Here is a 61,473-nt window from a genome sequence, read left to right on the forward strand (position 1 = left end):
CCCAAATCTCGAAATCCACAAAAGTCCAAGGCTTCTCTGAAATCCCTTATCTACCTCTCCCTTCTGATTGCTCCACCCTTTTTCTCTTCAGCTTTGGTAATTTCATTGAAATCCCCCACACATAACCAAGGTATCTCCATTTCCAAGCAAAGATGTTTTAGTAGTGCCCAAGAATGTTCCCGATTGGCTGTTACTGGATTTCCATAGAAACCCATTATCCGCCAAGCGTCATCCATTTCTGGGTTAACTACTGCATCAATATATGTTGGTGTGGAGTCCAGTAGTTTGAGATCAATCTCGTTCTTCCAATAGAGTGTCGATCCACCACCTGCATTAACCCGTGGTTCAATGTGTACATTTTCTAATTGAAGCTTCGAACAAAGTTTCTTCAAATATTGATCCTTTGATTTGGTCTCCATGAGGAAGATGATTAAGGGCGACTTTTTTTTCACCAACTCGATGAGTTCTAAAACTGCACGTGATTGCCCCAAACCACGACAGTTCCAACTTATGCAATTCATCGCACTTAGCAGAGCTGATCCACAGCCTCCACCACTTCAATAAAATCACCATTGTCATCTTGGAGGATTTTTTGGCATTTGGAAGGAAGATTTGATTTTCTACCCTCTGCCTCAGCTTCTCTTTTTTTTCCTACAAGCTGTTCAACGAGCGTAGCTGGAGTGTTGGTTGCCTCACGTGCTTTTCGAGTCCAAGTTGGGAGAACAGGGTGTTGTGGCGCTGAGTTTGGAACCCTAGCAATTTGTTGGTGGTCACGTGCTTCACTTAAGTGAGCATTGCTAGTGGGAATTGTTATTGCACGTGCGTTGGCCTTAGTGAAGGAAAAACTCGACTCTTCAATACTTTCAAAACCTACCAACTCAACATTAGTCGAGTTTAAAGTCGTGATAACCTCATGTTCATTCGTATCCACCATGCCATTGGGTGAAACAAATGCACTTGAATGCTCTTGATTCATATCAGTAATGGATTGGGGTGTTAAAACCGAATTTTTATCATTGGCTCTATCTCTCATTAAATCTGTCTGAACCACTTTACTGTGATTAATTCCAGGGTTACCGTTACGCCCCCTGTCATGATTGCCCCCTGATTTGTCAACGTTCCCTTCTTTACTACTTTGACCTCCTTGTTCTACCTTTTCCTGAAGATTCACCGTGGCCTGGCCTAAATTATCTGTTTCCATGGCAGCATGAGTGGAGCTTGAGGCAGACTTTTTCCTTGCCTCGTAGTATCCCAGCACTTTCAACCCCAATTTTCTTGACGTGACGAAGGCCGGTGCTCTTAGCTGCAGTCCGAATTGCCTTTCCTCAGTGTTTAAAGTTCCCTCACTTTCTGTGCACATCTCACAGTCCCTATCATCATGAGTGAGGCAGCTGCACCAATAACACAAATTTGGCAATCTTTCGTACTTGAAGCCTAACCAAACTTGCTTCCCACTCTCTAATGAAATTAAGCATCCATGACACAATGGGAGAGATAAGTCCAACTTCACCTTAAGTTGCAGAAAACTTCCCCCATCAATTTCATTAAACTCCTTAGGATGTGCGACTTCTCCAACCACATTGCATATTTTCAAAGTTGCTTCCATGTCATGTATCGTGGAGGGATGCCATGGAGTTGGACCCAAAAACTTGCCTTGTCGAACTTCATATCGCTAACCGGGGTTTCTTTGTCATACTGCTGCATGACCACCAAAAGCTTATCGAAACTCCAAGGTTCACTTGAGAGGATTCTTTCAACCTCTTTCTAATTTTCAAAGGTGAAAAGAATGACATGGTCTCCAAGATTCTGAATCTTGAAACCATTGTGTGCCCTCCACAAAAGGTTGAAAGTTCTTGCGATTACATCCATGTTGAGCGCTCTCTTGGTGAGAAACTTTGCTATGATGGAATAGTCCGAGTTCTGATCGTCATTAGTAAGTTTGCAACCTGGTCCCTCCCTCTCTGACAGGGAGAGACGGCTCTAACTCTGGGTGAAATCGTCCATGGACTCTAGAAGAAAGTCCCCTAAAACCCTTATTCCTGTTCCCCAAACCCCTAAAAAAAACCCCCACTAGTCGAGGAGTAACCTTATTACCCCAGGAACACACTCAACACATTCTGTGAGAAGTGATGAAAAAAATGCATGTGCATAGCGGAAAAATAAACGGGTCTACTTCATTCATAAAAGTTAACATGTACTATATAAGTTTTAGAATTTAAAAACAAGAGAGCGTACCTTGGAGCGGTGAATTTCAAAATTTGAAGATCAAAATCTCTTGAGAACACTTTCAATCTTCACTCCAATTCCACCAACGCCCAAGATGTGTGGTCTCTCAATCAGTTCCAAAGGGAGAAGATCAAGGAGTATCTAACACTTCTTACACCACTTCGCAATGGTGTTCTTACAAAATTCTCTACAAAAAATTCTGTATCTTTTTCCCTTTGTGTCTAACCGATTATCTAATTGGGTTGACCTTTTGGGCCTTTCTAATTGGGCTTAAGTGTGTGGCTTGGAGTGGGACCAAAAGGGGCCAATAAGACACTAGCTCCAATAGGCCTTGGGTTTTTCTGTCAACTCTTGACAAGTCCAAAGTTACCATTAACGATATTTAATACCACTATATAAATATAGTTGCACTCTAGGCCTTTTCTATAAATTATATCCCAAGACTTTATTATACATGCAACCCCTTCATAAAATATTCGTAATAACACAAAGTCATGAATGTAGACTTCCACTTTGTAAATTACTACATCTTATCCTTGAGTACCCGGTTTAATCCTTTAAGTTATTCATCATATATTTATGAAATCCAATTTCATAAATATATACTCTAGTAACTATTTACTAATATAGTTAGGCCTAACATTCTGAATAACAAATCCATTAAACTTATCTCAAGGGAATATTTTGTATCTCCAGGGAATATTTTGTATCTCCATTATGAGACTATGAATTCCATCTTGAGAATATATGTTCCATCAACACTAAATGTGGTTGCCCAACATACTGAGGTTTTGATCGTTTCTTTAGACCTCACTCCTGATATATCAAAGCAACCTACACCTCATGATTAGGTCCATTATTCTCTCAGGATTAAGAGTTCATGTAAATATAAGTCGTGAGTTTATTATTCATTTGACAGTCGTTAGGAGAATAATAAATCTCATACCGGTCCAGTTCAATATGTTTTAACTCTTAAAACATATCAACATATCAACTAGAAATCTCAATTTCCATGATCAAGACAAAACATCTTAGTTGATATGTTATAGTCTTTGCAGATGAAATGCCCAATTTCATCACCGACTATGAACTAAAATTCTGAGTTTACAAAAAACTTGTGATTTATATCTTCTATGACTTTTCACATAAATCACATACTATGCATCTCATGGACTATATGATAATGTCTCAATATTCATTTTACCATTATTTTAGATAATAGCAAAACAACTTTATTAAACACAACATTAAGTCATACATAATGTTATACATAATAACATACTTAGCATCATACAATAAGATTTAAGAGCACGCATCCTAACAAGAAGGGATGATCAAATTCTACTGCGCAAAAGACTATATACACATAATGTCTTGGACAATTTTTCCTAATAATTACAGTGAAGAGCTATTAAATGAAACTAGTGCAATCAATCATAGTAAATATAAATTGTACCAAGTTTCTCTACAATAAGTTAGGAATGCAACTATATCTATATCTATACATCAAATAAATTTGCCAATGCAACTTGTATAGACTTATATCCAGAATTACATCTTCCTCTCTAATTTGTTTCTCTCTCTTCAATTTCGAAACTATTAAAAAGTTACAAAGCATTGGTTGATACTTTAACCTTAAATTGCAAACAAAATGTAAAACTTAAAGCAATGGTAACAAACTATTTTTCTTAAGTAGATTTCTTGCATCAGATTCAAAGTTCAAAATAACAGTTATAATATTTAACAAATGCATTATAGCATACAATTCATAAAGCAAACCGTAAGCTAGTTTAAATAATACAAAACTAATAGTACAACAATACATATAATTAATAGAAATAAATAAATGCACTTATTCAAAAATAATACTAATTAATTAAAATAAAAAATAAGTTCTACTCATTAAAATCTTTCAAATATTTTATTCCTTGCTTAATGACTTCATGCTTCATCTCTAAATCTTGTAGGTCCAAAGTTGTCAATAACCATGCCTTTGAACATTGCGTTTAATCTCATAATTTCTTCATCGGCTAAACATATCAAAAATATCATCAACCAATGTCAAAAATATTCCTAAACCAAGAAAAGCTTACATAATGCAAGTTCAATCTTGACCAATGTGATCTTTCTACGCTTGTTTAGAAATTCAAATTGTTCTTTACTTCACATGATCATTAAGGGATGCAAATGTAGATAAGATTATTGTTTGCTTAAGCTCTGAAATCAACTTAAGTAGATAGCCATTTGTCTAAACCTACAATAGAATGTTAATAATTCAATAGCCAAAATAACAAAAGGATTAGAAAAAGTACTTGGCTATTGAGGATCACACCATACGCTCACTTTAAATCTCTAAAAACATAATCCCAAGTTGGTTACTCTAATTATTACTCTTTTTTACACACTGGATTTGCACTTCATTTTTGGTCATCTGAAGAAAAAAAAAAAAAAAGTTGCAGTGCTTATAATGTTCATGTGACATTGACAAACATTGTGAAAAATTAAAACGCTAAAAAAGCATTGGTTTCATAAGTAATCTAGCTTCTTTTATATAAAGGCATGCCTCCCACATAATGCAAAGACCAAATAAAATGCAGAGAAAAGGCAACACTGACATTTTATTAGTAAATAAGATTCAGCTAACCAACTCCAAAATTCAACCACTACAAAACAAGTTCCAAAAAAATAACAAATTGCTATATAACATCATATAGATATAGTTGATCTACTTATAGAAGAGAATTCTTTCCCACATAGAAATAACCATTAATTAAAATGCACTGGAGAAATGAACAAACAAAATCTGAAATTAATGAAAGATCAAACCTCATCCAATCAACCAAAATTAAATCAAGAACAAAAAAAGAGTCAAGTGGGTATCTAACTGGGAAATAGTGTAAATGAAAAATATTGATTTTACACTAGATAAAAATTTTATTCATTGTAATAGGTGTAGATTTTTAAAACCATCAAAAATTGATCTTACACAAAATATTAATAGGTAGTAGATTCTTACATGTTTTCTCAAGGTTGTTTAGCACCATGTTGTCTTGTCATCCTATGAAGCACGGGTGCGTTTCCAGATTTGGGTGTCGGTGTGGGTGTGGGTACAGGTGCGGGACTCGGCAATTTTTGAAAAAGTAGGGTGTAGGTGCAGCGATTAAAAAATTATTAAAAATATTTTTATTTATATTTTCTATATATTGCTAAGTATACTTTTTCACATTATATAAACATACACCAAATTTAAGAGTAATAGTAAATAATAACTAAAACATGATGTTCATAAATTAAATACAATCCACAAGTTTGAAACTAAAACATTGAAATTAGAATACAGGGAAGGAGGCAGAAGCAGAGAGCAGAGAGAGGTAGAGAGGTAGGGAGGCAGTGATGGTTATGGGGTTTTTTTTGTTTAAGGATGTTTTTGCACTCTTTTTTTATATATAATTTTTACTTGAATTTCGGCCTAATTCAAAGTTGGAATTGGCCTGAATCAGCCGGTATCGAACTGGATCGACCGGTACGGCCTGAATCGGTCGGTTTTAGCTAGCCGATACTATCCAATCCAACCCAATTCAGCGCGAATTGGCCCCAGTCGGTGCAAATCGGTGTGTATCTGAAAACGAAAAAAAAAAAAAAAAAATTCCAACGCGGCACCGACGTGCGGGCAGCGACATCGCCCACCGCACCCCGCATCGGATGCCAGTGCGGCACTCTTGTAGCCGCGTCGGTGCTTTCTAGTTGTCATCTCGCTCTAGTATGCTCCTAAGTCAGATTGAATACCTCAACTTTTCCAGTTTTCATAACTATAATACCATTCCTTTTCATGTTTGAAAGCCTAATAGAGAGAACCCTCAAAGATCACAATATAGCAGTAGCCTTCCAATGTACTTTCTGATCCAACTCTAAAAATCCCTGAAAATATTGCAACGTCTTCGATTCCTACATTGAAATAATACACCAATCCATTTGCCTTTCTTTGACTTTGAAGCTTCAATTAAGACCAAGGTTTGCCAAAAATAGAAAAAGAATTCCTTTGTATCAATGCTCCTGTTGTCGTCCCTATTTCCTAGCAACTCTCCTTCCAAATGAACTACATCAAGAATTCCAAATTTGTTACATCAAACTACATAAATATATCGTTCTCATATACACTTTCTCAAAGACAACAGGTCAGCACAAAAAGTTTCCTTCTCAAAGACAATATGGTAAGTAATAAAAGTTTCGTTCTCCTTCCATAGGCATCTAATAATCCTTTATTTCTAATTCATAACCTGACTTGCGTCAAAATAACTCTGCCTCCACCACAATAAGTCAATAACACACCAAGGGAAAGGTACACTCTAATAAGAAATTGAACTATTAATTAAATTTCTTACTTGGTTACTGTGCTTGGTTGTGCCCCTTTTTAGTGCTTTATTGTTAAATCTCTTACGAGAGAATAAGAAGAAAAAGAAATAATTGAACTATTAGACATATTGAACTACAATGAAAAATGCTATATTTTTCATATCAATATAGTGATGTAAAACAATGTTAAATAATTGGTATGACAATAAACTAATTATTGAGTATAGCCAATCAACTAATTACTTAAATTTGAAAACAATTTATAGAAAAGCAAAAGTACTGAGATAGTATTGAGAAAGTTAATGTTTGATTTATGATAAAAAGAAGTGGCAAAGTGCAGTTAAAAGAGCAAAACACTACAACATGCAGCGTGGATGTAACAAAAAATTGCGGTAGTTGCGTCAAACCAAAATATTAAAGCAAAACTAAGAGAATGACAAAGAGATAGTGGTTTTCGGAAATATAATGCTTGAAGCAGACCGGCATCAGTGGAGAAAGAAAGGCATTTCAATGTTCAATACCTTCTTATTCTCTGTGTTCTAGTGTTTTATTTTTTTCAAATTAGCTGAGCAATTGCAAATGAAAAAGAGATTTCATTGAAGAATGAAATAAAGGGAGCCAAAATTAGGCTTTATGCCTTCCATTTTTTTGCAGAGAACCAATGGTAACTCTTCTATCTGAGAATCCAATAACTCTTCTAGGCCACAGAGCTACATTTTGGCAGTAAGGGCCATTCCCCCCCCCCCCCCCCCAATTTTAAAAACCAACAGAGATATAGACTTGAGTTACAATTTAGGCCCAAGAAAAATTAAACCTTCCCCCCACCCCCCCCCACACCCCCACCCTGCGGATCTCCAAACTCTTGGCCCCTTTAACCAAAAAAAATTCCTAAATAACACCACAACCAAACCAAATAAAAAGAGAGATCAGCCCAAACAATTTAGTGTATGTGAATACCAGGAATTTCTTCTCTCTTCCTCCATACCCATTTATGTATGTAGTTTATCTCTTGGAATCTCCCTCCATACCCATTTATGTTATTTGTGTCCCTGTGTGTGGCTGTATTGTTTTTTTTTTTTTTCTTTTTTTCTTTTGAAATATGTTGCCAAATTGTGAAGTGTCGAGTGTGTGTGAGTGTGAAAAATTATAACTTATAAAGAGAATAGATAGAATGAGTAATTGCTAAAAAGTTACTTAGTAAAGTTAAAGAAACTTATCAAAACAGAAGAAGTAAAGTTAAAGAAAAATAATAATTGTACAGTTAGTAAAAACATTTGGTTGGCTAATGGGTTGTTGAGGGAAATGCATTAGCTATAAGTTTCAGTTTCATGCTTTGCGTTTCATGGACGAAGTCCTCATATTTTCACATCTGAGATTTACATATATAACATATATCACTGTCAAGAGTTAATATCTTATTATTTAGATATTCCAATGGAAGGCGGGGATAAGAGATTAGAAACTTGAGAAAACAAAGATTGGGTTTGTAAATAAATTTATAAATTGAAAACCAATAAATTATGAATTGATAAGTAATAAATTTATAATTAATTTATTATTCATATTGTCCATATTCTTGTATTCGTCTTTATTTAGTAATAATAATTAGTCTTTTTTTCTTATATAAAAATAATAAAAAAAATAAATAAATAAACAAACAAAAATTGGTCATTTTGTAAGATTCAATCTTAGAAGACTTTTGCCCCCCCCCCCCCTTAACTTGAAGCTCTGGCTTCGTCCTTGTTTCTGGCAAAAGAAAAAAAAAAGATTAACAATTCAGAAAGATGGCAATTGGAAATTTGAGAGGATACAAACGATGTCAACAAATGCAAGTCGTTGTTGGGTAATCTGTTAGGTTATAAGTTTAAGTAAGAAGTGTATTAGTAATAGGAGTGTTGACCAAAAGGCATAATTGTGTATTATCAAAACAAGTTGTAATTTTGCTTTAAACCAAATCTCCATTGAAACTACTAAATTCTAACAAAAAAAATGTGAATTTTGAAAATTTTATCCATAGCAATCTCTGATCTCGCTTCCAACATCTTATGGGATCTCTAACAATTTCGCTTGTTTGATGGTGGCAGTAGTCTAGTGGTATTTCTCTCTATTTTCTCTCTGCATCTCACTGAATATGGAACCTCTGTTCTCTCTCTAAGTATATTGTTTGTTTATATTGTTTTGTTTGTGTTTTATTAATATTGAAAAGGTTTAAAACCAAACGGTAGTTCCTTTTCTTCAAACAGTATTTTAACAGGTATTTTAACCATGTGTTTAATTGGATTATGGAATACGTGTCTTATTAGGAAAAACTATTAAAACAGTGTTTTAACGTTGTCAAAAGAGTATATCCTTTCGCCTTTTAACTTAAATTGGTCACAAACTCACGCAATGTGTGGGAATACATAATTACTTTGTAATTTTGATATAAGTATAATTTATTCTCCTAAATTTGTTGAAAATAATTTGCTCTACCAAAAAATTAAGAGAAATGTTATGTCAACAATAATTTCACAACAAATCATACGTAACAGGTAGTTATTGGTTGGCAAAAAAGTAATTTTAGTAATAGGTTTAAATTATAACTAATAACAACTTACCAACTATGAGTTCTTGTGAAAACGTTGTATACATAGCAGTACTTCTCAAAAATTAAACAATTTCGAAAATTATTTTTCATCTCAATATCTCTACAAATACAAATATATCATTTTATTATTTTTGGGTGTATTTGATTGATATTTATCCATTTTTTAGGTGATTCATATTCCTCTAAATTATGTTATAGTGCGTTATGTTTTCCTAATTTGGGTTTTTAGTTTTAGATTTTGGATTATGCTATTTTTTTCAACAACTTGATTTTTCTTTTTAGACTTTTCTCCTCTTGAATATCTAGAATACAACTAAACTTTATAACTAAGTATTTGCTCAAACAAAAATTAAATCAAAACAATAAGAAGGAGAGAGAGGACTTGTGATAGAAAATTCAGTTCAATTCAACTGGTCTTCTTCATATTTTATCCAAGCATACATCTTCGTGGAATTTCTCACATCCAATTGGTCTTTGTGGGTTTTGAGACTTTGTCCAAACTTGGATAATCTTTCACCCTAGTCCTTTTTTTTTTTTTTTTGGGTTGGACCTTATATAGTTTTATACATGTCCTTTGATTTAATTTTCTTTCCATTGACATCAAATTATACAATTTTGGCAAAAGTCTTATAGTAAAGGCATCCCATAATAATATCTAAATTTGTTACAATACCAAAAAAAAAAGTAACATATCTTGTACTAAGTTATGCATCTACATTCATGTCACGACTAATATGTACGTACAAAAGAACTAATTTATACTACGCATATACAAAGAAAATTATTTATCCATAATGGTGAATGCATCACACAGATGCACATAAGAGATATCCCATCAGTAGAAAAAAAAAACTCATCCATGACTAACAACCACATAAACTATAGTAGTAAGACCCCATTGCGATTCTTTTAACTTATTCTTCACCATGGCTTTGAGATTTTTTTGGTTGGTTTATGGGAACCAATGTTGTTGGCACCTGAGATCTCTGATGGCACATCACTAACAAAATTAATTTGGAAAACTTGAAGTATATGGGGGAGAACAGAAAGAAAAAAAAATCACTTTAGAGAGACTTTCCAAATTTGATGGAGAGAGGTAAAGCAATTGCAAATATATATATATATATATATATATATATATATATATATAGAGAGAGAGAGAGAGAGAGAGAGAGAGAGAGAGAGAGAGAGAGAGAGAGAGAGAAACTAGTAGGTTTTTTTTTGGCGTAAATGCACTTTTAGTCCCTACATTTTGACCCGATTTCTATTTTGATCCCTACATTTTATTTTTACCACTTTTAGTCCCTAAACCAATTAACGCGTGACATTTAAGTCCTTGCCGTCACTCAACTAACTAAAAAGCTGACATGGCTGACAGAGGAATTAAAATATTATAAAAATGTCACATCACCCATGCCACGTCAGCATACAAATTTAAAAAATTAATTTATTAATGTTAACTAAATAAAAAATTAAAAACAGAATTAAAAACTCAAATTCACATGAATTAAGATCTAAAAGTTTATTGAACAAGAACATCAAGAACTCCAACCCAAATCTAAAAGTTTCTTTCTCTCTCTCTCTGTCTCTTCTTTCTCTCTCAATTTGGACTCACAGGTAAGCAAAAAATACAAATTCATAAGTCCCACTCTCTCGTGCAAACCACTCTCAATCTCACTCCTCATCACCTTTCTTCCTTTGTTTAACCTCACAAACTGCCTATCTTCCTTCACCAGTGTCTCATTCAAGTCCTCACTTCCGGCGAACAATACAGAAGGGCATCTCTGAATGACATCGTTCTATGCCTTGATCCGAACCAGACCATCGACGACAACTTCCTCAACGCCAAGGTAACCTGGACCAATTCCAATGGCGCCGTTTCTGGGTATGGAGCAGATCTAATGGCGTCGTTTCTGGATTTGGAGCAAATCTGCCTTGACCCGAACCAGACCATCTACACTCGCCTCCCTCCCAAGGAAGATTTCTCAGTCCCTTCTCTTAATCTCTCCTCCGTAGTCAAGCACACTGACTCCGCCTTGCCAAAAATCCAAACTGAATTCTCAATTTGATTAGCGAAGATGAATAAGCAGATCTGGGTAATTTAGGGACTAAATTACTGGGTTCTTCTGGGTAATTTGAATAGCTAAGATTGTGTTTTTCTGGGTTTTTTTCTAGTTTGAATTTTTGTGTTTGATTTTTCCGACGAAATCAAACAGCTAAAGCCTCGAGATTTGAAGCTGTACATCAACATCAAGGACCAGCACGGCAACGGACAGTGGAGATCTGTTCCTTTGTATTTGAGCTAAATTTTTTGGGTTTTATTTTTTTTTGTGTTTGTTTCCTAAGAAAATATAGGTTTATGGGTTTGTTGGAGATTGGTTTTTTTTACTGGGTTTATGGGTTTGATTTGCTAGTTGATTAGTTATTCAATTATGGACTTTGTGAAAATCATGTGGATTAGTGATTTGCTGGAGAATTTGGTTTTGAATGGATGTTTGTTGTTGTTTTTTTTTTTTTTTTTAAATTTCTGGGTTGGGGTTCTTGATGTTCTTGTTCAATAAACTTTTAGATCTGAATTCATGTGAATTTTAGTTTTTAATTCTGTTTTTTATTTTTTATTTAGTTAAAATTAATAAATTAATTTTTAAATTTGTATGCTGACGTGGCATGGGTGATGTGGCATTTTTTATAATATTTTAATTCTTCCGTCAGCCACGTCAGCATTTTCTGTTAGTTGGGTGACGGCAAGGACTTAATGTCACGCGTTAATTGGTTTAGGGACTAGAAGTGGTAAAAATAAAATGTAGGGACTAAAATAGAAATCAGGTCAAAATATAAGGACTAAAAGTGCATTTACGCCTTTTTTTTTTTTGGAATTTTAATAGAGTGGCAATTGAACAGTTTTTTATAACTGCTTGATTGGGGAGAGTAAGAGTCATAGAGTTGAAGGAAGTTTGAATTATCAGATTGGGTTTGATGAAATAGTAAATGGAAAGTTGAAAAGTTAGGAAACGTTAATTAAGAGTTGGTGATTTTTTTAGGGATAATTACACTTTACCCACTTGTGGTTTGCCTCTAATTCGATCTGCCTACCTGGGGTTTCATTTTTGACACTTTACCCACCTGAAGTTACTTCTGTTTATGCTATGTAACCCACCTCTGTTAAAAAAGAAGGGTAAATAAGTGTTTTTACTCTCATTTTATATCACTCTCCTCCCAAAACAAGAAAAACAAAAAAAAAACAAAACAAAAGAAAAACATGATTAAAATATGATATTAGTTTCTCACCATTCACAAACATGAAGAACATACACAAACATGAAGAACATGCATCCAGAAAACTAATACAAATCAAATCAAGCAATACCATCAAACATAAATTTATCAAAATACAACCCCAAAATAAAGCACAACATTTGATCCCAGGCATATATACAATCCCAGGAAATTAAGAACAAATGAATTCAAACTCAGACGTATATTTGAAACCCCAATTTCAAATCCAGACATATATTTCAGGACTTCTCAAACCCAGAAAAATTAAACTCAAATCAACCACTCCACAGATCTCAATCCCAAGACCCACGGCGATCTACTACCCACGGCCCCACGAACCCAAGTCCACCTATAGCACCACGACCCCATGCTGATGTCCACCGTGACAACCCAAAATCTCAGATCGACCACCACCAAAACCCAAATCGCAACCTACAAGTCACACTCCTCAAAACCCAGACCCAAATCAGTGATGCTCCTCCTCCTCCACAAATCAAAACCCAAACCCATAGATTGGCTTCGCCGGTGACGGATCGGAGATGTTGGAGGTGGGTATGGCTTTGCTGGCGTGAGGGAGATTTTTGCCTTGGTGGATCGGGTACATGCAGAGCTTAAAGTGGGTGGAGGTGAGAGAAGAGAAGAGAAGAAAATGGAGAAAACTCACCAGACTGGCGTCGAAGTGTGGGGTGGGGCTACGTCTCTTTGTCATCGGTGTGTGGGGGTGGAGCTGAGGTGAGCTTAAGGATGAGTTTCGAGGTGTGTGAGGAGTGTGTGAGGAGTGACCAATCCGGAAATCTATTGAAGGTAAAATGGAAATGGAAATTCAAGTGGGTGTCATTGTAGCATCTAATTTCTTGTTTGATTCAAGTGAGAGTGCATGGGAGAGGGGTGTTTGATCTGATTTCTTGTTTGATTTTTTGAGGAAACTTGTTAGAGTAACGGAAAAATTAGAACTGGGTTACAAAGTATAAACCGAAGTAACCTCAGGTGGGTAAAGTGTCAAAAATGAAATCACAGGTAGGCAAATCGAATTAGAGACAAACCACAGGTGGGTAAAGTATAATTTTTTTTTTTATGTGATTGGGAAAATGTTAATTTGCAAAAGGAAGAAAAGAAAAAGAAGAAAAGAAAGTTGGTGGGACCAATGACTGGGCTACTGATGTGGCAGCACAACCTTAATTGTAGGGCAAAACTTTTGATTTTATATATAGTATTAGATTAGATTAGATTAGATATTGATTAATTGAGTTTAATCTTCCCTTTTTTTTTTAACTCCCACAATATACATTAGTAAAAGAGCAAAGTTGCATATACAGTCTTTTTAATGATAATTTATTGCTTATATCAATCTTACAAATAAAATAATAGTTTCATTACTAATAGTATGTTTACTTATGTAGATACTGATAGTATATATAGATATAAAATATGATTATTGATTTCAAGCCTATAGCAACATGTTTAAGCAAAGGTGCAAACCAGTCTTAAATTGCATGAAGAATACTTTCAGGCCCAATAGGGCAAATGGGAACAAAGTTTGAATGGGCAATGAGCTCATGGGTAGGGACACTATTCTGAAGAGAAGACCACAAAAAAGTGCTTGTTTATCGAATTGATAATGATTTTTCCATGAGGAAACTTTTCTTGAAGGGTTAATGCCTAGTGCAATTTTGTGGGCCGATTTGAGACCAAAAAAAAAAATCACCCCTCAATCAGGAAAATCACCTCCGATCCACTGGAAAACCTTGGAATTGGAATAGCAAATAAAGGAAGCAGACTTGATACTACTGGTAAATAAATAATGCACATGCAAGATGTGATCGGGTTAAACAGGGATCTGGTAGAGGCTTCAGTTTTGTCCGAGTCTACAGCTACAAGCCTACCAGGCCAGATTTATCCCTCTTACATTGAGATTGATACATTCACCTGCTCTATTGACTATTGTTGTCAGAAGTATATGGTACTAATGTTCCATTAACAAGCTTTTTTTTTTCTTTTTTCTTTTTCTTTTTTTTTTGCATTATTGCCCTGCATGTACTAATCAATTTAGAGCATCTGTATCAGTAGAAGTATAATTTCTGTCCATTTTCTAAATTAAAAAAAAATGTTTTTTTTTCTATTTTACACACTTACTTTTACAAAACACTCATATCAGTTTGTTTATTCTACATATTTATTCAATAAAATATTCATTCTTGACTCAATATCCAACTACCATCAACGATTAAACAAAGAAAAAAAAGAGCAACGGCGATCATCAACCCAGCCTCCATCATCAACCCACCCAACCACCATCATCAACTACTCATCAAAATCCCAGAACCACTAATCAAAATCATCAAAACCACAAATCCAAAACCCACTAATCAAAATCATCAAAACCACTGATCAAAACCATAAAAACCCACTAATCAAAATCCCAAAACCATCAAACAAAGAAAAAAGATAGCAGTGTGATCGGCGAGGCAGCAACGATCAGCGTGAGCAGCAGCGAGTGAGGTAATCGGTGGTGGCACGGCTGTGGTGAGACTCGAAAGAGCAGTGGAGATCAGTGGAGGAAAAGAGAGCATGAGGTAAGAGTCAAACCAGAAAGAAAAAGAGAGAGTGAAGTGGAGAGAAAAAAAAATAGTAAAATATTAAATGCAAGCAATGATGTGGGTGGTTTTTGGTTAAAATGTGTAAAACTAAGCACTTTTTTATTTTGCAAACTTTTACAACCACTATCATGTTTGCTCTTACAAGTTTTAATATCTTATCAGTAGTAGATGTGGCTGTTAGAATATAGTAGGATATTTTATATTGGGATATTCTCATAAGTGAAAACACCATGCTTTTGGAGAATACCACTAACTATTGATTTTGTAACATCATCAACTATTGTGATTTTAGAGTTATCTTAATAAGTCTCATGTATTCTTTTATATATATATATATCCTACATTGGATTTTTTGTAATACATAATTCAATACAACAAAATGTAACTATTTGGGATCATTATGCTATGGAGCCATTAGGTCAAATTAATTTAAAGGCTTAGCTTACCTTCAGTACTTTTTTAACTGGATATGCCATTTTGTTTTAAATATACAATGGCAAGTGAAAGTAAATTTTAATCTCCATATTTTATTTAGTTTGTGGATGATGTGACAGTTTCTCATTAAAATAAAAGGAGATTCCAGTTAAAAAAGTATTAGAGGTAAGCCAAACTCTTAATTTAAGTATCTTGCTTCCACTTTCTCTATTTACACATCTTTTTATTTTTCTTATTTATATTTTAACAGTAGCAACTAAAATAAAACTTTTAAGCAACATGATCAATATATAAATATAGGACTCTTATAGGTTAATTTACATTGTACTTGCAATATAAATTTATATATTGTAGACACATAAAATGTGTACAATGTTGTACACTACACATTTGCAAAAAAAAAAAAAAAAAATGTACAATATTATACACTTTTTGCAAGTGTAAACTAAGAATTATCAATAAATATAAACTCTCAAATTAATAAATACCACCTTACAATATCCAAATAGAGCAATGTAGTTAGCTTATCCGTTTCCCTATAGTGTTAGTGGATTAGTTTCGTTCTCAAACTCTGGCGAGTTGAAGGTTATTGCCTTATTGGCTAAAAACCATGTAAATTATTTTTTGGCATATGTTTGGTATCTTATATACAAATCTTTTTTCCTACTTTTTGTGTTACACTTTGTCTTCTATTTGTGATTTTGATGAAAAGGACTGGTATAACAATTGCAAGACAAATTCGCTGCCATTTATCTCATCCATGTTAAAAGCTTTGAGTGAGGTTCACATGAATGCTATGAAACCCTTTTATCTCATCCATGTTAAAAGTTTTTCCTTCTTCAAGACCTTATCCTATCCCATCTCCCTCCCCAGTCCAGCCCCACGAGATAAGGTCCTCCCATTTAAATCCTCACCTCCACAATGAAGTAAAACCTTATCCACCCAAACAACCAAACATTCAAAGGCACATGCTTGCAATAAAGTAAATGAATAAATGGAAATCAAATGCATTAAAGTTTAACTCAAACTGTTCCTACATGGACATTATATAAACAAGCTCAATGAATAGGAATAGCAAATGTTTTTCTATCTCGTCTCTTGATAAAAGTCACACAGAAAGTGAAAATTTCCTTAGTGTCAAACACCCAGCAATATTCTAGTAGAACTTAGAACTTCAAATCAAAGCACCATCACCTCTCAGTTTACCAAAAGGAGCTATTCTTGCGAGAAAAAAAATAATAATAATAATAATCTACTATCTATTCTCTCTCCTACACATCAATTCTATATATTGCCAAAGGACATTCACATGTCTTTGTTTCTTGTGAAAAAGATAAACTTCTTTTTGCTTACAGTAAGATCTCCACTAACTGCTTCCTCTCATTATCCACTCATCTTCAACTATGTGATAACGCTTTGAAAGCTATTCACAGCAAAACAACTATTCATAAACAAAGCCTATGTTGATTTGGAACTCTTTGTCTCCAAAGTTTACCATGAATCCCATGATTTTCTTTGTCATTTCGTCTTTGTTTTTTAATTCACTCTTTCTGGAAGCCGAGCCAGCAAAAACAAATTCCCAGATCATTGTAATGGGTTTCGTTTATTGTGACATCTGCTCCAACAACAGCTTCACCAGGCACAGCTACTTCCTACCAGGTTACAACTAATTACGTGTTTCATTGAACATTAATTTTGTGCATACTTTATTTGTAAAGATAATAAGCTTATAAATTTTTATGGTGCTGCTTGTTTCACCAGGTGCAGAAGTTAAAATAGATTGCATGTTCAAAGCTATCTCCAGGAAAACGATAGAAGAGATATCAGTCTCAGTGAATAGAACTACAGACAAATTTGGAATTTACAGGTTGCAAATACCATCAGTTGATGGAATTAAATGTGCAGAAGATTCAGCAGTGGTATCTTCTTGCCAAGCAAGCTTAATGTGGAGTACATCTTCTTCATGCAATATTCCTGGCTACAAGACTACCTCAGATGAAATAACAATCAAATCAAGACAAGCCAATCTCTGCATCTACAGCCTGAATGCAATGAATTTTAGACCACCCAAAAGAGAGGTCACCTTATGTGGAAACTAAAAAAGGAGTTCTGAATGCTCTTTCCTCCTTGCTTCTTCCACATGGTTTTTCTTTGCTTCCTTTATATGTTTCCTTTATAATACATCCAACCTCATCCTCCAGACGCCATAATGGCTCTTTTTATTCCCATGTACACAGAATCCAAGAATCCCACCCTTGGATACTCATTCCATCTCATCATTGAGATAAAAGTCTCATATTTTCTTTACTGCAATACTTATTGCTTGTTTGAGTTTATACTTAGTTTCCAGAATGCTTGTAAAGTTTGGGTGAAAGAAGAAAATTGATTTGCCACTGTTTATTGTATTACGTCCTTATTACAGTGTACGAGTTGTATACAAAGTATCTCTAATGACATTATGGACAGAAAGCATCTATCTTTTCTTTTCCTTTTTCCTTTTAATCTGATTTCAGTATTATTAGACACTTGTGTGGCACACAAGTGTGTGATAAGTTTTACCCATATTGAATAACAAAGGAAATAAGATGCCATACAAAAGAGACCTGGGCCATTCACATCTCAGACCGAATTGCGCCAGGGCAAATCTGGAAAGTCCAAGATGTTTAAAGGCCTGGATTTGGAAGAATCAAAAGCCCAATGGGCAATGTCATGACTCCTGAGATACAAAATTAGCTTCTCCCTTTACAATAGATACTTCCAGGAAGCCAGAAATTAAAGTTCCAAATGTTAATAGTCTTGTAACACAACCAGCATCTTTTCATGTTTTTAACATAAATATTCAAATTCAAATCTTCTCTCTTTCAACTATATATTATTAAAAAAAAATTATATATATATATAATCGAAATATTTAATTTTTGTTAACCTCTTCATAGCTTGCTACATCATTATTAATATTTTTAAACAAAACTATATCTATATTTATAAAAATATATAATATAAAACAAACACTTAGTTCTACAATACTCTCCCACCGTCTCTAGACTCCTTATACTCTCTCTATTAAAATAATAATAATAATAAAAACCTAACGCAAGTTAGACTTCTAGCCAAATACAATAACATTCTCCCACGGTACATATTCTCTCCCATTTAAGAAAACTACTTTTACGCTTCCAATACCACTTTACTGTACCGTCTCTTGCATTGATTTTGATAGTCCTATCTAAGTCAAGGGTTGTATGATTAGTCCAAAGACCTACGTCACTATGTGAGGCAGTGAGTGTTTGTTCTTGCTTTTCTGTAAGCTTTTGATGAACTTTATTAATTTTATTTCCCAATTGATTAAATTTATTGGCAGCTATATAATTCGCAACTATGCACTGTGAGTCACAGACTGTGTTGCGTGTTTACTTTCGGCTCACAGGGAATGTGCTAATATTCAATGAACTCTTTTTTGGGTTTTCCACAAGTTACACATGCTGGGCTGTACATGTTGGGTTCTATTCTACTACGTACAATTTGCTACAAATTTGAGGTGGCTATAATTTCAAATTTTCAGCGCCCATCTTTTCAACACTTTATAAATTTTATTCACACATCCTTCGTGTAATAGTCACTCCATAAGTATAAGTGTTTATAGGGTGTGGGGGTAAGGGACGAAATTCAAGTCTCCAGGAAGAAGTTTCACACACTGTACATAACACCACTAAGGCATAAAAGAATGCATAAGTGGTTAAATCTAGACTCTACACGTGGAGCCGCTATGAGATAAGGGAAAGCCGTTGATGATTAAGAGACTTTGTCTTGATCAGTGCCAAAGACATGACTGCCTTGGGAAGAAAGTGAGATTTACACCTGACACGGTACTTAAGCATTACCAAAAAGAGACACAGTGACTTTTCAGAACTGAAGACTATGAGAACATCCCTTATTGGTTGAATACATAGTGAGTCACCTTGGGGACACGTGTACCAATCACAGTATTCCTAATGTCTCTCTTGATGACCAAGACTTGTCTTCCAAACAGTGGTAAGGCTACCTAATTACAGGTCCTAATGCCACGTTGGCGCAATCCTTATCCCTTAGTCAGCAGATAACTTCACAGCTGTAAAAAGATCTTGAGAAAGAGAATATGATAACTTAATACCTGTCCTTGTACTCAGCCATGTTCGTTAGAGTATAAAAAGAACATGCAACTGAACTTCTAGGACAAGAACCTAACTAGATATTTTTTTAAATGAAAGTGGAGAGTTGGTAGGAAGAAAATGGCAACTTCATTGTAAACTAACTTCTTTCTGATACATAATACAAGCTCAGCCGAGCAAGAATGTTGTGTTCTTGCTCAAATCGTAGTTTTTTATCCCTTCTCTAGGGTTTTCCACGTACATTTTGTGTTGTTTGGATAATAAGTTTCTTCTCCTCCTCTAAATGTGCATCTTTTTTATGTCCTACTATCACTTTCTTTATTTCTTGAATGTCATTTCAAAACTTGAATCTTATCAAGCTTTCTCATGTAAATGTACTGTTAGATAACTTATTTCACTCTCATAAATAAGTTCAAATCTAACTTACACGTACATACACATATACACTTAGATTAGGTTAGAGTATAATTTTTGTAGGGTCAATGGGCCCGTAATCTATGTTGGGCTGGTCCAAGGGTACTTGTAAAGCTAAAAGCCCAACCCAAAAGTGTTAATTGGCCCGAGGATAAGGAATGCCCGTTTATGAGACAATGTCGGAAGAGGAAGAAGTTATGGTTGGGTAAGACATTCCAAAGTATGATGTTCGAGGATGGAAATGTTCTCGGTTAGCTATAGCCGAGGATGGAAATATTCTCGGCTACCTGTAGCCGAGGTGGGAAAGGGTGATCTGGCGGTTCAAGGGTGTTACCCCTGAAAATCCAAAGCATAAAGATGAAAATAGTGAGGGTAAGAAATGAGAAGGTAAGATGCGAAATATCTAGGATAAAGCTGCTACCACCGCATTGAAGGCTCTGCAACTACTTCTCTGGCCACATTAATGAGGAAGTGATGCCTGAACGTTATAATTCAATCTTCCATCTACCGCCAAAGACTTGAGGGGAAAAGGTGATGGGACAAGTATCCAAATGAAGACTTTGATCCACACGTGGAAGAATAAGAGAAGGAAAAAGATGATATAAAAGGGGGATGAAGGACAGAAAGAAGAAAAGAACAATCTTACCTTGTATTGAGCACTGAACAGTAATACAAATGGTCCTCGGCATTTGTTTGAAGAAGTTTTGTGTTATGATGCATGAGTGTAGCAATTGAGCCTAACATTTACGTTATCCAATATTCATAAACCTAGATTCGTAGCCCACTCTCTTTACATTTTATTGTTTTGGGCTTCTTGGGCCAGTTCCCTCCGTATTATTGGGTCCTGGTGCAATTAGTGTCCTTACAATTGGCACCATCTATGGGAATCTTGTGTTTTAGGAGAGGTAGCGTGATGGCAGGTTCAGGTCCACACCATGCAGAGTCTTTGGGGTCCCAACATGAAGACCACTTTCAACATCTTAAGCGGGAAAGAGACAGAGAGGGAAGTGTGCACACAGGGCATACTGCCAGGAATCGTTCGAGGGGTGGAAGTAGAATACTCCATGAAGATGATGCTAAAGCCATGTAGAGGGAGATTGACCATCTGAAGAGGAAGTTGCGTCGCGCGAGAAGGGAATGAACACCCTCTTTTTCTGACCCTTCTTCTGATGGGGATGACTCCTAAGGTAGTAGTTATAGGCCCAGGTCCAGGACTCCTCCTAGTGAATCTTTTTCATATGAGAAGGGGGATCTTCATGGTTGGACGAAAAAGAAGTCTTCTTCCAGGGGCTTGGGAAACGATGCTATGGGAAAGGCGCTGTACCAACTTTCTAAATCACCTTTCACACGTAGGGTAGAGGAAGGAAAACTTCCTCCTCGCTTCACCTAACCAAACGTCACCATTTATAATGGCCGAACAGACCTTGTGGAGCATGTGAGCCATTTTAATCAACGTATGGCGGTCCACTCTAAGAATGAAACCTTAATGTGCAAGGTTTTCCCCTCTAACTTGGGACCTGTTGCCATGAGGTGGTTTAATGGCTTGAGGGCAAATTCTATTGATTCCTATATGGAACTCACCATGGCATTTGGGTCTCATTTTTTTACCTGCAGTAGGGTTCCTCGGCCTCTAAATTCGTTATTGTCCATGGCCATGAGGGAAGGGGAGACCCTAAAAACATACTCGGATAGATACTGGGAGATGTTCAATGAGATTGATAGTGATTTTGATGAAGTGGCAATCAACTTCAAGGTTGGTCTTCCAACTGAGCACGACTTAAGGAAATCTTTGACCAAGAAGCCAGTAAAGAGTGTATGCTGGATCATGGATCGTATTGATGAGTACAAGAGGGTTGAAGAGGATCAACAACAGAGTAAAGGAAAGGCAAAGGTTATCCCTCAGGAGAGGAGGGATTTTAGGTCGGAAAGATACAATAATAAGTGGTCTCAAAGAGAGTTTAACGGGCAATCTGGTTCAGCCCCTTCTCAAACAGTGAATACGGTGTTTCGTGAACCTGTTGAGTAGGTGTTGGAGAAAATTCGTCATGAACCATACTTTAGGTGGCCCAATAAGATGGCAGGGGACCCTATGAAACGTAATCAGAATCTTCACTGTGACTATCACCAAGAGAAAGGTCATACCACTGAGAATTGTAGGACCCTGTGGAGTTATTTGGATCAATTGGTTAAATAGGGAAAATGGAGACAGTTTGTGAATCAGTCCAATAGGCAGGGAAATCACGCTGGCTCAGTAAGTCAAGGCAGTAATACTTTAAGGCCTCCTCTGGGTACAATAAATGTTATTTTCACTGCACCAAGTAGGACTGGTTCTTGCCCTACCAAGGTGTTGTCAATATCACAATTCCTCGCCAAGGAGAATAACTCCGAGCCGAAGAGGGTTAGGGGAAATTCTCCACCTATTTTAGGTTTCTCTGAAGAAGACAAAGTGGGAACTATCCAACCGCATGACGATACATTGGTAATTACGCTGAGGATTGGGGGCTATGATGTGAAAAAAGTAATGGTTGACTAAGGAAGTGGGGCTGACATTATGTACCCTGACTTATTTAAGGGGCTCAAATTGAAGCTTGAGGACCTTACAGCTTACGATTCGCCATTGATAAGCTTCGAAGGGAAAACTGTTATTCCAAAAGGGCAGATTCGGTTACCCGTGCAGTCAGGTCTAGTAGTTGTAAACGTAGATTTCATTGTAGTAGACGCTTATTCTCCCTACATAGCTATTGTGGCAAGGCCTTGGTTGCATGCCCTAGGTGCTGTCTCCTCAACTCTGCACGTCAAGGTGAAGTTTCCGTTTGGAGAACAGATCGAAGAAATTGTTGGGAGCCAATTTGCGGCTAAACAATGTATAACAGCTGCAGTTATACACCAGACCGAGCAAGAGTCGTCAGCCTCGGCAGGGGGAAGCTCATAGCAATTAATGTCATCAGCCACACCAAAGGTGGCCGAGGTAGAGGAGCCTGCATGTGAGGAGTTGGAGAAAATTCTTATTGACACTGATGTTGAAAAATTCTTCCAAGTGGGAATTCAATTGCCACCTCAGGAAAAGGAGGAGCTGGTCAGGTTTTTGAGAAAGAACGTGGATGTATTTGCATGGAATGCTTATGAAGCCCCAGGGGTTGATCCGAATTTCATTTTCCATCATTTGAATATTAATCCAACTGTGGTGCCGAGAAGGCAACCACCTTGGCGCTCATCTAAGGAACATGCTGAGGTTGTTAAGGAAGAGGTACTTAAACTAAAGCAAGCGGGTGCTATCAAAGAAGTGTTCTATCCTAAGTGGTTGGCACATACAGTGGTTGTGAAAAAAAAGAATGGGAAGTGGAGAGTATGCGTGTATTTCACGGATCTGAATAAGGCTTGCCCTAAAGATTCATTCACAATGCCTCGCATAGATCAGCTGGTAGATGCTACTGTTGGGCATCCTCGGAAGAGTTTTTTGGACGCTTTTCAAGGCTATCACCAAATACCCTTGGCGTTAGAGGATCAGGAGAAAACAGCATTTGTCACTCCTACATGGAATTATCATTATAAGGTGATGTCTTTTGGTCTGAAAAATGCAGGGGCTACCTATCAGAGGATAATAACCAGGATGTTTGAACCCCAATTGGGAAAAACAATTGAAGTATACGTGGATGACATGGTGGTAAAGAGTAAAACAGTTTCTGCACATATATCAGACTTGAATGATACTTTTCAAACGTTAAGAAGGTACAGGTTACGTCTTAATGCTTCTAAGTGTTCTTTTGGAGTAGGATCTGGTAAGTTCTTGGGTTATATGGTAACTCAAAGGGGAATTGAAGTCAATCCCGCTCAGGTCAAAGCAATCAATAGCCTACAACCACCTTGAAATCCAAAGGAAGTGCAAAGACTGACAGGGATGACTGCTGCCCTCAACCATTTCATTTCACGATCCGCAGACAGGTGCAGACCTTTCTTCCAATTGTTCAACAAGTGGAAAGGATTTGAATGGACTGAGGAGTGTGCGGTCACATTTCAACAACTTAAGGAATATCTTTCCCGCCCACCCATTATGTCTAGGCCAAAGATTGATGAAGTTCTGTTCGCGTACATTGCTGTAGCTGATCATGTTGTTAGCCTGGTTTTGATACGAGTTGATGATAATATCCAAAAACCAATATATCATGTGAAAAAATCTTTACATGAGGCCGAGGTACGTTACCTACCGTTGGAAAAAGCAATCCTAGCCCCGGTGCATGCTACACGTAAACTCCCCCATTATTTTCAATCTCATATGATGGTGGTCCTAACTCAACTTTCTCTTAAATCTGTACTTCGAAGTGCTGATTACACGAGTAAAATCACTAAATAGGGTACCATCTTAGGGGTTTTTTTATGTCAGATATATGCCTCGCACCTCTGTGAAGGGTCAAGTGCTAGCGAATTTGGTAGCAGAATTTGCCGAGCCTTCCATAGAAGAGAATATTAAGAGATTAGGCATGAATGAAAAATCAGTTGGCATGGTCGTGTGCAAGAAGCCTTTGGTGTGGAAAGTTTATGTTGATGGGGCAGCAAATCAGAGAGGATCTGGCGTGGGGCTAGTAGTGGTGACCCCTGAAGGACTAACCCTAGAAAAATCACTAAGACTGGGGTTCTCGGCTACTAATAATAAGGCTGAGTATGAAGCTTTGGTGGTAGGAATGGATATGGTCTAGAAAATGGGCGGAAAGGCAGTACAAATGTTCTCAGATTCACAATTAGTTGTAGGCCAGGTGGAAGGAAAGTTGGAAGCTAGAGATCCGAGAATGCAGGAATACCTAACCCAAGTCAGGTATTTACAATCCAAATTCAAATCTTTTACTTTGTCACATGTATCCAGAAATGGAAACACCCATGCGGATTCTTTAGCCATTCTCGCCACATCCTCGGCGCAAGGTTTGCCTCGAGTTATTCTCATTGAAGATCTATGTAAGCCAACCAGAAGCAATGGTAATCACGTTCAAGTTCATCAAGTTAGAGTAGGACCTAGCTGGATGGACCATATAGTGTCCTTTCTTAAGGATGATGTATTGCCAAAAGAGAAAGCTGAGGTAGATAAAGTGCATAGGAAAGCACCTCGGTTTTGGCTGTCCGAGGATCAAAAACTATACAAGCGTTCTTTTTCAGGACCATACTTATTGTGCATACATCCTGATGCAACGGAATTGCTGTTGGAAGAGTTGCACGAGGTGATTTATGGAAGTCACACGGGAGGACGATCTTTAGCTCACAAAGCCTTTACGCAGGGGTATTGGTGGCCTAATATGCAACGAGAAGCTCAGAGTTATGCAAGGAAGTGTGACCAGTGTCAGAGGTTAGCTCCTAACATTCATCAGTCAGGAGGTGTTCTTAATCCTCTGACAAGTCCTTGGCCTTTTGCACAGTGGGGCTTGGACATTATGGGACCTTTCCCAAAGGCATCAGGGAATAGGAGGTGGCTGCTTGTTGGAACAGATTATTTCACTAAGTGGGTGGAGGCAGAGCCATTATCTAACATTAAGGATGTTGACGCAAAGAGGTTTGTTTGGAAGAATATCATTACTCGGTTTGGAATTCCTCACACTCTCATCTCAGATAATGGTTTGCAATTTGACAGTAAAGCTTTCAGAAGGTATTGTTGTGATCTGGGCATCACTAACTGGTATTCTACACCAGCTTATCCCCAAGGAAATGGGTAAGCTAAAGCAGTTAACAAAATTAAGTCAGTGAACTCAAGAAAAGGCTAGATGATGCCAAGGGTAGGTGGGTGGAAGAGTTGCCGCACGTTTGGTGGATGTATCGAACTACGCCTCGAAAATCCACTAGAGAGACACTATTCTCTATAACTTATGGAGCCGAGGTTGTGATCCCTTTGGAAACTAGGTTTCCGACGATGAGAACGAGCTCTTTTACCTCCAGCAACAATGACAGTTTACTAGAAAAAAGCCTAGACCTGGTTGAAGAACGGCGAGAGATTGCTATGGTCCAGTTGGCTTATTATCAACAAAAACTCAAACAGGGATACGATTCTCACGTAAAGTCAAGGTCACTTGCCCCTGGAGATTTAGTGTTAAGGAAAGTCTTGGGAACTGCCAAAAACCCAGCATGGGGAAAACTGGGCCCTAACTGGGAAGGACCCTATCGTATTACTTCAGTAGTTGGTATAGGGGCATATTATCTTGTAGATCTGGATGAAAAAATTGTACAACATCCCTGGAATGTAAGTAACCTACGAAGGTACTACTATTAATGAAAGGCACTTCTGCCATTTTTGTTCTGTTAATCTTGTCTTACACTCATTATTATGTTCACTTTTCTACGTATCAAACAGAAACTTGGTCATGTTCGGATCCTCAGATCACATACCTTGTGGAAATTGATATCTTTGTTGATGTTAATCAGAACCTTAGTTACGTCTGGTCCTCAGATCATCTACTTTGGGAAAATTAACATTTCAATTCATTTTTCTAAGTATCGAACAGAAACTTGATCATGTTTGGATCCTCGAATCACATACATTGTGGAAATTGATATCTTTGTTGATGTTAAACGGAACTTTAGTTACGTCTGGTCCTCGGATCATCTACTTTGGGAAAATTAACATTTCAATTCATTTTTCTAAGTATCGAACAGAAGCTTGGTCATGTTCGGATCCTCGAATCACATACCTTGTGAAAATTGATATCTTTGTTGATGTTAAATAGAACCTTAGTTACGTCTGGTCCTCAGATCATCTACTTTGGGAAAATTAACATTTCAATTCATTTTTCTAAGTATCGAACAGAAACTTGGTCATGTTCGGATCCTCTGACCACATACCTTGTGGAAATTGATATCTTTGATGATGTTAAACAGAACCTTAGTCACGTCTGGTCCTCGGATCATCTACTTTGGGAAATTAACATTTAAATTCATTTTTCTATGTATCAAATAGAAACTTGGTCATGTTTGGATCCTCGGATCACATACCTTGTGAAAATTGATATCTTTATAAATGCTAAACAGAACCTTAGTTACGCCTAATCCTTGGATCATTTATCTTGGAGAAATAAACATATCGGTTTTAGTGTTAAGGTAAAACTTGATTATACTTGTATCCTTAAACCACATACCTTGTTGAAACTAATACTTCGTCATGTATGGACTATAGAAATTAAGTTGTTCTTGCTCCTTACATCAGTGTTCCCTATTCCTTTGTTTGTTGCACATTGATGTTTGATTAAACTGTGGATAAATCCCAGTTGTACCTATTCCATGCACAATTTAGTTTTTTTTTTATGGATTAGAACGTAAGTGTATTAATTTGTTTATCAAGTTTGAGAATTCCTAAATCAGAAGTGAATGGAAATCATGAGCATCACTTAAAGCATTTGTAAGTATAATGACCTTGATTAATTGTCCATGTTGTATTCATTGAACGGTTTATGCCTATTTCTATCTTTTGATTAATTAGCGTGAGAAAAACAGTCTATTGCTCTATTATGATACACAAATGCTAAGAAGAATGACATATTTGTAGTAAATACAGTTCAAGCTTGTGGAATAAATAACTTGCTCTTTTCATTAATAGAAGTTGTTATAAATACATTCACAAGCAAATTGTTGAATTACATCAACCAAAAACAAATAGAAATGCAACTCAAAAGAAAAGGAGTGATCATGGCTTTGGTTTGGTCTTCAATGGGTCTTGAGGAGCAATAGGAGGTGCAATCTGGGCCGAGGATTCAGCGATAATTCCTTTGCCTTTGGGGTCTCCCTCTATAGTTATAGGCATAGTCGCCAAGACGATCTCCAGCGTTTCACTGGTCTTTTTGGCTTGGGGAAGTTCCTTAGGCTCATTGGGAGGCTACGTAATTTCTTGTGCTACCCCTTCTGTCGAACTAGCTTGCTTTGAAAGTTGGGGTTTAGTGGAAGTGGGATCCTCGGCGGCATCACTTGATTTTATCTCTGCTTCAGGAAGGCCAGCACCATCCTTGGCTATAATAGAAGTATTGACCCGGATGGCCAGGGGAATGTAGGCATTTTCTACCTTCCAAAGGGGGGAGGAAGTATCAACCCCAGCTTGGGATAATGCCTCCTTCCACACTTCAAGGCAGTAATCCCTACATACCTCCGGCACTTGAGCTTTAAAGTTTTCGGTGGTTTCAGCCACGCCTACTTCATAGCCATCTTGCTCCGCCTGGTCTATTGCCTTCTCAGCCTCCTCTTTCGCTTTGGCAATAGCCTCTTCTTTGGCTTTGAGGGCCTCTTCCTTCGCCTTCTCGGATTCCTTCAAATCCTTCTTAAGGCCTTCAATCAGCTTCTTAGCCGCAGCAAAGTTTTCATCCGCCTACCTAAGCTTCAATCTCTGGTCCTCGGCTTGCTTTACAGTGGTTCTTAAAGAAGACTCCAAGCCAAAGTTTTCACTTACAGCTTTGCTTAAGCTAGCCGCGACCTCTTGCAACTTCTTCTCCTTCAGTTCAAGGATTCTCTGGGCATTGTCGAGCTTCAATTCTTCAGCCATAAAGGCATTGTAAATATTGGCAGCGATTTCCTTTACCCTGTGAGCAAATTGAACAGCCTACATATAGGGTGCGGTGAAATAAGTGAGAAGCAAATGGATGTAAACAAAACCAAAACAAAAAAGTATTTAATTAATGTCCTTACCATAGCAAGTTCCTTCTTCAATGTCATGAAGACATTTTGATCTCTCATCCTTCTGAGCTCACCCATATCCTCGAGTAGTAGCAAAGCTTGCTCCAATGCATCTGCTATGCACGCAGCAGTCCCTTCATCGAAATTCCTGATGGATGCGTCAGCAGTGACTGCGTGATCGTCCATAGTCATTTAGGGAGCCCAGATTGGGGCTCGTACAACGGTCTGAGACTCGATCCGTTTGTCTGATCTTATTTGTATTGTACGAGCTTGTTTCCCTCCTTTTTCAGGCTCTATGTCTTTGGGAAGGGACTTTTTTCCTCCCTCAATTACATCCTTCCCTTTATGGTGATCCCTTTTTCTTTTATGGTCGGTTTGGTCCGGACTTTGAGATTGGGTTGGCGGAGGAGGAAGGAGCTTGGTTTGAAGACCTTTCTCAGCACCCTTATCTTTGGATTTCGTTAGGGGTACCTTAGGGGGGAGCTCCTGAATCCCTACTTGAGCCTCCAATACATCTTTAAGGCTTTGTTTTGGTTTGCGTTGAATGCCCATAATATCAGGTTGTTGGGGGATATCTTGTGGGGTTTAGGAAGATTTGTCGAGGCTAGCACTTTGGTCTTCAGGAGTAGGGGGGAGGTTAAAAGCTTCAAACTCGTCTTCAGAGTTTGAGACCTCAATGATTTCTTCTTCTTCCTCCTTTATGATAGGCTGCGAAGAAGATCATTCGCCCACTGTAGGTTGTGTCGAAGGAGAAGTAAGGGGAACACCTTCTAGTATAAACTGTGGTGATTGGGTGGTGATAGTGTCTTGTGGAATGGGAGTGCTCTTAGGCAAGAGAAAACCTTCAACCGCAACGCTAATCCGACGTAGCCGAGGATCTTTTGCCTTGATTACACACTTCGATGCCTGAAAAGCTGTGAAAATTGGATTGTAGCCGAGGATCAAGTGGGCTGCTCGGAGTTGATTATCTGAGTGCACAAACACCTCAGCCTTCAAAATTCTGTTTAGGCGTGCGAAGTCAACAAGGTGATCGTGGCGAGCAGTTGCGTGTGGGTCTGCACAATTGTTGCAAAGAAGAACAAAGTTAGAATAAAAACAAAACTTAGTATTACAAAGTATCATTTCAAATAGGTTTCTAAGACTCACCTGGTTTCCCCTCCCTTGTCAGACAGGGGACACTGTCGTGCCAATCCCCATATATTATTAAGAAATCTTTATTCAGGCCTTTATTGGAGTGAGGGAGGCACTGGATTAACCTAACCTCTGGCCACCTAGATTTTAGGTAATACCCTTGTCCCGTTAAGTGGTGGAGGTTATAAACCCAATTTACATCGTGGTGGGTGAGTCCTAAGCCCATCTTTTCATTTAGGGCATCTACAGAACCTAGAATCCTAAACATATTCGGGGCGCATTGTGTAGGAGCTAACCTAACCGCTCTCAAGTAATCCCTAGTAACCGTCCCCATTGGGATTTTCATCCCTCCTTCTATGAAAGCTATCATGGGGATTACAACTTCTCCAGTTTCTCTCTTGGTGTGCCATTCTCCTTCCTTACAGTATTTGACAGACACACCTTGTGGAATTCTATAGGTTATCTTAAACTATTCTATTTTCTCAGCACTGTCCACTAAAGATGCAAATCTACCCATTTTCTTAGAGTTGGGAGTGGATGTGGTGCGAAGATTAAGAAAACAAAGATAGCTGAGGATAAAGAAACGCAGAGTAATAGAAGAGGAAAAAGAAAAATAACGAAAAAAAGGAATTTGAGAGAACTTACTTTGGAGTGATAAAGTCACCTCGGCTTGGTTCTCAGGTAATGTGAGGATGCGTGTGGAGTGCAAGGATAGGTAAAGTCGTTGTACGAACTTAGTAATGGATAGGAGGGGGTGAATTGATGATATTTATATCAATGAGGTTATAAAAGCGGGAAGTTTCCCACCTGTGTCCCTATGCAAGCCTCAACCGTTGGATGGGCATCGTGTGGTAGAACGTTTGGAAGGAGCAGCCACCAAATATTAATTAGGACATGCCTCGTATACCGAAACGCCAAAAGCATGCCACGAGAAGTTCAGAAACATCATCCCAGCAATGGAAGCGCGTGACAAATAGGGGTTACTGGGAATCTATGTCGAGATCCTCATTCCTCCCAGGAAAGCAGAAATAAAGATACGATGGGCTATTGTAGGGTCAATGGGCCTGTAATCTATGTTGGGCTGGTCCAAGGGTACTCGTAAAGTTAAAAGCCCAACCCAAAAGTGTTAATTGGCCCGAGGATAAGGAATGCCCGTTTATGAGACAATGTGGGAAGAGGAAGAAGTTATGGTTGGGTAAGACATTCCAAAGTATGATGTCCGAGGATGGAAATATTCTCGGTTACCTATAGCCGAGGATGGAAATATTCTCGGCTACCTGTAGCCGAGGTGGGAAAGGGTGATCTGGCGGTTCAAGGGTGTTACCCCTGAAAATCCAGAGCATAAAGATGAAAATAGTGAGGGTAAGAGATGAGAAGGTAAGATGCGAAATATCTAGGATAAAGCTACTACTACCGCATTGAAGGCTCTACAACTACTTCTCTGGCCGCATTAATGAGGAAGTGATGCCTGAACGTTATAATTCAATCTTCCATCTACCGCCAAAGACTTGAGGGGAAAAGGTGATGGGACAAGTATCCAAATGAAGACTTTGATCCACATGTGGAAGAAGAAGAGAAGGAAAAAGATGATATAAAAGGGGGATGAAGGACAGAAAGAAGAAAAGAACGATCTTACCTTGTATTGAGCACTGAACAGTAATACAAATGGTCCTCGGCATTTGTCTGAAGAAGTTTTGTGTTATGATGCATGAGTGTAGCAATTGAGCCTAACATTTACGTTATCCAATATTTATAAACCTAGATTCGTAGCCCACTCTCTTTACATTTTATTGTTTTGGGCTTCTTGGGCCGGTTCCCTCCGTATTATTGGGTCCTGGTGCAATTAGTGTCCTTACAATTTCTATTTTGTATAAAAAAAAATTATTCAACTTTATTTCTTTTAGGATGGACTATTAGAGACAATTGATTTGCTATTCAAGAAGTGCTTGATGTTAAAGTTCAACAAAGGTTAACACATATGAGAGATATTTTGGTCAATTAGAAAAAGTTTGATGAAACATAAAAGGAAAAAGAACTAAAAAAACACACAACATCAATATATATAGTGATTGTATTAGGCAAAGGCTTTTGGAGATTGTGGTTTTTATTTTTGGAATTCTTTACGTTCATGTATATCATTATATGTATGTATTGGGTTTAATTGAATTGGAATTATCTTTGAAATTTTGGTTTTGATTGAATAATGAAAATTGCAGAAGAAGTATGTTCCAATATTTGGAGTCTTCTGAATATGTGTTGTTGTAGTTTAAACTTGGTATTTTTCTGTATATGTGTTATTGTAATTTAAACTTGGTATTTGAATTGTAAAATTGTTAATTCATAGTTTCATTGTTTTTATATTAATCATGAATAATAATATAGTTATTTGCAACCATCATGATATGGTATCAATGATGTGATCATTCCGAATGCTTTCCTTTAAAGTTTAGATAGAGTTTATTTTATAATTTAAAAAATTTACAATTAAAAGACTTTTGAAATTTAAAAAAAAAAAAAATAATTATTGAATATGTTGGATCTTAAATGACTTCTATTAAACTCCATCTTTTATGGCATCATTAAAAAGAAAAATCATATAGATAGATATTAGGATATTATTTGGAATTATCATAATGGACTAACGTATTACACATGGTACAGATCTAATTATAACATCCTCTGCTATAAAATAAAAATTGAGCCTATGGTTATCTTCTCTTTACAAAAAATGGTTAAATTATCATTAATTATGATAGTTCACTTTTAGGTAAAATAGAAACTCTATTAACTAAGTTTTAAGAAATTAAAAATTCTACTTCAAAAAATTTCCAGAACATTAATTTTTATTTTAATCATCTATCATAAGAATTTTTTATTGTAAAAGAATAAAATTTATACATTACATACAATCATTACTCCGGTCACCTTCTAAATGATGGAGGATATGAGAATGCGATTTGTAGATCTACTATCAAGATAACATAGATTAGATTGGTGGAATATAGTAGATTTAATTGCAGCTGAGTATTGTGTGAAGTCATCACCATAGAATAGCTTACGTCAGGATGTGTTATGTGGAACCAATGATACGAAAGAAAAATAATTTTTCTAAACCATTATATTGAACAAAAATAACTTATTTTCATTCATTTTAAAGTTACACATTTTTTTAAGTCAAGTCATAAACCTTTAAGAAAAATAAATACTTTTAATTTTTATTTAACTATCTTGTGCATCGCACATGTTAATTTGGAGAGAAACTCTTCAAACTTTTTATTTATTCTTTTTTTTTGTGAATCTTGAAAATTTAACCGTTGAATTTCATCTTTCTTTTGTTTTTAACATGCATATTAAATTTCATTTAAATCGCATGTTATTTACTATTTAATCAATGAACTTATTTTTTATATACAATTTTAGATCACAAAAACTTGAAATGTTAACATTTATTTGATAACATAACAATTGATCTTTGATTTTCTTGAAATTTTGCAAACATAAAAGATATAATACAAACATCCAATCTAACGGTTAGATTTTCAAAATTCACATTCAATATATAGATATATAAGAAGTTTGAAGGGTTCTCTTCAAACTAATTTGAAGAAAAACTTTGTTCTTTTTTAAACAATTGATTTCTATTAGATCTAATGGTTAAAAAGACACTGGTGACATGTCAAATCTAATATCATTAAGTCATAATTCTTTTCTACATTTAAAAAGGGTCATTAAACTCTTTCAACCCCCACCGTCTTCTTCTTCTTCTTCCCATGAACTCCTCCAATGGACGCACATGCCTAAAATTCTATTCAGTTTCTCAAACACAACTAGATTCATAACATTTTCAGTGGATTACAAGTTTACTTTTTGGTACTGTAAAAGGGGTTTGGTCCATTTGGAATTGGAGTGGGTGTCTATTGGTGTGAATGCTATACGAATAGTTGAACCCTAAGATGTATGTATGTCTTATATTTCACCTCTTCCCTTTTGCTACTAAAGCAAGGCACAAGGGTCAATTAATTTGTTAATGTTAATCTATGCTTGCTGATTTCTTAAGCTAGGAATTTGTCATGGCTATCTAATTTGCTTCACCACAATTTTTTGATAGTGCCATAGTAACATGAGTTATCATCTCGGATGACTTGGAACTCTATCTCCCTTATTTATGCTCATAGTGACACGACTTCAACCATGATTTTCACAGAAACAATCCAATAGCACCCACTCAACATAAATTTGAAAGCTTCAGATAAAATAGATCCATGTTTTAAGCTACGTCAGGGTGCTCTTTAGTAGATGAGTATGGATTGCAGATTGAAAACAGAGGCATGCAATAAATTAGGCGAGAGAAGAAAAAAAAAATGGTAGTATTAATGAGGTAAAAGTAATAACATTTAATAATATTTTTTAACTGTTAAATCTCTTAAAAATCTATAGTTTAAAAAATTTATAACTTTATTAGAATTACATCGTGTGTAACTTAAACTCATATATATATATATATATATATATATATATATATAAAAGATCAAAAGTAACAAAACATATGGAAGAACACTTGTTATGGTCCATATCAAAGACATCAACGAGTAGGAGCTTGGGCAAGTTGTTTTTGCCACAGAAAATTACACTGAGAAAGTACTTAAATGCTGAATATCGACTAAACCAAGGAGTACACCACTAGCAACACAATTTAAGTTTTCAGCGACTTTGTCACCACAATTTGAGGAGGAAAAGGAGCACACGGTTCATGTCTCTTATTCTAGTTGTACTAGTAGCATAATATATTCTATGGTTAGCGTTTATTCAGATATTTCACATGCAGTTAGTGTTACCAGATATATGGCTAATCCTCGTAAAGAATATTGGCAAGGTAAGACATGGATTCTTTAAAGAGTATTGCAGATTTTGACTTTGTATATGACATGGCTTCTGTTTATAATAACAGGGTTGTTGGACTTTCAGATTCCGATTATGCAGGCGATTTAGATAAATGGAGATCTTTGACAGGTTATATCTCCATATTATGTAATTAGGACTCTTCAATTGATTTTAGATCGTGTGGCAGAAAACCTAATATTAGCCAGCTTTATAACTAGAGCAAACTAAATTTCTCTATTTTTTGTTGTGAGAGAGAGAGCTCTTTGGGTGTTATTTGGGTTCGGGATTTGTGAAAAAACTTTTGTGCCACCTCTGTAATTTCCCTATTTTCTTAGTGAAACACTGTCTGTGGACATAGGTCTAAGGCCAAACCAAATAAATCTTTGTGTTCCCTCTATGACATTGTCTTTTCTATTTTACATAAAGCCACAATTTTTTTGGTTAAGCAAACAACAAATAGTTATCAAAACTTCTACTGCCTCAATAATCTAAATCATGAAATAGTTCCATTTCAATCGAATTGATGAAGTTGGATGAAGAAGGGGGATTGAAATATAAAAAAAGGGAATGGCTTTGGCCTCCAGACAGCTGGTCTTCTAGAACTGTGTTAGTCTAAACCTCCTTTAGGCCTTTGTTGAGGTTTAATTAGAAATGCACTTGGAGACACTTTTATGGGCTAAACAAACATCATATTCAAACTTCAGAACTGAGATTTATCATGAAATTTACATTCTTATTGTTGTTATCCTCTGCTTTATTCATTTCCAACTAAAATCCACACAAAACAATCAACTAGGAAAACAGAAACTATACTAGGCACACAAAGTAGAACATCTAAAATAATATGTAACAGTGTATTTTACACACCCTTTTATTAGTTTTAGTACTAGTTTCAATCCCTAATGCATACGCAAGGATATATTTATTTCCACATAGTGCCGTAACTGGGTTGTTTTCTCTTATGGGATCGGATGAATGACCACTTTTCCAATGGCTCTGTTGGATTCAAGGTGGGAAAATGCTTCAATGGTCTTAGAAAATGGAAACGGGCCTTTGGGGTCGATCACCGGCTTCACCTTCCCACTCTCTAGGTAAGGTTTCAGTTTCTCCAAGACAGATCCATCAGAAGTGAGCAAAAATATGGATGCCGGTGGAGTTACCGGACCTACTATTGTCACAGCATGCCCGCCTTCTTTCACTGCCTTCACAGCCCTATCACTTTGCCCTGTTTTTAGGTACAACAAAAAATTAGTCTTGTGCCGTTGTTAGAATAATGATTAATCGATTAAATTCGTCATTCTTAACAACTCAAGTTTTGGAATTTGTTGTAGTTTATCGTGACATCAAAGTAGGTGATCTTCGAATTTGAAATGAGTGGTGATTTATCAGATATGTAATCTACATTTTGTTTTCGACATGGAAATCGGTCTAAATATAGTTCACATTTTGTTGAGTTGATTGTTGTCATAGGACACCTGCCACAAGACCCAGTTATAAGTGTAGAATTCAATGGCTAAATTATGCTTATGCAGAAGCTGACAATGAACTCAGAATCTTACCAACCGTATCATATACAAAATCAAATTTCTCTGGAAGATCTTCAAAGTTTTCCTTGGTATAATCAATGGCCAAATCAGCTCCTAAACTCTTCAACAGCTCCAGTTTCCCAGTACTTGAAGTAGCTGCTACCTTTGATGCGCCAAAAACGTGCTTTGCTAGCTGCCCAAGACATTTGAGAGAGAGAGAGAAAAAAAAAAAAAAAAAAAAACCCACAGGGTTATCATATCTAGAATGGAGTACATTTTAGGCTACAAATACGTTGAACAAATTAATAATGATTTTTTTTTTTTAATTTTTTAATTACAACAAGGGAGGGGAGATTTGAATTCTAGGCATTTATGGCATAAACATCAACAAATTAATAACGATTGTGGAATATAGTAACAACATAAAACTTTTAAATACTGAACATACATAAAAATTGAAATGACTTAAAAGACTTTTTACAAGGTTGACATGAGGGCATTGGAATATTAATGAGAGTGAAGATTTACCTGAATAACCTGTGTTCCAACTCCACCTGCACCTCCCAAAACAAGGATGGATTTACCAGCAGAGAAACCAAAATGTTCAAGGCCTTCATATGCAGTCTCAATAGCCAAGGGAAGGCTAGCAGCTTCAACAAAACTTAGATTCTTGGGTTTCAGAGCCAATACTTTCTCTTCAACAGCAGTGTACTCAGCCAAAGATCCAATTACTTTTGGGTGGTCCACAGCTTTCTCATTTATGTCCCCATATACTTCATCTCCTTCCTTAAAATTCTTCACTTGGCTTCCCACTTTCACCACCACCCCAGCTACATCATAGCCTGGAACAGTCTGCACAAACAATAACAATGACGACAATAACAAAAATAATAAATAGATACTAAAAAATAAGTTAAATAGTAAAATAAGCTGGCAAACTTCATCATGTCAAACGCATACTAATAATAACGTTAAAACATATACAACAGAAAGAACCGCTAGAGAAAGATTGGGAAGAAAGTCTTACAGGTAAAGGAGAGTCAGAGGCCTTGAAAAACCCAAGCAGCCTCTTATAATCGATAGGGTTAAGAGCTGCAGCAACAACCTTGATCAGCACTTGGTCTTCCTTCACTTCTGGGACGGTCACGTCTGAATCCAGCTTCAAAACATCAACAGATTTTCCATATTCAGAATAGACCCAAGCCTTATTTTTAGAGGGTAATGAAGCATTTGAAGGAGCTGCCATTGTATTGTATGCAGAAAAAAACTTGCAGATAAAAAGAGAAGGATTTGGGTCTGTGTTAAGATTCTAGAGGTGGCTTTGTAATGACACTAAACTTGGGTTCCTTCTCTTTTGTGAATTTGTGACAATATGGGAGTGAAAGGTACGTAGAAACTTTGAGATGTTACTTTGTTAGTGACTGAAAGGTTGTTGGAATGGCTGGATATTTACATGTACAGGTTATGCACAGAGACATTTGAATCTAGACACAATTTTTCATGAGGTTCAATGATTCATTGATAAAGCCTATAATAAGGACCCTGTCAATTTTCATTTCCTAAAGTCCTAAATACAAGTGATTTTGTTGGACTTTTCACTTTTTAAGGTAAATTGATAAGGAAGAATAAAAAAATAGAGTGGAGAATTAATAATGATCTTAAACAAATTTCAAAAGGATTACGCTGTTCCTAAGGTAAGTTAGAATTAGATCAGCAATTTTGTAACATATTTGATTGTGAGCTTACTCCACTTTGTATAATCTAATGATAGTGTAGACACCCTATTTTGTAATTGAAAGTCAATTAAGGGTAAAATCCTAGATTTAGTTAATGGGTAAAAACATCATTGGGACCATTCAATGAACGTGAATTCAATTCCAAAATACATCAAAATTCACAAAGATCAAAATGATGTGTTGGATCTAAAAATCGTATCACTGAATCAAAAGATCTAGTCAAATCAAGTTTTAACGGTTAAATGTTCATTTTTCAAAGTAAGACTTAAACCCTTGTAGTTATGATTCATTAATTTTGGTCTTTAAATGGATTAGATTAAGAGTAATTACATATCAAAATCTCATTTGATTAAATTTTAAGATAATGGTGTTTTTAAAGTATTAGATAATTCTTGAAGATAATAATGATTTTTTGAATTTTAATCAATCATTGTTAAAAAAAAAAATTAAAAAAAAAAACTTAACAGGAAATTTTAAAGTAAAAAATTATAAATGTTTTGGAAAACAATTTGATTATCAAGTAGTTTAAAAAATGTTTGCAAGAGAACATGCATCTAGGTAAGCATCCTAATCTAGATAATTCTTGTAATAATAATTAGTGGCATAAAATGATGAATTTTGATGATATGAGATAATTAACATGTTCATGCATATTAGAATTAGATTTTAATTCCCATTAAATTCACATGATGAACATATTTTATTTCTTGCCATGCATAACATGATTATATAATTATATGAATGCAAAAAGGGTGGAATGAGTGTTTAATATCTTCCTATTCCATAACCTAATCTTTGAACTTAGATCTTGGGTTTGGAGTTCATAACTTATCAATGTTTTTTTTTTCTTTTTTCATAACTAGGAATAAAGTGGTGTGTTTTTCTTTTCCTTTCTTAAATTGTAACTAGAACATGTACCTTTTTTTTTTCTTAGACTGTATCTTTTTTCTTTTACTTTTTTGAGAAAACTCTTAGAATATATCTAGGATCAAAACCAAGTAAATTTCTCTTTTATGATTTAATTCCCAAATTATTCAATAAAGAGGTATTTCATGAAAAGTTTATTATTTTTCAATTTAAATTTTAAAAAAAAGTGACAGCTTTATTGTAAAATCCTTAATTGATTTAAGGGATAAGACATATCCATCTAAGTAATCACGTCACACCCCTAAAAATTTAATATAAAGGTTTTTTTTTTTTTTTTTTGGTGGACAAAGACTTGGGACCCTCAAAGAGATCATGGTTCATCCCACTTAAGGGTGTGTTTGGTTAACGTGAAAACAGGGAGGATGGAAAATAGAGAGGAAAATAGAGTGAAAAATGTCATTTTTCACTATTTGGTTGAAGAAAGAAAATAGAAGAGACAAAAAATAGAGGAGACAGTTTTCCCTCCAAGCCTACTTTTTTTATCCTCCCAATTTGGGAGGAAAATTGAGAGGGAAAAGTGCTGAGAAATACATTTTACACAAATACCCTCTCACCTACCCCTCACTTTATTTATGACCTGATAATTTTTGCCTCAATAACGTTGCTTTGGCATTTTTTTTTTTTTTTTTTGGCAACGCTGCCTCTTCTTTTTTTTCTTTTGATTTTATAGGCTGCTTTTTTTCTTTTTCTTTTTTCTTCTTCTGGGCAGAAACGTTGCCTTTTTTATTATTACTAGTGTTGGCTGCACGTGCAAGGCACGTGCTGCCCCAGTAGTGAGAAAATTAATATAGATTTTGTGTGAAACCGTGAATTTTGGCTCATCCAATTTGACTATATTAAAAAAGAAGTCTAAGAATACAACAAAATATCACAATATCTTCATTTTTAGAATCCAAATAGATATTTTTTTTTTTTTATTTGAAAGAAATGCTACATTCATAACATTTTTAGACCAAATTCTAAATGACAAGTTATTATTGGTTTTAAACTGATAACATTGTTATTGTTATTCTCAAAACATTTATTTTCAATTATGATTGGTCACAATCTCATATTTTATTATTTTATTTCGACTTGTAAGAAATTGATACTTCAATATTTGTAAAAATATTGTGAAATTTTTTGTGTCGGTATAACAATATACATGTCAGCTTACATAAATATTTAAAAGAAAAAAAAACACAAACCAATTACTAAGAAAAAAAACAACTTTAGGCACGGTAGAAATTAATGTTAAAATGTTATGGACTTAGCATTTTTTTATTTGATCTATAAGAAACTGAGATCTCAACAATTGTGAAAATATTGTGATAATAATAAGTGTTGTAACATTTTCTCAAAACATTTATTTTTAGTGGTAGTTAGTCACAGTCTCATATTTTATTATTTTATTTTGACTTGTAAGAAATTGATACGTCAATAATTGTGAAAATATTGTAAAATTTATTGTGTCAATATAACAATATATATATATATATATGTGTGTGTGTGTGTGTGTGTGTGCGCGCGCGCTAGCTTACATAAATAGTTCAAAGAAAAAAAAAACACAAACCAATTACTGGGAAAAAAAAAACTTTAGGCACCAGTGCTCTCCATAAATAATAGCTTACTTATGATTTGTTGTGAAATTAATGTTAAAATATTGTGGATTTAGCATTTTTTTTATTTGATATGTAAAAAACTGAGAGCTCAACAATTGTGAAAATATTGTGATAACAATAAATGTTGTAACATTTTCTCAAAACATTTATTTTCAATTGTGGTTGGTCACAGTCTCATATTTTATTTTATTTTATTTCGACTTGTAAGAAATTGATACCTTAATAATTGTGAAAATATTATGAAATTTGTTGTGTCAGTATAAGAATATATGTGTCAGTTTATATAAATATTTAAAAGAAAAAAAAAACACAAACCGATTATTGGGAAAAAAAACTTTACGCACTGTAGAAATTAATGTTAAAATGTTGTGGACTTAGCATTTTTTTTTATTTGATCTATAAGAAACTGAGATCTCAACAATTGTGAAAATATTGTGATAACAATAAGTGTTGTAACATTTTTTTAAAACATTTATTTTCAATTGTGGTTGGCTATAGTCTCATATTTTATCATTTTATTTCAACTAGTAAGAAATTGACACGTCAATAATCGTGAAATTTGTTGTGTCAGTATAACAATATAAATGTCAACTTACATCAATATTTAAAAGAAAAAAAAAACACAAACTGATTACTAAAATAAATAAATAAAATAAAAAGTGACTAACTAAACCAAAGCACTGTTGTAGCTATAGTGCTACAGTGTATTGTGATAACTGTAAGTGCACAATTGCACCTGGACCCAAAGACAATCACGAGCTCAGGCCCAATGAGCCTTAAACAATAAAATTTGTAGAGTGTGGGCTTTGAACCTATGTTAGAAACGCTGGGATCTTGATAACAGGTTTTTATAAGCAAACACAAGTAAATAAAGAACGATAATGACAAATGGGTCTCCTCGGACTCAAGCCGAGGACTATTTCTTTATTATTTCTCTTTCTTCCTTCAAAATTACAAGTTCTTAATTTCTTTCTTAGTTTTTCGATCTCCCTTTTCTTTGGCCTTTACCCCCCTTTTATACTGCCTTCCCTGATACTTTTTGAACAGTGACTAGAAGTTTCCACCTCACTGTTCAGGGGTCACCTCCCCATTAATGCGGCTAGGGAGGTAGGTGCAGAGCCTTTAATGCGGAGGTGGCAGCCTTTATTCTTGATATTTTCTTTAATACTGGTGCATCTAGAAAATTCAGGATGTCCCCTTTTAACCACTGGTCTCTCCAGAGCTGTACTTTGACCTTCATAATAAAATTTTGAGTTCTCTTGGATCTGTCCGAGGTGAAACTCTCCCCCGGCTGTATCCTCGGACCCTCGGCGTATGGGCCGACTCATAGAGTTTGATCCTGGAGCAGGTCGGCCCTCCACATTACAGCCCAAAGGCCCATATGCCCACTTGGGTCCTTTTACCCCCCACAATAGCCCCTCAAAACTCTAATTTTCAATATCCGAAGAGAAAATTAGGGTTTTGATCCGATGAGAACTAACTCTGCTTACTACGTGAATGATTGCACGTGTGGAAACCGTTTCGCGTTCCAGAAAACGCCACTTGGCAGTTTTATTTTCAAAAAATGCGCGCATTTATTACTATGAATTACACCTTGTCCCCCACGTTCAACGGTGAGATGTGCATCCAACGGTCCTCGTTATTTCACGAAAAATTGGGCGAGAAAAATATAATTTCGAGGCCGTTTTCCGCACACCATGATGCTTCGGGAACCTGCGCCTTCATTTAATTCATCAGGGACTAATCCCATCAAAACATCAGTAAACATACTTTACCCGCAGAAAACCGTGGAACTCTGCACAACTTGAGATTCGTAAGTTTTTGGTTCTCCTTTTCTTAACATTTTCTCCTTGGGTCTTGTCCTCGGCTATACTTGTAGATTTTTTCCCTTTTAGAGTTTAGTCTTTCGCCCCTCTCTGATGGGAAGATTTAAATGTCTAGTTGATACCGCCGCTGGAATGGAAGGCTTCAGAGCAAAGTATCACATTCCCGACGATGTAGGTTTAAAATATTGCCCGGTGGAAGCCGTGACCGGCTCTAGAAAGGAGGGAGTGGTTATCATCCCAATAATAGCCTTTGTAGAGGGTGGGATGACCCTCCCAATGAAACCTGTAACTAGGGAGTACCTTCGCAACCACCGATTGTGTCCCGATCAGTGCCTCCCAAACGTTTTTAGAGTTTTGGGTAGCGTCGATGCTCTAAATGAGCAAATAGGTCTAAACCTCACCTGGCATGATGTTGTCTTTCTGTACGAGTCCCATAAACTCTCCAACGTAGGTTACTACATTAAATCCCGCTCCAGTGTCGTTAGGCTAATCTCATGTCTACCCAAATCCAACAAAGGCATGAAGGATGACTACCTGATCGTCTCTGGGAACTGGCACGACGGCCTCCACTGTCCAGTTGAGTGGGGAGATCTAGGTGCAACACCTTAGGATTAGCCTTCCCTCCCGCACAAACTCCTCTAATACTCACAAAAATGCGCATTCACATGTATTCACATTTATTTAGGTTTATTATATGTTGTGTGAATCTGACCATGTTCGTTTGATTTGGTGTCTTCCTTTGCAGATAAGCAACACGTGCGCCCACGCTTAAGCCACTGCAACGTTGCAGATCTCAACCGAGTACTGTGCTCCGAGGTGTTTGTCAGCGAGGACCTACAACTCAGAGCTACTCATCTGATTCTAGGGTACACTCCTATTTCTTCGGACTTCTAGGAGATAGAAAACACCATAGTTGTCGGTGACCGAAGGCGAAGGAAGATAAACATAGCCCGGCCCCACTTTTTGGACGACCACGATCTCCCTGACGCCCCTCACACCATTTTATACACACAGCCCATAGCGACAATCCCTCTCGCCGTGCACTCTCAGGCAACCGTTGTTCCAGAAGAGCAGGTGTCTTCTTCACACACGCTAGACGAGGAGATAGAACAGTTCCAACTTGAAGACACCGAGAGACCTCGAGGGAACCAGTTTGTCGTACTCTCTGACGAGGAAGAAGAAGCCACTGAGGCTTCTGGAATTGCAGGGTTAGTCGTTGCCCAACCAGAGGACGAATCCGAAGAGGATATGGACAGGATGAAGGGTCTCCTGACCAATAGAGCCATGAAGGTTGTTGAGAGAAAGACGGGGGGGTCCCAAATTCTCCCATCTTTGCCACCTCCCCTTCCTCCAGCTGAGCCAAAACTTCCAGTCGAGGATCCCAAAAAGAAAAGAAAGGGGGATGCCGAGGGGACGAGCGGCAAGGACCCCAAGAAACCATGACAATAACTCCCACCAGTTCAGCAAGCGGGCGGATAAAGGCAAGGGGTAGGGCCCGCCGATTGAAAGCGGGGAGATCAGGGACGAGGCCGAAGTGCGCCAAGCACCGGTCACCTGGTCCCCTGACTTAAGATTGGATGGTGCACCCATCTCCTGCCAATCCAGTATAAGGGCGGTTTAACAAGGCCATGCCCACCACTTGGCCGAAGTGTTGGAGCGCCCTCTTCTGCTGCCCAAGGACATGGAAATCTTGGAAAAAATGAGCCCACAACTATTCCTCTCTTTAAAAAGGGATTTAGCGCTGGTAAGTTTAACCCTTTTAGGAAGATTCCACTTTTAACAATATCAGATTATTCATAAGTGTCTTGCTATATCTGACTTCCTCGCACTTTATTGTAGGCCATTCAGGAAGTCTTCGTAGCCGAGAAATTTATAGAAGACACTCGGAAGAAGGCCAGAACTGAGCTTGAAATCGAGCTGAGACTCGAAGTCCTTGGGCACAGCCCTTGCTGAAAATGAGAAGCTTTCCTCGGAGGTGGTTGAGCTAAAGAGAGAGAAAAATGGGGCCGAGGCGAACCTGAAGACCATGAAGACCCAGATAGAAGGGCAGCGCAAGCTTCTTCGTGAAAAAGATGACGAGCTCTCCCAAGTCCAAAGAGAGCGTTCGGATTTAGAGAAGGAACTTGCGCGAATGAAGGTGGAAGCCGGCGCATTCCATCGTTCTCTAGAAGCCGCCAAGCAGGCGAGTTATGAGGAAGGGGTAGCGGTCACCGAGAAGCAACTGACAGAAGCCTTTGCGGCCTTGTGCCGGGAGTACTGTCAAAAGGTCTAGGGGGAAGCTCTGAATGTAGCAGGAGTTCCTCTATCCTCGGATCTGAGGAAGTCTGAGAATATTCGGCTTCCCCTGGAGATACAGGAGATTGAAGAGGCTCCTGCTGCTACTCCTATCCCTGAAACAACTCTTCCGGCTCTTCCTCCCATGGTCCCAAAGCTGATTCCAGATCCTACAAAACCTTCGGGTTCCAATAAAGAAAAGGAAGGAGACGGGGATGCCGAGAAGGACCTGAGCCAGAATGTGGAGTCCAACGTCCCTCCAACAAAGGCAGCAGACAAAGGAAAGCAAGTGTTGTCTCCCTTTAAGCTGGAGTTGAGAAAGACCGAGGCCACCAGCACTTCTCAGCAAGACCCCCCTCCAAAAGCTTAGGACCTAGCTTAGGACTTCTCTTTTTCCATATTTGAATTAAATATGTAATGCATATTTGAATGATTAATGAAGAACAATTTCATTTAATTTTTCTTCGTGTTGTACCTGTTCTTACTTTATTCTTTTTGTACTTGTCGCAAAAGTTTCCCATTAGTACATAGATAAAAAAAGAAGAGTCAGAGTAAACAAATCTAACTCCAAGGATTGCACAATCATAACCTCCACGCAGTCATGCGCATGTCTTAGTATTAAAAACTTAACAGCAGATAACATGGTTGAGATATTTTAAACCATGCCTTGGTTAAAAAAGAGAAGACCTCATATAATGATTAAACCCTTATAATATGTGGTATTGTTTTCAGTAGGATGTAAGATCCGAGGACCATTCCTTATATAAATTTGCTTAACGCTTAAAGATATAGATCTTAAGATCCGAGTTAATGACCAATAAGGCACTGATTTCCAGACGCAATAAGAAATTAACTTTTATCAAGTTTGTGGTCCGAGGACAAGACTTAACCAATTTCCTATTTGATTCTTAAGATCAATAAGTTTAAATGTCAATTTTCCCAAAGTAGGAGGTCTGAGGACCTGGCATAACTAAGTTTCTGTTTAACAAATGAAAAAACATCAATTTCCACAAGGTTTGTGGTCCGAGGACGACACTTAACCAAGTTTCTGTTTGATTCTTAAGGATTGTAACTTCAAATGTTAATTTTCCCAAAGTAGGAGGTCTGAGGACCCGGCATAACTAAGGTTCTGTTTAACAAATGACAAAGACATCAATTTCCACAAGGTTTGTGGTCCGAGGACTACACTTAACCAAGTTTCTGTTTGATTCTTAAGAACAGTAACCTCAAATGTTAATTTTCCCAAAGTAGGAGGTCTGAGGACCCGGCATAACTAAGGTTCTGTTTAACAAGTGACAAGATATCAATTTCCACAAGGTTTGTGGTCCGAGGACTACACTTAACCAAGTTTCTGTTTGATTCTTAAGAACAGTAGCCTCAAATGTTAATTTCCCCAAAGTAGGAGGTCCGAGGACCCGGCATAACTAAGGTTCTGTTTAACAAGTGACAAGATATCAATTTCCACAAGGTTTGTGGTCCGAGGACGACACTTAACCAAGTTTATTTTTGATTATCAAGAAGAGTTTCCTATCTTGTTAATTTCCCCAAAGTAGGAGGTCTGAGGACCCGGCATAACTAAGGTTCTGTTTAACAAGTGACAAGATATCAATTTCCACAAGGTTTGTGGTCCGAGGACGACACTTAACCAAGTTTCTGTTTGATTCTTAAGAACAGTAGCTGCAGGTGTCAGGGGTACTTATAACTTTGAAATATTAACTGACAAAAACCCCTTTTATTAATAATACCTTCTAAGATTATTTACATTCCACGGGCGTGGTACAATTCTTTCGTCTAGGTCAGCTAGCCGATATGACCCTATGCCTGCTACTGAAACAATGCGATAAGGGCCCTCCCAGTTGGGTCCCAGCTTACCCCAAGCTGGGTTCTTAGAAGTGCCTACAACTTTCCTTAGTACAAGATCACCAGGTGCAAGTGGTCTTAGCTTCACGTGGGCGTCATATCCCCGTTTTAGCTTCTGTTGATAATAAGCCATTGTTATTCTCCGGGTTAAAGTAGCTCGTCTTTAGGGTGGGAAAACCAGATTCCAGAGGTATCACCGCCTCGGCTCCATAAGTCATAGAGAATGGCGTTTCTCCCGTGGACCTACGCGGTGTGGTCCGATACGTCCATAGAACATGAGGGAGCTCTTCTACCCATCTGCCCTTCGCATCGTCCAATTTTTTCTTAAGCCCACTGACTATGACCTTGTTAACGGCCTCGGCTTGCCCATTTCCCTGAGGATATGTTGGGGTGGAGTATCTGTTTATGATACCCATGTCACCACAATATTGCCTAAAGGCCTTGCTGTCAAATTGAACGCCATTGTCGGAGATAAGTGTGTGTGGTATACCGAATCTAGTGACAATATTTTTCCAGACAAACTTCTTGGAATCAATATCTCTGATATTTGCTAAGGGCTCGGCCTCAACCCATTTGGTGAAATAGTCTGTTCCCACAAGGAGCCATCTTTTATTTCCTGCCTTGCTCCTAAATGGCCCCACTATGTCCAATCCCCATTGCGCAAAAGGCCAAGAACTGGAGAGAGGGTTAAGAACCCCACCAGGTTGATGAATATTAGGGGAGAACCTCTGGCATTGATCACATTTTCTGGCATAATCCTGGGCCTCTCTCTGCATGTTGGGCCACCAATAACCCTGAGTTAGAGCTCTGTGGGCTAAGGATCTTCCCCCAGTGTGGCTCCCACAAATTCCCTCATGCAGTTCCTCCTGTAACGCTTCCGTTGATTCAGGGTGCACACACAACAAGTACGGTCCTGAAAAGGATCGTTTATACAGCTTCTGATCTTCGGATAGCCAAAAACGTGGCGCCTTTCGACGCACCTTCTCTGCTTCAGACTTGTCCTCAGGGAGGATGTCGTTCTTAAGAAAAGATACGACTGGGTCCATCCAACTAGGTCCAAACCTTATTAGATGGACGCGAGCCACCCTGGGGGGGATAAGAGTTGGCTCCAGCAGATCTTCCACAAGGATAATCCTAGGCAAGTCTCCCGAGCCGAGGAGTTTGCTAACGTAGCAAAGGAATCGGCATGAGTGTTCCCACTCCTAGGGATGTGAGCTAAGACAAAGGAGTCAAACTCTGCTTGCTGACGCTTGACCTGGGCCAGATATTCTTGCATTCTTGTGTCCCCCTCCTCCATGGTTCCCATGACTTGGCCGACCACTAACCGAGAGTCCGAGAACGCATGGACTTCCTTTCCACCCATCTTATGTAGCATGTTCATGCCTACCGAACGCTTCGTATTCGGCTTCATTATTAGTAGCCGAGAATGATAACCTTAGAGATTTTTCAAAGATAATTCCCTCCTCGGCAGATATCACAACAAGTCCCACACCAGACCCTCTCTCGATTCGTGCCCCATCCACATACATTTTCCAAGGCGAAGGCACCTTGCGGCCGTGATCACACCAACCGATTTTCCATCCATGCGTGCTTCTTTTAGAGTCTCTTCGGCAATGGTTCAAGGTAAACTCGCCACCAAGTCGGCCAAGGACCTGGCCCTTCACCGAGGTGCGAGGTTTGTATTTAACGTCAAAAGCTCCTAATATGGTTCCCCACTTTGTTACTCTGCCAGTGTAGTCGGCGCTGCGTAACACTGCCTTGAGAGGCAATTGGGTCAGAACCACCATAGTATGAGACTGAAAATAATGAGGGAGCTTACGTGTGGCGTGAACTATGGCCAGAAGCGCTTTCTCCAAGAGCAAGTAGCGCACCTCGGCCTCATCCAAAGACTTACTAACGTAATAGACCGGTCTTTGCACCTCACTTTCATTCCTGATAAGGACCAGGTTGACCGCGTGTACGGCCACTGCTAGATAAGCAAACAAGATCTCGTCCGCCTCGGGGCGAGATAAAATAGGTGGCTGAGAAAGATATTGTTTAAGCTGCTGGAAAGCTAACACGCAGTCCTCGGTCCATTGAAACCCTTTCCATTTATTCAACAATTGGAAGAAGGGACAACATCGGTCAGTTGACCGAGAGATAAACCTATTCAATGCGGCAATCATCCCGGTCAATTTCTGGACTTCTTTTGGGTTCTGAGGAGGCTGCAAGTCCTGAATAGCCTTAACCTGTGTTGGGTTTACCTCTATGCCTCTATGAGTGATCATGTACCCCAAAAACTTTCCAGACCCAACGCCGAAAGAGCATTTAGAGGCATTAAGGCGCAGCTTGTACTTTCTTAACACTTGAAAGGTGTCAGCCAAGTCTCTCACGTGTGAAGGTATCGTTTTGCTCTTTACCACCATATCGTCCACATACACCTCAATAGTCTTCCCCAACTGATGTTCGAACATCCTGGTCATCATTCTTTGGTAAGTAGCCCCAGCATTTTTCAAACCAAACGGCATGACCTTATAATGATAATTCCCCGTCGGAGTAATGAAGACAGTTTTCTCTTAGTCCCCCAATGCCAAGGGAATCTGGTGATACCCTTGGAAGGCGTCCAAAAAACTCATCCGAGGATGTTCGACAGTAGCATCCACCAGTTGATCAATACACGGCATTGGGGAACGAATCTTTGGGACAGGCCTTGTTCGAGACCGATGAAAAGTCTACACATACCCTCCACGTTCCATTCTTCTTTTTAACAACAACCGTATGGGCCAACCACTCGGGGTAGAAAACTTCTTTGATAGCCCCAAATTTGAGTTTAAGAACCTCTTCCTTCACGCTCGAATGTTCTCTAGAAGATCGCCGAGGTGGCCGCCTTCTCGGAACACTAGCCGGGTTGACATTTAAATGATGACAAATGAAGCTCGGATCAACGCCTGGAGCTTCGTAAGGATCCCACGCAAAAACATCAATATTGTCCTTCAGAAATTCTAACAATTCGATCTTCTCTCGCGTGTGGCGTATGCCGACCTCCGGAAGAACCTCTCTGATTATCGGCCTACCGGAAACTTCTCTAACTCCTCACAATGTGTCTCCTCTCCCCCGTCACCACCCAGTATGAACTAGGAGCCGTTAACCGCTATAAGTCTTTGGTGATTAAAGCCGAAGACTCGGCTTCGTGCGATGCGCATCAGCCGATATGCACTGCCTGGCTACCGATTGGCTGCCGAGGATTTCCTCAACACATTCCTCCGAGGGGAATTTAACTTTAACATGTAAGGTAGAGGAGACGGCTCCAAGCGCGTGCAGCCAAGGCCTGGCGAGGATGGCTGTATATGGAGAGTACGCGTCAACCACAATGAAATCCACCTCAACCGTTTCTGAGCCGGATTGAACGGGCAAACGGACTCGTCCCTTTGGCACAACGGCTCTCCCCTCAAAGCTTATAAGCGGCGAATCATAAGGAGTAAGATCTTCCAACTTCAACCTTAACCCCTTAAATAGATCAGGGTACATGATATCTGCACCGCTGCCCTAATCTATCATCACCCTCTTCACATCATAATTCCCTATCCTAAGCGTAACTACAAGGGCATCGTCATGGGCCGGATAGTCCCCTGTTTTTATCCTCCTCGAAAATCCCAAGATGGGCAAATTGAGCTTCAACCTCTTCGCCCGCTGCAGCCCGTATCCTCGGCCCGAGAATGAGAAACCGCCATCACCCTAGTGAGCCGAACCGGTCTGCCAGTGCAGCAAAAATAACATTAATTGTTCCTAAAGCCGGCCGAGATGAATTATTCTCTCGATTATTTGAACCAATTGACCGCCCCGCCCGCTAGGTTGGCACAGTGCCGCTCCAGGCTTTTCCTTCACCGACAAGCCTGCTCCAAGTGGTTCCAAAGGGTCCAACAGTTCTCAGTAGTATGGCCCACATCCCGGTGGTACTGGCAAAAGAGGTTCTGATTCCTCTTCGCAGGGTCTCCTGCCATCTTATCAGGCCATTTGAAGAAGGGTTCCTTACGAACTTTCTCCAGCAGCTGATGTACTGGTTCCCGGAATACAGTGTTCACGGCCTGAGGTGCTGCCGAGGCGAACTGTCCGACGTAATCTCTCCTCGGCCTGTTATTGTGGTATCTGTCCGACCTGAAATCCCTTCTCTCCTGCGGGATAACCTTCTCCTTTCCCTTTCCTTGCTGTTGGTCTTCCTCCACTCTCTTATACTCGTCAATACGGTCCATGAGGCGACGTACACTGCAAACAGGCTTTTTAGTCAAAGACTTTCTCAGGTTGTGATCAGTAGGGAGGCCTACCTTAAAGGTATTAAGCGCCACCTCATCAAAGTCGCCATCTATTTCATTAAACATCTCCCAGTAACGGTCGGAGTATGCTTTCAACGTCTCCCCTTCCCTCATGGTCATGGATAACAGTGAGTCCAATGACCGAGGTACTCTGCTACACGTAATGAACCGCGAAGCAAATGCTCTAGTAAGCTCCCCAAACGAACTTATGGACCCCGATTTAAGGCCATTGAACCACCTCATAGCGACAGGTCCCAAGCTAGAGGGGAAAACTTTACACATCAGGGTCTCGTTGTGAGAGTGCACCGCCATCCTCTGGTTAAAGTGACTCACATGCTCCACCGAATCAGTCCGGCCATTATAGATGGTGAAAGTGGGCTGGGTAAACCTTCTGGGAAGCCTTCCTTTCTCAATCCTCCGTGTAAATGGAGATTTGGAGAGTTGGTGCAACGCCCTACTCATAGCATCGTTGCCTAAGCCCCTAGAATGAGGCTTCTTACGCCCTGCGAGTTAGGCTGGTGGTCCTCCTCACCGGGAGGATGTTGCGCACCGGTGGGAGAGCGCGACCTTGAGCTGTAGCCACCTCCCCTATCCTCCTCTGAGGAAGAATTAGATGAGGACGGTGAAAACCTACGCTTAGCACGGCGTAACCTTCTCTTCAAACAATTGATTTCCTTCTGCATGGATTTAGAACCCTCATCGTGGGTGGTGCTACCCCCTCATGAATATGGCTAGCGCCTGGGTATTCTGTATGGACACTTCCCTCACGATCCCTTCGATGTTCAAGACGTTCGAAATGATCTTCCGGCTGTGATCCCTGTGACTCTGCATGGTGAGCACCTAAGCCTACCATAGTATCCCTACCTCTTCTAGACTAGATTTCCCACAGACGGCGCCAATTGTAAGTGCACAATTGCACCTGGACCCAAAGACAATCACGGGCTCAGGCGCAATGAGCCTTAAACAATAAAATTTGTAGAGTGTGGGCTTTAAACCTATGTTAGAAACGCTGGGATCTTGATAACAGGTTTTTATAAGCAAACACAAGTAAATAAAGAACGATAATGACAAATGGGTCTCCTCGGACTCAAGCCGAGGACTATTTCTTTATTATTTCTCTTTCTTCCTTCAAAATTACAAGTTCTTAATTTCTTTCTTAGTTTTCCGATCCCCCTTTTCTTTGGTCTTTACCCCCCTTTTATACTGCCTTCCCTGATACTTTTTGAACAGTGACTAGAAGTTTCCACCTCACTGTTCAGGGGTCACCTCCCCATTAATACGGCTAGGGAGGTAGGTGCAGAGCATTTAATGCGGAGGTGGCAGCCTTTATTCTTGATATTTTCTTTAATACTGGTGCATCTAGAAAATTCAGGATGTCCCCTTTTAACCACTGGTCTCTCCAAAGCTGTACTTTGACCTTCATAATAAAATTTTGAGTTCTCTTGGATCTGTCCGAGGTGAAACTCTCCCTCGGCTGTATCCTCGGACCCTCGGCGTATGGGCCGACTCATAGAGTTTGATCCTGGAGCAGGTCGGCCCTCCACATTACAGCCCAAAGGCCCATATGCCCACTTGGGTCCTTTTACCCCCCACAATAACAATAAGTGTTGTAACATTTTTTTTTAACATTTATTTTCAGTTGTAAAATTTATTGTGTATCATCACATTATTGAGTGTCCATTTGGCAATAAAAGGTCTATTTGGTAAGAGATTTTTAGTAAAATTATTTAAGTGTTGTGAAAATATGTGTGGATGAAAAAATATTGTAAAAATAAGTGTATCATTATTTAAATAACGAAAACTATTGTTTAAACAACAACACAAAACAAGCCTAAAGCTTTTTGCTAAATATAAGATTAAAAAAAATTTATAATTTTTATATTAAATATGTGACAACAAACTTAAACTTATTTTATTTTTTAAATTGAGATGAAAAGAAAAAGTAAATAAGCAAACATGAAAAAGTTTCGAATGGACTCTGATTTTTATTTTATTATTTTATGGCGACTTGTAAGAAATTGACACGTCAATAATTATAAAAACTAAACCAAAGTATTGTTGTAGCTACAGTGGTACAATGTATTGTAATAACAATAAGTATTGTAACATTTTTTAAAACATTTATTTTCAGTTGTGGTTGACTACAGTCTCATATTTTATTATTTTATTTCGACTTGTAAGAAATTGACACGTCAATTATTGTGAAAATATTGTGAAATTTGTTGTGTCAGTATAACAATATAAATGTCAGCTTACATCAATATTTAAAAGAAATAAAAAAAAAAAAAAAGACAAACGGATTACCGAAGAAGAAAAAAAAAACCAATCTCATATTTTATTTTATTATTTTATTTCGACTTGTAAAAAATTGACATGCCAATAATCGTAAAATTTGTTATGTCAGTATAACAATATAAATGTCAGCTTACATCAATATTTAAAAGGAAAAAAAAAAACACAAACTGATTATTGGGAAAAAAAAAACACGGTAGCTACAATGCCAATTGAATAAACAAAAGTGTTGAATAAACAAAAAAAAAAAAAAAAACTCACTAAATCAAAACACTGTCTACAGTACTGCATAGTGCAAAATCACTGAATGTATAGTGCCAAGACACTGTAGCTAGCCGTTGTTTATATAGTTAATAGATTTTATTATTGTTTAAGGCCTGGGCATGCCTTTCTTTTTCTTTTCTTTTTTTCTTCTTCTGGCAGTAAAGTTGCCTTTTCTTTCCCTTTTTTTTTTTTTTTCCCCTATTCTTTTTTTTCTTTTGATTTTCTATGGGCTGGGCGTGAGTTTTTTTTTTTTTTTTAACTAGACGTGATTTTTTTTGGAACATGATTTTTATTTTTTAAATAAATTTGAGAGATTGTTCTTTTTTTGTGCTTATTTGTCACTTTTTTTTTTTTAATTGGGCATCATTCTTTAATAAGGGCATATGAGTAAATTTATTCAAACTTATTTTTTCTATCTCTCCACTTTTCCACTCTCAACCAAAATAAGAGAGAAAATAAAATATTTTTTATCCTCCCACTTTTCTATCCTTCCACCATTTTCTATCCTCCCACTTTTTCTCTCTTCTAACCCAACGGACCCTAGAGATCATTTGATCATGCAAGATACATCAATGATATTTTCAAATTCAATGGACAAATTGCTTGATAATAATTTTTTTTCCGTACCAATTTTTTAGAGAAATTATTCACTGCACTTGGAAAACCACGTTAGCAATAATTAGCTGTCTTTTAAACTAGTAATTTAATGCCATATGATTGAGTCATATCTACTCACAATCCTAATCATAACAAAAAATAAAATAAAATTCTACATGGTATTGGCCTTAATGCAACTACATAAAATAAAATTCTGACTTGACAAAAATTAATGTATGAAATAGTCAAGTCACCCTCTCTTATTAATGAGTACTGAAATGTTTTTGATCCTAATTGGGAAAAAGCATACGGGCAATTGTCAAGTTTTATTTTATTAATAGATGATTCAAATCTATAGTGTGTTCTCCATAATTATTGTGCTGATTCAATGTGATTGAGATGAACTTTTTTTCCCCATTTTGGTCAGAGGAAAGGAATTGCCGGGCTTCCTAGCCTTGCTTTTGAAGCTTCATTTTGATGTAAGAAATAATTGTAGAATTTTCCGGTCAACTTCCTACCTAACGATTGATAGATGAGATGCAAGCTGACATTGGGTTCTTAGTTTAACTTCTTAGTGGAAGACTGGAAGTCACTTGAAATACATCATATCTCTATTCACGCATTATGTTCAGCAGCATATCGCACTAATGAGTAATTCTAGAACTGCATTCTTTTTTCACAATTACTTATGTGATCGACTATAATTGGTTGTCTATGACTTTCACATAGACTCATCACTTTTTTCCCACCATTCATAATTTGTCGCATCAGAATTTTGACAAATTTATAAGCACAAAATGGTGTGGTTCTAGATTTTTTTTCCACTCAAATTCTTTAAGAGTTCTTAGGTAAGCTCAATCTATTCATTTTGAAATTAATGAAATGAATTTTGCTACATCATCAACAAATAAGATAGATACCAAATTGGTGATAGCCAACCTTAAATTAAATGTTGATAACAAGGCTAAATCCAATTCACTTACTTTAAAATGAATATATAAGATTTGTTTAGGAAGAAGTTACCCTAAGTAAGAATGGTAATGGGGCGAGACAAGGTCAGATCAAAGTGCCAATTTCTTGGCCCATCACATCTTTGGGGCAAAAAAAATATATTTGTGAGTTGTAGGGCTATAAAGTAGCTTAACCTTGTTGAGTAATGAATGATCGAACTTGATTAGACAACAAAAGTGAATTGTTCACAAGCCTACAAATAATGTTTAAGCTTGACTTGATTCTCTTTTTGGGACATTCATCTTGTTCACGGGAATTGTAATGTTCTTACTCATTTGCTTGTTGCCTAGACTTCTTGACTTCTTGTACTACTGTCTGGGGCCTTTAACCATATCATCCATGAGACCATGATCCATCCCATCTTCTTCTTTTTTTTTCTTTTCTTTTCTTTTTTTTTGAGAAAACATCCCCCATCTTGGGTTCTCTTATAGGATGAAGATGGCTTGCCCCCTTGACTAGCTTTTGTTTTACAATTGATTTAATTAATGATACTTACTCATTCGGGAACGGAAATAAAAAATAAAAGAACCAGTTAACAAAATAATTTACCAATTTCGAATTAATAGAAGACTTGCGTTCTCATAAAAAACAGCTCCAAAGTGTTTATGTTGTTCTTTACTTCTTTAATAGGGAGTCATTTTTTTTATAGCAGAACAAGGAATCCATAACATCTCATTTGCAAACCATTTAGTTTCCCACTCCAATATATAACAGAAAGATGCGGAAATAACATATTCGTAATACATAATTCACCTTCCAACTTGACTTGGCGACGCATAATTTTCGTTGAGTAGCCTATTAACGAACTATGATGAATAATATAAGATAAACTAGACCAATGTGGTGATAGTAATTTTTTAAAATCAACAGCATCATGTAGACATTAATTTCTTTTTCAATAAATCTGCACCAGTTCTTGGAAGATCTTCATGGACGAAGCTGGCAAACCCATTAGCACATTTATGCTTTTCCTTTCTTTGCCATGAGACAAGAACAAAGTCACTTCCTTCTCAGGCAATGCCACTGGCCCTGATAGAACAGGTTCCCCCCATCCAAAGTCTGTTGTGTGGAAAGATAGCCTGGACCAAGTAGTGATCAAAAGGGTGGAAGACAAAGATGGCCTAGCTCTTGTCATTTCAAAATAATCTATGGCTGATCTCATATAACTATCTGTGACCATCTTAATTGCATTCTTAACCAACCCCACTGCAAATGAAAGTGGCTTTTCTAGTAGTTCACCTGCTTGGCATATAGAATTTGTTAACACAATTCCATTGCCAAAGTACCCTTTTGGAAGTGGTGGGTTAAATTTAGCCCTCCCATCAACAGCAAATAGGAGCTTTGTTTTTTGGTCAGGCAGAAACCCCAGTGCCTCAGTTCTAGTTTTCCATACAAATGCCGAGAGGACTTCAAATGTAGTGCACTTGTCAAGAACCCCATTTTCCATGGCTTTCATCTTTAGTTTGTCTAGCTTCTCAGGGTCAAAACAGAAGGACCTATACACCAATTCATCATTATAAATGTCACTGATGCAGGACTTGTCTTCTATCTCGGCAAATTCCTGATGCTGGTGCTCTATCTCTGGCGGGTTTCGGGCCTTGAGTAAGCTTCTGTTTAGGAATGGAGGGACAGCTAGTGGCAAGCCTCTGGCTGTTTCACCCCATGAGTTCACGAACTCCATAGCACCAATGCCATCAAACATACAATGATTCATGCACAGCCCAAGAACAAATCCTCCACACTTGAACTTAGTCACCTGGAGGAGAAAATTAACACTTAACAGTGATCTCCCAAGTTGTGAGAGGTCTCATGCATGAACTTGAAAGAAAGATAGGGAGATCCTATTATGTACACACACAGTTTTTGCATACTGGTATGGTTAAATTTTGAGAAAATTATACACATGTAAGTGACTGCAAAGACATCCTAAATTCATTTAGCTCAGGAAGACCATTGTGAATGTGACTTGTGATAATGTCTTTACTAAATCCTTCTCTTCAATTACGTACAACAAAGAACTACAACTAGAAATAAAGTCAAATATATTTTGAGGGGTTTACATACCTGAGCCACCAAGGGAGGCACCTCTAGTATGTTCTTTGCTCCAGGAATGTCATAAACCAGCTTCCTGAGAGTCTCAGGGTCAGGCTTTGTTATGTCTCCTATCTCTTTCATTGAACAGTTTGCTTCAGCCTCAACAAAAATAGCTCCCTCTCCATTGCAATCCACAATGAGCTTACCCTCAGAGCTGATAGTTAGCCTCCCAGCAAGCGGGTAATAGTGAACAAGAACCTTTTCCAAGGCATTCCTGATCACTTCCCAAGCCTTCTCATTTCCTATCTCATCTGACTTGAAGCAATAGATAGTACGAACGATCACCGCAATGTTCTGGTCAAGGTTTGAAAGGAAATATAGACCCTTCTCTGTTTCCTCTGCAGGAGGAACTAAAGTTGGCTCTCCTTGCTTCACACTAAGTTGAAACACATTGCCATTACAGCTCTCCATTACAGCAGATTCTTGAACCTCCACAACCTGAGTCAAAATGATCGATAATTAGATAAATAAGCTAAAAGAAGAGCATGGTTTATATTTTTAAATGTTTGAATTCAGTGCATATCTATTGATTATATGAAAACAAACCATGTGAACAATCTGTGGAAGTGGCAAAAGCTTTTTAATAAATTGAAAGGGAAGGCTCAACGCTCTTATAATGCTTCACACTCCGTAGGAAAAGCCCAGGAACCAAAAACTAATAGTACTAATTTAGAAACGAATGTGTGGTTTGGAAAACCTGGTGTCTGTCACACAATTTATTAGATGAGTCTGGTCCTTTGTCCAATGGGATGAGAAGCTATATATGGAAAGTGAATAGCCCCAGCCTAAATGATGTGCCATTTCCATAAGCTAATGAAACATAATGTGAAAGGGATGGGTAGTTGTGCATGATTGCTGATGATGTTGCAGAAAGAGATGGTTTTGTTTATTGGACGGTCTAATTAGTCTTGTTTATGACTGAGTTTTGGTCTTATGGGTGTGGTAGGCCACTGGCAATGGGACCTAACAATACCAGACAAAGGTATCTAGAATCAGAGTGCCAGACACATTGCTAGGAAGAGTGGGGGCTTATTATTTGGTGAGGGTTGGCACCCCAAATTTGCTTACTTGGTTCCTTTTCTCTTATCTTTATTGATTGCTCTTTCTCCTCTATGATCAAACTATTCAAAGTTGTATGTCGTAGAGGACAAGGGATTAATGAATCATGATCAATGTCATGGTACGTATTACTTGTTAGGTTGCTTTTTTACCGAGTCAATACATAATTCCAAAAGGCAATGTACCTTATATGGTTGCTTAGAATTTGGAAAACGAAGTTTGAGTACGGGAAGAAAACTAGCTTATGGATGCCAGATCATTTATTAGTTGCTACTTTTTTATTAATTAATTTTTTTTTGATAGGTACTTTTTTATTAATTAATTGGAAATTTCAACATAACAACGTACAAAAATCCAAAAAATCCATTAATATTTTGATCATTTATTTTTTAAGGAAAATTTAATCAAAGTATTAAGAGCATTGGTTTAAAAAATATTTTTAAAAACTTTTGGGTAAATTCCATTTACACTCTCTAAGGTTTGAGCTAATGCCTACCAAGTCTAAAACTTTCCAAAACTAATCAATTTGGTCCCTAAATCCAGTTTAATCCCTAAAATAGTTGAGAAAAAATAACTAATTGTTTAGGGGCTAAGTTGGTTTTAGGGATCAAACTGACTAGTTTTTGAAAAGTCTTGAACTTGATTGAGCTTAACCAAAACCTCAGAATATGTTAGTGGAATTTACCCAAAACTTTTTATTATAAAAAAAAAAGTAATTAATGTTTCTAATAACTTTTTATATTCTCTATGAAAGTAGTATCAAAACTTTCTTAAAATAGTTTATTAACAATTTTTTTAAGTGCACCCATTATCATGACACTTTTTTTTTTTTAAGCAAAGCAGGAAAGCATCAAGAAACTCCAAAAACCAATCCAATCAATTTGGATCGCTATGTTAGAAAACTCAAATGGTTGAAAATGGTGACACTTCGAGAGGGGAAAAATAAAGGCTAAATAGTATAGAATATAGGATTAGTTATAGGTTGTTATGTTTACTCTGAATTTTCTATTCTAAAATTATGAGTCAGGTAAGCAACTAAGCAAGAAGACACATTTCCTCATACCAAATTCGTTGAGATATTGCCCGGAAGCACTAAACGCTCTTTTCTTCGTTATTGAATAATAATAACAATTAGGTCAACTAGAAATCCTTAACTTGAATAGCCTTATTTGTTTATCAGATCAACTAGAAATTTTTAAAAATTGGGAACCCGTATTAGTTTATTAGATCAACAAAAAAATCCTAAACTGGAGCAACAAAAAGTACATACTTTTTGTTGACTGTGGATAAAGATCTTTTTGGTAGTGTTCATGTAACGAACAACCACCTTTTCTGGGTTGGTTTTTTTTTCTTCTTCTTTTTTATAGTTAAAAACAAATTTCATATTCGCATCAAATGGATAATATGAAATTCACACAGAGCTCATATGAGCTTGAAAAGTTATCCGCGACATTTAGGCATTTAGGGTCTGTTGAATACCGTTTATTTTGTTGAAAACTGAAAACTTATTGCTGAAAGTACTGTAGCAAAATAATTTATAAGTTAGCTGATTTTTTGGGCTAAAAGTACTGTAGTTTCAGCTGAATAGTAACGTGAACCATACAAAATAACCATACAAAATAATTCATCCGCCTTTTTCATTTTTTTTGTGGGGTTTGTGAATAGTAACATGGGACCCAAGTAATTTTCAGCCAAACGCAAAATGTGAATGCAAAACACTATCCAAACACTCACTTAGAAGTGCACATGCTTGGCAAGTAATCACGTAGCAACTATCATGTCTTCAAAGTTCAAACCGTCTCTCTCTCTCTCTCTCCAAACAGATTAAATAAAGTAAAAACTCAAAGTCTAACAAATAAGCTTTGTCACAATGCAGCTGAAAACTTGACACTTTAACTCCAGTCAAAAAAAAAAAATACAATGTATTGAAAACAACAGCTACAAAATATTGAATGATTTTCTTCTATAGATTTTCAATTTTTCTAGTTATACAACAGAGTGATGCTATAATGAGTTTTATCCCGTTTGTCAAACTCTTTCAGTAAGCTTATCTAAGGCTCATAGGGACATAAAGATGGTAAAAACATGGCATCTCAGCTCACACAACCATTTTTTTAGACGTCTCACCCATTATGGATGGCTCATAGTGATGCTTTTGCTCCCCAAAAATCATGCCTGGCCACATTTGCTTAGACAAGCAACTCCTTCTTCTTGATAATCTTCCCTGCTAATCCAAAACTCAGGTGCATCCTGCATGTGTAGACCAACATATTCAATTTTTCTTAGATTACTTCACTTACCAGCCTTCAGAGTGAGATAGAAGAGATTATACAAATTGCAATCACTGAATTGGTGGCAATGCTATATCAATCAACAATTTTGAGACTTGAAGTGAGAGAGAGAGAGGTGACATTTACCTTCATAATTCCTGCAAGGACTGCACCTCCTAGATACACCATGTGCTTTCTTCGTGGAGGGTCCTCGATCCGCAATCGCAGTTTCTGCTCACCATTAGATATAGAACATATAAAGAGAAGTTCAAGTATAAAAAAGATTGGCTCCATATATAACTGCTGCACCACAATTAGCGGTAATCTTGCTAATCACTACCTACTATAAACTCCACTCAACTGATCAGGAATTTAGGACTTATTTGCCAGTTCTTAAAGCTCCTAACCTGATTTTTGCATAGGGAAGGACACTCAGAAATTTTTCAAATTTTTTTAATTTAAGCCAAATAGGTTTCCACCTCTTCTGCTATTACTTGGCTCTCCTAAATTCAATCTCTAGCTCCACCATTGAATAGGAGTGAACTCTAATTCCTGAACATTCTTTTTGTTCCATTAGCTGGCTATATATCACAAATTTTATGTTACAAACTAACAGCGATATAGTCAGTGGTGTAATTGAAAAATGTCACTAGAATTCCATAGGAAACAGAAAACATCAAGAATATTAAATTTAATTTTCTTCAAGCTAGCCACTAAATCTAACCCAAAAAAATCAAAAGAAGGCGAAGTATTTTTATTCTTCACACCCACAACTCAAAACTTACCTTCAACCCATCTTTGTTTCCCTTCAGAACAACTTCGAGATAACGATCCAGTATTTCTTTCTCCAAACTGAAGGAAAAATAAAAACTAAAAATCAGAACTTCAACAATTTATACTAAGAAACTATATAAAAAGCACAGCAACAACAAATGATGTGCTCACAGGATAAGAAAGAATTTACTAGGCCCCAGATTCTGAAGACTTCTTCAAATTCCCAGGTTCAAAGTTAATAAGATTTGGGAACGTGTTCTATAGACTATATGTAAGTTAGCAACAGTGATGGTGGATTGATCGTCATACAATACGCTATATCCAATTAGTAACCATTAAAGCAGTCACCAACTAAATTTTTCAGGCATCTTTAAATTGACATGTTTCAGAAAAT

The 61,473-nt window shown here is 37.4% G+C and overlaps 5 protein-coding genes across 6 annotated transcripts in view; 2 read left to right on the forward strand and 3 right to left on the reverse strand.

Moving 5' to 3' along the window:
- The first annotated feature begins 16,788 nt into the window (after window positions 1-16,788).
- LOC142625090 (uncharacterized) lies at window positions 16,789-17,943 on the forward strand. Its single transcript, XM_075798799.1, has 2 exons — window positions 16,789-17,133; window positions 17,236-17,943. The coding sequence occupies exons 1-2, from the start codon at window positions 16,935-16,937 to the stop codon at window positions 17,571-17,573; spliced, it is 537 nt and encodes a 178-aa protein (XP_075654914.1). The 5' UTR covers window positions 16,789-16,934; the 3' UTR covers window positions 17,574-17,943.
- A 5,991-nt stretch (window positions 17,944-23,934) lies between these two features.
- On the forward strand, window positions 23,935-24,730 carry LOC142631725 (uncharacterized). Its single transcript, XM_075806017.1, has 2 exons — window positions 23,935-24,228; window positions 24,443-24,730. The coding sequence occupies exons 1-2, from the start codon at window positions 23,935-23,937 to the stop codon at window positions 24,728-24,730; spliced, it is 582 nt and encodes a 193-aa protein (XP_075662132.1).
- Window positions 24,731-35,356: 10,626 nt separating this feature from the next.
- Window positions 35,357-37,615, reverse strand: LOC142607710 (2-methylene-furan-3-one reductase-like). Its single transcript, XM_075779309.1, has 4 exons — window positions 37,233-37,615; window positions 36,734-37,057; window positions 36,239-36,398; window positions 35,357-35,904 (listed from the first exon to the last, which is right to left on the reverse strand). Exons 1-4 carry the CDS (start codon window positions 37,449-37,451, stop codon window positions 35,639-35,641), a joined length of 969 nt encoding a protein of 322 aa, XP_075635424.1. The 5' UTR covers window positions 37,452-37,615; the 3' UTR covers window positions 35,357-35,638.
- A 17,942-nt stretch (window positions 37,616-55,557) lies between these two features.
- LOC142644063 (omega-hydroxypalmitate O-feruloyl transferase-like) lies at window positions 55,558-57,707 on the reverse strand. Its single transcript, XM_075818749.1, has 3 exons — window positions 57,523-57,707; window positions 56,947-57,414; window positions 55,558-56,638 (listed from the first exon to the last, which is right to left on the reverse strand). The coding sequence occupies exons 1-3, from the start codon at window positions 57,523-57,525 to the stop codon at window positions 55,778-55,780; spliced, it is 1,332 nt and encodes a 443-aa protein (XP_075674864.1). The 5' UTR covers window positions 57,526-57,707; the 3' UTR covers window positions 55,558-55,777.
- Window positions 57,708-59,884: 2,177 nt separating this feature from the next.
- LOC142622765 (actin-related protein 2) overlaps window positions 59,885-61,473 on the reverse strand; it is a 7,778-nt gene continuing 6,189 nt past the window's right edge. The window contains exons 13-16 of one of the 2 annotated variants that reach the window (XM_075796294.1): window positions 61,091-61,157; window positions 60,453-60,536; window positions 60,163-60,285; window positions 59,900-60,132 (exon numbers count right to left, since the gene is read on the reverse strand). In XM_075796294.1, the coding sequence (XP_075652409.1) occupies window positions 60,205-60,285; window positions 60,453-60,536; window positions 61,091-61,157 (232 nt within the window). In that variant the 3' untranslated portion in view covers window positions 59,900-60,132; window positions 60,163-60,204. Of the gene's footprint in view, window positions 60,286-60,452; window positions 60,537-61,090; window positions 61,158-61,473 lie in introns of both variants that reach the window. The other variant, XM_075796293.1, reaches the window with a different exon arrangement.

Source organism: Castanea sativa, chromosome 1 (genome assembly GCF_040712315.1).
Source record: "Castanea sativa cultivar Marrone di Chiusa Pesio chromosome 1, ASM4071231v1".
Taxonomy (NCBI): Eukaryota; Viridiplantae; Streptophyta; class Magnoliopsida; order Fagales; family Fagaceae; genus Castanea; species Castanea sativa.

Coding starts and splice junctions, on each gene's coding strand:
- LOC142631725 (XM_075806017.1), top strand. CDS start 23,935: ATGACTGCTGCCCTCAACCATTTCATTTCACGATCCGCAGACAGGTGC. Junction 24,229..24,442: donor AATCTTTACATGAGGCCGAG/GTACGTTACCTA, acceptor ACCTCTGTGAAG/GGTCAAGTGCTAGCGAATTT.
- LOC142607710 (XM_075779309.1), bottom strand. CDS start 37,451: ATGGCAGCTCCTTCAAATGCTTCATTACCCTCTAAAAATAAGGCTTGG. Junction 36,399..36,733: donor TTGGAACACAGGTTATTCAG/GTAAATCTTCAC, acceptor TGTCTTGGGCAG/CTAGCAAAGCACGTTTTTGG. Junction 35,905..36,238: donor TTTTGTATATGATACGGTTG/GTAAGATTCTGA, acceptor ACCTAAAAACAG/GGCAAAGTGATAGGGCTGTG.
- LOC142644063 (XM_075818749.1), bottom strand. Junction 56,639..56,946: donor TGCCTCCCTTGGTGGCTCAG/GTATGTAAACCC, acceptor TTTCTCCTCCAG/GTGACTAAGTTCAAGTGTGG.
- LOC142625090 (XM_075798799.1), top strand. CDS start 16,935: ATGTTGATTTGGAACTCTTTGTCTCCAAAGTTTACCATGAATCCCATG. Junction 17,134..17,235: donor GCACAGCTACTTCCTACCAG/GTTACAACTAAT, acceptor TTGTTTCACCAG/GTGCAGAAGTTAAAATAGAT.